Here is a 72,089-nt window from a genome sequence, read left to right as displayed (position 1 = left end):
GACACTGATGAATTCATGTTGAAACATTTGAATCTCAAATAAAAGCAAATCAATCTTTCGCAATTTCAAAGGAGTCTGTCGTGTTATATGACGAACCCCACGGTGTGCCCAATCACAAGGATGCGTTTACATCCAAAGTAACGCACTCAACCAGCCACCATTGTCCGGCGTATTGGGACGGTTACGCCACTTGTTGGAGCACCCTCAACTTCCAACATTACCATCCATCAAACACTTGAACAAATTTAAAATCTTGACCTACCCCACGCTGTGCGCCTTACCTGAACATACAGATTAAAAAGTAAGACTGCAAGTAACTCAACACGTATTGCAGTTTTTTTGAAAATTCACTGTTAGCATATACATTTCAGCAGTTACATGTATCAATCAAACATCATGGAGAGAACTATAAAGAAAGTACTGACATGTCTATACATTAATGAACCATTATTCTTCAATAAGATGTGTGGCTAATTCCACATCTAAATTGTGTCCAAGAGGGTATAGTGTCTCGAGGTCTAGGATCCATTTGGATTCCTTTTTCCTGAGTCTGAGCTCCCTGTTCCCTTCTCTAGGGCTCCCTAGTACCTGTTCAATAACAAAGTAGCTGAGAAGCGAGCTATTGGAGAGATGATACTCAGCGAAATGTCTCGCAACTGGGTAGCGAGTGTCCTTGTTGTTTATGGCCCTAAGATGTTCAAGGATCCTTTTCTTGGCCATAAGTGTTGTACTCCCAACGCAGCATTTCCGGCATGGGCATGTCATGATGTATATGGCTTATGTAGTGCTACATGTCAGGAATTGGGAGATGGTGTTTTTCTTTTTTGAGTGTGGTATGCTATATTCTTTAACCATATGGCTCGCCTTGCAATGGCCGCAAGGGTAGAAACCTTTAAGGTTGTGCATGGCCGTGTTTTGTCGTTACGTGATATCCCCATGCATTAAAATGTCTCTGAGACTGCGACCTTTGTGATATATAATTCGGGGTCTATCACTGATAGTAGGGCCCATTTTGTGATCGCTTAAGGATGTTCCAGTTCTCGCTGAGAATTTTTTTTACTTTGCGTTTACTGTTGTTGTACGTTAGGATAACACGTGTCTCATGCGAGTCAGTGCTCCTTTCTTTTTCTTTCAATGGGCTCTGTATATCAATATCTTTCAATTTGGGATCAGCTCTATTCAGTACCCATTCCGGGTACCCCTGTTCCCTGAAGCGTTTGATCATGATTTTCTCTAATGCCTGATGCGAAACAGTCTAGTCTCAAGGGCAGTCTAGTCTCAAGGGTGTTGTTGACCGCTTTGACTTTAACGTCCACAAATTCAATTTCCTCTCTGTTGATATTCTGTGTCAGTACTATGTTGTACATGTTGGTGTTCAGTTTTTGGATGAACTCAATGACCTCGTCTTCGCTACCCTCCCATATCAGGAAAAGTTTGTCGATGTAACACAGCAAAGTTTTAACTTTTCCAAAGTACTGAGATAGACAAATGTCGTTCCTGACCTCTTCCTCCCACAGGCCCAGGAAAAGGCCCGCAAAACTGGGGGCAAAATATGTGCCTATAGCGGTCCCCAGTGTTTGTTTGAACAGTTCACCATTAAACATAAAGATGTTGTTTTGTAAGCATAGAAACATCATATCGATCAGCATTCTAGTGTGTTCCATATACATAATATTTCTATTGTTTAAAAAGTGAGTACATGCACGGATGCCTTGGTCATCGTCAATGATGGTATAGAGACTCGAGACATCCATGGTGATAAATATGTAGTTGGTTTTCCATTGCATACCATCAATTTTACACAGAAAGTCTTTTGTATCCTTAACATAGGATGGAAGTGTGGTGACATAGTTCTGCAAGAAATGGTTCACATACTTAGAGATGTTTTCAAAAACACTCCCCAAAGATCAGACAATAGGTCTCCCAGGTGGAACTAAAGGGTTTTTATGCACCTTGGGGAGAAAATAGATGATAGCTAGTTTGGGGTAGTCTTTTTCATAAATAAATACTCTTTCCAAGTAATGATGTACTCTTGCTGACATTTAGACAGTTTGTTACAAGTTGTCGCAATACTGTCATTGTATGTCTTGGAATCGTTTTTTTGGTCAAACCTGTTATTTTCCAGCTGTCTATGTGCTTCTGCAATGTACATGTTTTTATTGAGTAGTACAATGTTCCCTCCTTTATCAGCAGAGCGAATGACAATGTCTCTATCATTGTCGGATGCCAATGGAGCTCCAGGCAGAAGGGAATGTTCCCCAGGAGCGAAGCTAAGTTCTCTTCCTTTCCCAAAGGTACCACCCCTCTGTGTCACCAGAAAACACACCAGAGAAGGATGAATAACCTTAGAAAATGAAGAGACCAAGGAAGGACGTCAGACTATGTAGTCCAACAGCCAAAACGAAGTGGGCCCAAGTCAGTTAAAGGCGCAGTCCCTGTGTAAATAAAGAACAAAATGGTAAGCATGCAACAGAGGTCTACAAGGTAAATAATATTGATAATAATCATTCCCCAGTTATCTCCTTTTATTGTGTGCTATCCCACACTTACTTGTGCCTCTACTGTGGAGAGTCTCAAAAGGAAGTCACAGGGAAATAATTCTTGGTCTCTTGAAACTATAATAACAACTTAGGCGACAGCTTGTGATCGAGGGTCCAGGAATCCCCAATTGGATAGTAATGAAAAGAATTTTCAGTTCCGCAGGCAGAAGGTAATGTAAAAAGGGAAACAAAATGCTGAGTATTGCACCTGAGCAGATGACAACAAAAATGAAGCTCTCACTACTGTTCACCACAGGAACCTGAGACTCGTAGTGGCGTGGTATTCTACTCATAAAAAATGTCCCACTAAGGAAAGGAGAGCTAAATGCAACAGCGCGCCTCGGCGCTGAATAAAGTTTGTTCAATAAAAAAAAGGAACTCCTTCGCCAATAAACATTGCAGCGCGTCCCGCGCTGAAATGAATACAACACATCTGGTAGCCCACAGAAGCGTTGCAGCGCGGCTCGCGCTGAGAGCAAAAGGACACAACTAAATGTTCACAGGAAACGTGGCAGCGCACACCGCGCTGAAAGTAATATGGCACAGCTGAAAAATCTGAGGAAACATTGCAGCGTGTACAGCGCTGAAAGTAATTAGGCGGGCAGCAAGGATTCCCTAAACAGCGCTCCCAGGCAGAACACAAGGCACTGAGAGAAATAAAAAAGGGGGGGGGGCAGCCAGACAGACCAAACATGAGTCAAGCGCATACACGCGCTCAGCGATGAAAGCCAAACGGAGAGGGCAGAATGATTTACCAGGAGAAAAACACAAGGTCTATCAGCAGTCACACGAAGATATCTTCTTCTTCAGTATCACGGACACGAATGCAGGAAACGGGCAAGGAAAGCCAAGCACTAGCCCCTTGTACCTGGAGGCTTAAGAACCTCCCCATCACCAATGCAGTATGGGATAGCACACAACCTGTTTCCCTTACAGTGCCTTCTGGGTTCTGTAGTGTACACATGGCACAAGTAGCTCTAGTTCTAACAATCATTGGCTAATGAGGAGATAATGGATCTTTGTTTTGTTGTCCAATTGCCATTCACAAAAGTTTGTTTCAATCTGGCGTATTTACATTCTATTAAAGCTTTAGTGATGACCTCATGGAATGTATCTACATTGTAATGCGGGAGATTGGGGTAAAAGATGGAACGGGGTTTGAAAGGAGTTTTGGTAGCTCTGTCGGTTACTGTGTCTTATATTTCCTTAGTGTTACTGGAGCAAATTGTTGCAAAGTCATTGCTACTTTCTAATTATTGCATAGGTAAAAGCATATTTGTATCTCCGACAGTGATGTTCCTGGGATCAGTGTTTTCCCTTGCTGGTGGGCAGTGTGTGGTGTTACCTCTAGGTGTATGCCATTTGGTGAGTTTCAGTTTTCTGACAAACTTGAAAATGTCTATTCTCGTGTTGGAATAATCGAAAGTTTCCGTAGGGCAGAATGATATGCCTAAGCATAATGTTTTCTTTTCAAAGAAAGAAAGAGTACGGCTGGTAAGATTGATTATTGTTTTGTTTACCATGGTATTGTCCATCATAGTTGCTTCTTCTTTCTCATGCCCCCACATCCAGTTCCCACTGGTTTTGTTTTGTTTCCTTTTCTGTGTCCTGTGTTTTCGTCGGCTGCTTTGTTGCCTACTCTGCCCCTGCCCCTTTCTCTTCCCTGTCGTCCTCTCCCTCTCGGTGTTCGTTGGGGGGTTGTGTTCATCGGTTGCCGCACCCTCTTCAGCATCCAGTACTCGTCCCAAAAAGTGGCAGGTCTAGTGATGATTTCCACTACAGAGGTCGTGCTCGAGGTGTGCACCGAGACGTCTGTGTCTGAGTCACTGGTCATGGTGGTTGGTATCGGTGTACTGTGCTCGCCTTCCTTCTGATTGGTGCTGGATTCTTTTGGCTGAAAGTTGTACAGGTGATCGTATTTCCTGCTGAATGTCAGGATTCGCACAGTCGCGGTTGAGTTTGCGTTGCGTTCAAATTTTTATGTCTTCCTCGTATTGTGTCATTCTTTTTTTCAAATCTTCCTTGAATTTAGTTACTGTTGTCTGGTCTGTGTTTTTTTAAAATTCTTCATCAAGTTCTGCGATTTCTTTCATAATGGCTTTGTGACCTTAGTATGCCAGGACGTTTTGTTGCACAGGGAATGTAATGCGTCTGTAGCTAAACTGTCTTGCTGATTGAAAGCGTCTCTGGCGAACATGATACGTCTGACTTTCAGATTACTCTCAAATGGGAGTTACCTGGTGTTGAACAGTCAAGGTAGTTGTGGGATGTGGCCGGGGGTCGCCTATGTGTTGACTATATCTTCTATTGTAACATGTTGCACACAAGTCCTGTTTCCCCCTGCCCATGTGGTTAGGGATGATAAGCTGTGGACTTAAATTAATCGTACTAATGTGCGCTGTGACGCCCTGGGAGCCTTATTATTTCAAAAAGATGTGGCCTTAACTTCGGCCAAGGAGATGTTTGAGCTTCAGGTGCAGCGTTCCTCTTCAAAGATACAGGTGCTTCTCCGTACCAACTTCCCACGACATTCTGGGGAGCTGGTCCATCGTATTTTTAACATGTCTAGTACAAGCGGAATTGCAGGGTTTTTCAGAAACATTGGCTCTAGGTTGGTCAGCACCTCCCAGATGGTGCTTAGAGGTAATTCATCATTTATCCACTCCGTCCTCTAAAGCATCTTTGGGGGTCTTCCGCTGGTCCTGTTCTAGTTGCAAGGATATTGCTTTTATTATTTTTGCTCTGCAATGGATGTCACAGTTAAAGATCAGATGGAGCTGGCACAGCCTCACCTCCTGTTCTGCTGTGAATCCATGGTGCGTTTCAATGACACACCCATGCTTCAAGAACTGGATGAGTATTGGTTCCTGTCTTTCTGGCCTGTATGGCTTCATTGAATATAGCCTGTGTCCCGCTGGCATTTGTGCACTTACGAGTGTGCCCTGAACTTGTACTCTGGTTTGCAATGGGCTGACTCTGGAGACATACACATACTGGGGGATCTGCTGAAGGCCCATCCATGCAGCTGTCCTCTGCGGATACCTCTGCTCCTGGCCGTGTCTATGAGCTTCCGTGGGTTGCCTCTGTACCTAGTGGTTTGGATCTAAGCTCTGTTTCACTGGAACATCAGTTGGCGGTATTTGCTACATCATCGGCTGCAGGGGGGGGGTGGACGGAAACATATTTGCTTCATCAATTTGCTCTAAGGTGTGTCTCTGGGAAAATCGTCTGCGGATGCTGGAACAGCAATGTTTTGTCTACCACTTGGAACATATAAACATCTGCCTCTCTGTGTGGTGGGAACTTTTATTTGGCCTGTTTTTAACTGCAAAATTTCTTTTAAATTGACTTCTATTTTTATTGCTTTTATATTTTTAAACAGCTACTGGCTTTCTTTATGCTTTGGGCATTCATGAGTGACCTGATTTTATCATCCTTGTACCATATAGCTCTTTAGATGCTGATGTATTTTTGAGGTGGGATTAGTTGATTTAGATAGCCTTTTAACCGCCTTATGTACGAGGAGTGATTGTCATGGGCCCGGGTTAGGGCTGGTAGAAAATAGTGCAATTTTTACAGATACACAGTCTTTTTCCTACAGTTGTCTTTACTTTGTTACATCAACTTTTAACACACATTTGCGACACTTGGGTTGGTTTCTACGAAACACCTACCATGCTGACACAAAAGACTTTGTGAGAACACTATCATACTGCCTTGGCATTATGTGCAAGGACCTCACATGTGTGATACAAATGTGTTTGTTATTACATCCATATGGCAACACATCTATCTGTTAATAATACAAACAATGGCAGCCTGATCACAATCTCAGCCCAAGGCAAATATACATATCCAGCTCACACTTCAACCAAGTGAAGAGACCGCACTCATGGAAGGTGAAAATACTTGGTATTCATTTTACCGGGACCAGAAAAACAGGACACACTTTGGCTCGCGCCTTTTTCGACTGTAAATTTCTCTGCAGCATTGCCATGTTTTATGTACAAATGCGCATGTGCAATTTCATTCATTGACATGGAAAATATACAGATTCATCAAAAGAAATCCCGACTGTCACCGCCATCTTAGAGTGACTAGTTTCCGTATTCAACTTAAAATGCATTGTCTTCATCAAACAACATTAATATATTATTTGACGTGGTGACAATTCATTGTTCAAACCATTATTATCATCATGTTAAGTACAAACATTCCATGCTTGAAAGTAAAAATGAACATGTCATGATTTCAAAAACGTTATTTGAGGCTTATTGCCACACTGCGCATGAACCATCCAGCTCTGTTAGAGCAGAGTATCCATATAAACATTCCAAATATATAATTCAACTATAAATCAAAAATGTAAATCTAGTAAGCAAATTGGCTGAGTACTGGTACCCCAATAACCAGGTTATCACCGCTATCTTAAGATGGCTAGTTTACCATGATCAAGTAGTAATACATTGGCTCCATTGTACGGCAACCATTAATTAGCCCACATTGTATAAATTAAACATTGAAAACTTCCAGCAATTCAATAATGGGAACACAGGTTTAGGAACAAATCAATACATTCTATATAAGCAAAATATCTGCGTCCCTCAGTTAAGGATAATCACAGTGTTGTACATGTTCCTCAAACATAGTGATTAATCAAAGAGTAAATAATTCAGTTTTAAATCTTAAGAATTGATAAGCATAATGGCTACCTCTAGGTACCCAAGAATCCTATCACTCATGGCTGTTTAGCCTTAGTGAATTGCTAATTCCTCTTCTACATTAAGTCCCATAGGGACATGTGTCTGGAGGTCAATGATGAATCTAGACTCAAGTCTATGAAGTTTGAGTTCCCTATTGCCCTCTCTTTCATGATATGGAACATGATCAAGGCAGAAGAATCATAATAGGTTTCTGTTGCTCTGATGGTATCTTGCAAGATGTCTTTCCACAGGGTATGTTGGATAATTTTTCTCAATTGCCCTGGCCTGTTCCAAAATTCTGCGCTTGGTGGGATGAATAGTACTGCCAATATACATCAGGTTACATGGGAATAATAAGCAGTAAACACAATAGGGGGTGTTGCATGTCAAAAATGTGGTTATTGATCTAGCCTACCTCTTACCTCCAGTAAGCCCAACACAGTGGGATTGCTGAGAGGTGGACACAGGCCATGCCCCCTTTCTCCACCACTCTGTAGGAGCACCTCCTGGCGCGTTGTAAATTGGGGGATTAAGTCCCCTTCAATCCTGAGGGTGCATGGGGGCACACTAGTCCACCAGGTACCTCCAGTAAGTGCCACAGAGCTGTGTTGCAGAGAGGTGGTCTGAGGCCACGTCCCTTTTTACACCACTCTGCAGACACTGCTCCTGGCGCACTTGGAGGATGAAGTCCACTTGTGTCCTGAGGTCCTCCAGCTGTACCTAAGTTACCCACTAATAAAGGTATTATCCTGGGTTTACCTTCAGGTATTTTTAGTTTATCTGGTTCCGCCTTCACCAGTTAACTTTTATCAAGAACTCCCTCTTAATGAGGTTGAGTCCGCCCTGGTAAACCATCTTACCAGGGTGGGGTGAGGTTGCCATGATGAAGCATACCACAATCATTGGGAGCGGCTGTCTCATCCAATCTAATTGGCACCTTAGGATCAGGATATTTATCCCCTTACAACCCTAAGTGGGTTGCTTTCAGGATCTTTTTCATAATCAATATAAGATGGGCAAAAATTGGCATTATACTGCCGGTCATTGTACTTTGATGTGGTTAGGGTTTGTGGTGGGGGCAAGCAAGAGAAGGGTGTGCTTCACGAACATGGAGAAAGCTGCATCCCTCACAAACACCAGATTCTTTAATCAGAGAGCTGGCCCGAGAATGTAGGGGCAGAAGTGCAATCCACCCTGAACCCCCTGGCTCTCAGTCATGTATGCCCTTGCTTGCTCTCTCCTCTCATGTCAAATTTGGGAGCCATAAAATGCTTTTCCTTTAGAGTGGGAAAAACTGACTCCTAATCCATAGGTCCTCCATACCAAAGTTGTATTATAGGTTTTTTGGATCATCACATTCAGCACTGCTGATCCCTAAACCATCTATTCTTTTCTGAGGGAAATGCAGGGGGGAAAGGAGCATTGTCAGCTTTCCATTCTGGTTCATAAGAAGCTCAAGAGATAGGGTCCTGTCATAGATGTGAATGATCTAAACAAGTGAGTCATATATCAATGCTTAAAAAATGGAAGGTCACAATCTTGTGACAGACTCCCTTTTTGTCAGAGACTGGATAATGTGACAGGGCCTCAAAGATGGTGCCTTTCTGATTACTATCTACGAGCCTCATCACGTGTTTCCCAAGTACCATTGGGATAGCAAGTAAAGGCAGTTTTGTCACCTTCCCTTTGGCCTCTCTTAAACGCTGCAGTATTTCACCTAGCTTCTGTGTGCTGCAGTGACGAGTATCTCCACCCACACATTTTAAGAACAAGATTCTTCTTATGGTTCAGTGCTCCATCTTCAGTACACTGTGTTTCTCCTCCATCGCTTCAGTTTCTTGGAGAATTTCACAGGTTGTTTGCACACTTCTCTGGTGATGGAGTCTCTCTGCTTTGTTACAGTTACCAAACTTGGGCAGGATCAAACGTCTGAGTAAAAAGCTATGTCAACTGAAGAACTCCAAAAGACAATCAGTTGGAAACTCCTCTCTTTCTGGTACTTGTCCAGAGTGATAAGTCTCTTCGTGTTTTCCATCCAAGTGATCTTCCCTTACTTTACATTTGAGGCAGGGATTCGGTCAGAGTCCCTCAGATTGATCCTATTGGGCGATGTTTCATTTAAGCAGCTCAGTTTGTGGTTGAGTAAGGTAGAAGAATGGAACGGCAAGGCTATATTCAGCTCTCATCCTGAAGTGATTCCTGAATCGGAAGCAATTAGCTGAAGCACAAACTTTCATAGTTGCATGACTGGAGGTGTTTGGACTCCCAAGGAGGCGGTTCCTCACATCAACTGCTTATAGTTTCTGGCTGGGACATTCACGTAAGCTTAAGAAAAGAGCATTGCCATTGAGTCATTCTCCTCTGAGTTGGCACCATCTGAGCAGTTGATTATAGCAATATGCAGTGAGGACTAGTTCAAAGAACTTAGCAGCCCGGGCTAAGGATCTTTGATCTTACGGCCTGGTGAGACACCTTACTGTCCAGGAGGAGTTTTCTCTGGCACTGTCCAACAATGTAGCAGGCAGTACTGGATTCCCAGAACTTTTAAGTGATCTTGTTTATTTATTCCTCTTGAAAGTAGACTATTTTGCCTCCTGCTTGAACAACCAACGTCACTGCTTCTTGAGCTGTTACCTAAACATGGAAGCATACCCTACCTACATATGCCTTTCAACTAAGACTGGAGCCTGTATCATCTCTGTGCCTTCCCTTCATTTTCCATGATTCTGAATGTCATGTTGCACTGTCGCTCTAGTCTGTCTTGCCTCGTGCTAGTGACCCTTCTGTCATCCAAACCTCTTTGAATGTGCAGGGGACACACTCTGTCTGCTGCTCAAGCATCCCTGTATTTCACACAATCATTAGGGGATTCCTTAAGCTCTAATCCTACTAGCCATTTAAATATTTTGGCCGGTTTTGTCTCGGGAGTCGGCCTGATTGCTGAGCCTTTCATCAGAGGCTTTGACACTCATTTTCATGACTTGGGCATCAGATACTGAAAAAGCACATCATCCTGGTCAAGCTTGGTGAGTTGGTGCATTGAATTGAGTGTGCATACCTATGGATCCCTCTTAAGTAGCCAATTGTTTAGCTTTCCTTCACACCAAGTGTCTTAATGTGTACTGTTCTACAGTTTCCTCTGGTTAGCTCTTATTGTGCTCCATCCCATTTATAAAGGACCCTTTGATTTGTGGGTTGAATAGGGAATTTTTTCTCTCTTTTTTCTTGTCACATTGACTCTGTGACATTAGATGTCAATATACTTCCTTCCACTTTTGACATGTTGGCCTTTTGACCCTAGTCTCTCGTTGAAGAAATTCTCCTCCAAAATGGCCATCTCTCACTCGCCTCCTTGAAAACAGTTTCTGATACTTGAGCCCTTTACACCAAAAAAGATGCTTCGACCGCAGAAGTGCATTTTTTTCAATATCTGAGGGGCCTACACCTGGTTTCCCATCTGTATTGTATTAAAGGGTCCCTGGCTGTCCAAAGCTGTGCCTGTATTGTTGCACCAATAATTATGAGAAATGTACTGCTTCCCTCTACACTCCTGCACCCTCCCAGCTTCTGATCATTTTCTGAAAGCCATCCTCTCATGTTATTTCTCCTCCTTCCCTTGCTTGTTGGCTTCACATTATTATGGCAGATGCTGGAGTTGACATTTCTAAGAATTCCACTCTTTCCTCCTTGGGTGTAATAACCTGTAAGGTATATGTTGTCAATCAAATGTGGCCCAACTGATAATTCTAAGACTTCACTGCCCAGATTTTAGTACGTGAATGTGTCAGAAGGTAAGTAGATGCATGGGATGTCTTTGAGATGTCTTCCTGGTTCTCCTTCTCTCTTGTGTCCCAGTTACTGATCTTGCTGCTCCTGCTTAAACTATTGTACTTTTTTTATGAATGACTTCCTTATTGGGTTGGATCTTGTTGGGTTGTTCCTGTTTATCGTTTGTTTGAGCGACAGTCGAAAGAGGTTTGGTCTTTTTGCCCAGATCCTCTGTGTTCACGATTTACATTACCATACCATCTGCTGCCGAATAAATATTAAAAGAGAAGTGCCACATAATGTCGGCCTCAAAATCTTTATTTTGAGAAATACAGGCTTTTCAATTTTAAGAAAGCCCAATTTTGTCTAATGCTCATACAATACACTCTTTGTCCCAGCTACTGTCTCTTAATGTTCAGCAAACACATGTTTGCGTCACCCAAAATCAACATATAACTTTCTGGAAAAAAACTAGGTTTATCCCCGAACACTAACTTTTCAATTATAACCATTAGTAAATGTATTACTTATGTCTCTAAATATCATATTTTCATTTACATCAGGTGTTCTGATTTACTAATGCCTCTCACAAATAGATATTACATTCTTAGGCACAGCCTCATATGCCATTTATCATCAGCATGGCATAAAACACCTGTGTATGACTATATACACCCTCATGGCAGGAATGGCCACCTGTAATGGAACCCAACTCCAACCAGACACCAGTTCGTTTACTCCAGTACAACAAAGGGATTTGCTTCACTGTTTCGCATAAGGAAGACAACAGGTGTGCCCTCTGGTTGCCTATGACTTCTTACGTCTTGCTTTAGGTGGTGTCCAAACACAGAGAATATGTATGGTACTGTTTTAACATTCCTGTGCTCTGTGTCAGTTCGAAATTTGATCATGAGATAGTGGAGAGACTAGCACAAGATTACAGTACCATGGTTTATGTTCACTCTGTACATTTTAATAGTATCACAGGTTTCATTGCCAAAGTCAATTCACATTGACTTCTTGCTCTCTAGAGAGATAAATCTCTTTGTGTTTTCCATCCAAGTGATATTCCCTTACTTTACATTTGAGGCAAGGATCGGTCAGGGTCCATCCAAATGATCCCATTGGGCGATGTTTCATTTAAAAAGCAGCTGTTTGTGGTTGAGTAAGATAGAAGAATGGAACGGCAAGGCTATATTAAGCTCTCATCCTGAAGTGATTCCTGAATCGGATGCAATTAGCTGAAGCACAAACTTTCATGGTTGCATGACTGGAGGTGTTTGGACTCCCAAGGAGTCAGCTCCTCACATCAACTGATTATAGGTTCTGGCTGGGACATTCACGTAAGCTTAAGAAAAGAGCATTGCCATTGAGTCATTCTCCTCTGAGTGGGCACCATCTGAGCAGTTGATTATAGAAATATGCAGTGAGGACCAGTTCAAAGAACTTAGCAGCCTGGGCCAAGGATCTTTGATCTTACGGCCTGGTGAGACACCTTACTGTCCAGGATCAGTTTCCTCTGGCACTGTCCAACAATGTAGCAGGCAGTACTGGATTCCCAGATCTTTCAAGTGGTCCTGTTTATTTATTCCTCTTGAAAGTAGACTATTTTGCCTCCTGCTTGAATAACCAACGTCACCGCTTCTTGAGCTGTTACCTAAACATGGAAGCATACCCTACCTACATATGCCTTTCAACTAAGACTGGAGCCTGTATTATCTCTGTGCCTTTCCTTCATTTTCTATGAATCTGAATTTCATGTTGCACTTTCGCTCTAGTCTGTCTTACCTCGTGCTAGTGACCCTTCTGTCATCCAAACCTCTTTGAGTGTGCAGGGGACACACTCTGTCTGCTGCTCAAGCATCCCTGTATTTCACACAATCTTTAGGGGATTCCTTAAGCTTTAATCCTACAAGCCATTTAAATCTTCTGGCCAGTTTTGTCTCGGGAGTCGGCCAGATTCCTGGGCCTTTCATCAGAGGCATTGATACTCATTTTCATGACTTGGGCATCAAGCACTGAAAAAGCATACACATCATCCTGGTCAAGCTGGGTGGGTTGGTGCATTAAATGGAGTGTGGATACCTATAGATCCCTCTTAAGTAGCCAATTGATTAGCTTCCCTTCACACCAAGTGTCTTAATGTGTAATGTTCTACGGTTTCCTCAGGTCACCTCTTATTGTGCTCCATCCCATTTTTAAAGGACCCTTTGATTTGTGGGTTCAATAGGCGAATGTTTTCTCTCTTTTTTCTTGTCAAATTGATTCTGCGACATTAGATGTCAATATACTTCCTTCCATTTTTGACATGTTGGCCTTTTGTTCCTATCCCCTCGTTGAAGAAATTCTCCTTCAAAATGGCCATCTCTAACTCGCCTCCTTGAAAACAGTTTCTGATATTTGAGCCCTTTACATCAAAGAAAGATGCTTCGACCGCAGAAGTGGATTTTTTTCAATATCTGAGGGGCCTACAACTGGTTGCCCATCTGTATTGTATTAATGGGTCCCTGACTGTCCAAAGCTGTGCATGTATTGTTATGTTAATGTTAATAAAAATGTATACTGCGCACGTACGCCGGGTGGCTTTATAGCGCTAATAGGCTCCAAATGCTGTCAAATAGGGACACAGAATCTAGCTTTGTACAAATAGCCAGGTTTTCAGGCAGGGACTGGTAGTCCTAGGGCCTCATATGGTGGGTTGGGCGGGGAGGGTGGGTAGGGTGGGAAGGGCGATGGGTAAGGGGTTTTGGGGTGGGGATAAGGTGGTGGGTGCTGGGTGTAGGTGCTGGGGGGGTGAAAAATCAGCAACAGCCAATATGTTTGTTAAAGTGGTTCTTTGTTTTCAGAAAGTATCAAATTGTGACTGGGTATACAAAATATTAAGAGATTATGGCTCGTATGCAGTATTGATTTCTCGGCAGGTACTTTTTGTTTTCTGGAAATGGATAAGAAATTAAAGATTTGTACCTGGAATGTATGTGGGCTTAACGACCCAAAGAAAAGGGACGTACTAGCCAGAATTGTACAGTTGTTACATATTGATTTATTATGCCTGCAAGAAACCCATATTGCATGGGCTAATAGGGGGTGTTTGAAAAATTAGGGTTAGAGTTGGTGGCTTGCTCTAAACAAACTGGGGTCAAGAGAGGGGTGACCATTCTCATGAAACGGGGCCTGGATGTATGTACAAAACTCGCAGAAGATAAATGGGGCCGCTGGGCAATAAGTGAATTTAAGATTGGCCAATTTAGATTTACGCTCTGTAACGTATATGGTCCGAATCTGGACGATCCTGAGCTTATGAATTTTCTGAATATAGAATTAGCTCAATGGCCTCAACCAGTGGTGATGTGTGGACATTTTAATATTCATATGGATGCCAAGATGGATTTAAGAAAGAATACGGCATATACAGGTAGAAAGAAACAGGTATTCACATCACTACGGGGATTGATCTTGGATCATGGGCTCTATGACATTTGGAATTTATTACATGCACCCAGGCTTTACATTTTTTTCGGCCCCGCACACTAAATTTGTCCGTTTAGATTATTTTTTTGTCTCATCATTACTTTTAGAAATGGTCAATGTCGAGATCCAGCCCAAACTTGTGTCCGATCACAATCCCTTAATAATTGAGCTTATGCTGGGCCCCCAGCTAAAAGAGGGAAACCGAGCTTAGTCTTTTGAAAGGAATTTATTATTGGATGATGAGTATCATCAATTTATGGTTAAGATAATTCAGGAGTTTTTTTAAATTTAACAAAGGAACTGCTCCGAACAAAGTCGTTTAGATACTTTTAAATCTATAGTCGGGGGAGAAACTCTTTGATTTGGTTATATTAGCAGAGCGGAAATTAGCTGAGATGATCAGACTTGGTACAGACTCAGTCGAAGCTCAGAGAGACCTTACTATTAAGAGGGCTGCAGCTTATGCTAATATTGCCGACCAAATAGCGTTAAAATATGTTCAGCATAAGGAAGATTCATATGAATTTAGCGAAAAAACTGGTAGAATTCTGGCCAAAAGATTAAGGCAGAAAACAGTCTTTAATGATATTTCTAAGATTATTGATCTAAATGGGGTGCTGCAAGAAACTAAAGAGGGTGTTCTAGAAGCCTTTCAAAGATTCTATCAATCTTTGTATACCGTGTCTATGGTAGAGCCGTCTGGACTGGACGAAGGAGAATATCTGAAAGATTTAGACACCAAGGTGCTATCGGATGTACAAAAAACTTTACTATCCGCTCCCATAGTTTGGGAAGAAGTAGAGGCTGCCTTACCAGGTCTTGCTTTTGGCAAGGCTATGGCCCCTGATAGTATTCCACTTGAATTCTGCCGTACTTTCAGGAAAGTACTTAAAAGTGAATTAACAGAAGTATGCCAACAATCTTTCTTGGGTAATCCTCCAGAGTCATGGTGAGAAGTAATCATCGTAATTTTTAAGAAAAAAGGGAAAAAGGATACTGAAATGGGGTCTTTTAGACCAATTTCGCTGCTCAATCCAGACAGCAAGATTTATTCAAAGATAATTGCTAATAGGTTGAATGATCTCATGCAGAGTTTAGTTTCTAAAAGGCAGCACAGTTTCATTAAGAATAGAGATACGACAGATCATGTTAAAAGGATTGTTTCCATGCTGGACTGGTCACGGGCTACTGATTTCCCTGTTGCAGTGGCCCTGTTAGATGCAGAAAAAGCATTTGACAGGGTTTCTTGGAGGTTCTTGTGGTCAGTCCTAGCATGGAAGGGATTCCCTATGGAATTCATCAAGGCTATACAGACATTATATGGTCAGCCAAGAGCCGCAATACATATTTCGGGTAGACTCTCAGGGAATATTGCAATAACAAGGGGGACGAGACAAGGTTGTCCTTGTTCCCCCCTGCTATTTGCTCTCTATATTGAGTATTTTTTAAATACTTTAGAAAACAACGTTGAAATAAAACCAGTAGAGATACATAATTGTGCGTACAAGGTATTTGCGTACGCTGACGACATTGCAATTGTAACGTCAGATATTAGCACCGCCCTGCCCAAGATTGTAGAAGCAGCCGACAAATTTGGGAGGTATTCGGGCTATAAATTAAATGTTACTAAGACACAATTAATCCACTCAGAAGCAGGTCATCCAAGTGATATAAATTTTGAATCAGAAGCTATGTATCTAGGTATTAAAATTTCAGCCAAAGTAGAGGATATTGTCTGTCTAAATTTGGATCCAATTATAGTTTCTGCAAACAAGACGTTAGAAAGGATCAACAATCTTCATTTATCTCTATATGGGCGCAGTAATGTTTTAAAAATGCTTCTTTTTCCCACATTTTTATACATATTTCGGACGATCCCCTTACTTATCTCAACCTCTTTCTTTGCCCGAATTGATAGAATGTGTTCCAGGTTTCTGTGGAGCTATCGTCGGTCTAGGAGAGCTCTTAAATTGTGTATGTTACCTAGATCAAGAGGAGGTTGGGGGATACCTAATTTCCGCCTATATCATTGGATAGCTCAATTACAACATATGGGTGTGTTGCTTTTATAGGATGATCCCACTGAAGAATTTGCTAGCCCATCTATATATGATATGTTATTGGGCGTAGAGGCTCGGCAATGTCTAGTACGTATAATTGAACCCAGTTATTACAAGAAGACAACATTTAAAGTTATCTCGACTGCTCATGAAATTTGGAGGAAAACAAAAAGGAGAATGGGCCTATATTCTAAGTTAAATTTTTACACTCCGCTCAAAAATTGCCCTCTACTGCCAGAAGTATTTAGAGATCAGGTCATGGCTAGATGGTACAGAGCTGGAATTTGTCAAGTGGGAGATCTATTTCAGGGGAATCAACTAGCTTCGTTTGACTTCTTGCAACAGGAATTTAAGTTAGCTTGCACAGAATTTTTTTAATATCTCCAGTTACGTAGTTTTCTGGAACAGAAAATAACTCAAAATCGGATAGTACCGAATAAGATTAATGTTATAGAAGCAATCAGAGGAAGATCCAAAATGGGTCCCTTATATCAGTTATTTATTGAAAAGTCTGGGGATGATCTCTCGGCTTGGGAGATAAAGTGGCAAAATAAACTAGGGATAGAGCAAATTAATATAGAGAGAATAATTGCATTATCTACAAATGTTTTATTTAATGGTCCTTTAAAGAGCCAACATTTCATGTCTATGTTTTATTTATACTACACCCCTGAAAAATTGGCAAAGTGGAATTCCATAAGAGGGAATAAATGTAATCGTTGCGGGGTACTCGCAGCAGATACACCTCATATGTTCTTTTACTGTCCTAAACTTTGTCACTTTATTAAGGACGTGGAATATTTTCTGAATCATAGTTTAGATACCCGACTGCAACTATCTGCGGAACTGGTGATTCTCGGCTTACAAGAAAATCTGGCCAGACCTAGGTCTAAAACCGAAGAAGGGTTTATCTTTATTTGTATTTCTATTTTCTGATTATGTATAACTACCCAATGGCTCGATGTAGAACCACCAACTTTTCATAACTGGCAATCTAGATTACTGTCCATATATTATTTAGAGGCCGCGGTCTATAAATCCAAGGGTAAGAGAAGGAAAATGATGGGTCTGAAACTGTGATCACCTTTATCTAAATTGATATGAACAATATGAATTTTTTCTGTACTGTGCTTTAACGATATCAAGTTGTAATTATATAAGATGTTTTCATACTGATACTGAAAAGATGGACTGTGTATCATGATTGTTTATTTATCTTTGTCTGCTTGCTGATATACAACTTTAATAAAAATAAAAAATAAAAAAAAATGAACAGGTTTTCAGGGATTTCCTGAATTGCAAAAGGTCTGTACAAAACCGTATTTCCAACGGGAAGGAGTTCCACAGTTTGGGGGCATGAGTAGCAAATCTACGGCCTCCTTGACGTACCAGTTTAACCCCTCCCCTGCTGGTGACGGAACTACTCCGCCATCAGCTGCGGTCGCGCTGTGCTGATGACGGAGCGGTTCCGTCACGGCCCACTCGGCACGCCTGCGCGGCGCGGATTGCGCGCCTGCGCGGAGCGTTCCATTGAGCGGGCGGGGCCATGACGGAACCGCTCCGTCATGAGCACAGCGCAATCGCGGCTGGTGACGGAGCGGTTCCGTCACCAGCATGCGCCTGCCGCGTGGCCGCCCCGCCCCCTTAGCACTGCGGCGGAATAGCCGCCGCATTGAAGGGGTTAAACACTGGGGTGAAGAGGAGAGAGAGATGGGCAGACCATAAATTGCACATGGGAGTGTGCCTGAGTATTAGGCTATTAATGAACGTAGGGCTGGTGCCAAGCAGAGCTTTAAAAATGAGGCAGCCAGTTTAATTTCCTCAACAGTGGGGTTGCTGGTTGCCATCTAGGTCAGCGTTTCCCAAACTGTGGTCCGCAGACCCCAGGGGGTCCGCAGGACTCGAGTGCCTGTCGTAGTGAAAAATGAAACGCCCATGCGTCCTCACAGCACACAAGAGCTGTGAATATTGGCGCAGGGGCGGCGAGACCACAACAATACAATTGGGAGGTGGGGGCAGCGAATGGGCAGTGGGCAGTCAGGGGGGCGGGCCGCAGGGGGAACAGCAGCTGGGGAAACGAGCGGAACAAAAGGCTAAAGGGGCACAAAAACAAGGAAAAAACGAGTGGCGCAGAAGGGCACAAAAAAAGAGGGGGAAACGAAGTGGAACAGAGGGCAGAAAGGCACAAAAAACTAGTGTAACAGAGGGCATAAGGGCACAAAAAACGAGGGAAAAACGAGTGGAACAGAGGGCAGAAATGCACAAAATACGAGTGGAACAGAGGACAGAAGGACACAAAAAAACGAGTGGAACAGAGGGCAGCAGGGCACAAAAAACGAGGGGAAAACGAGTGGAACAGAGGGCAGAAAGGCACAAAAAACGGGGGGAACAGAGGGCAGAAAGGCAAAAAAACGAGTGAAACAGAGGGCAGAAAGGCACAAAAAACAAGTGGAACAGAGGGCAGAAGGGCACAAAAAACGAGGGGAAAAGAGTGGAACAGAGGGCAGAAAGGCACAAAAAACGAGTGGAACAGAGGACAGAAGGGCACAAAAAACAAGGGAAAAACGAGTGGAACAGAGGGCAGAAAGGCACAAAAAACGAGTGGAACAGAGGGCAGAAAGGCACAAAAAAACGAGTGGAATAGAAGGCAAAAGGGGCACAAAAACGAGGGAAAAACGAGTGCCACAGAGGGCAGACACAAAACAAAAGGGGATGATGGACGGAGCGTTTGAGCAAATCAAACACTCACCCCCAGTCAACTGATCTGGGTTTAATCCATCACTATTCTTTAGCCCACTCAGCTACCCCATTTCAGACATGGCTATATGTGTCAGGAAGCAGGTCACCGCGCCTGCATAAGACTACATTTCCCAGCATTCCCGGGCTTTGAACTACATTACCCAGCATCCCCGGTAGAACAGGATATCACGGGGCAGAGACAGGCAATCGGTGCTCGTAATTCTGGATGCGGAGGTAGCGGCTGCTCCTTCGCTGGGTCCTGTCCTGTTCCTCGGAGTTTTGGTCTTTGATCCCTTTTCATGTGGAGAAGAGAAAGTTCATTGCCGGTATTTTGTTCTACTCGCGCTGGCTAGCGCGTTTACCTTTAGACACACTGTTTATGTGTTCTGCTTTGCCCCGCGGAGGCGAGGTACTGTTCCTGTGTTTTCGGGTCCCAAGGCGTGTGGGGCTTGTGCTGTGATTTAAACAGCGGTACTTTCACGTACTTTTCGTTTCCTGGGTGTTCATCTGTGGCGGAGTGCAGGGGGGGATGGGTGGACCTCCGCACTACCGTCACGAACAGTGACTAAGTGGTGCTTCTGATTGTTGGATGTACAAGTGCCAAAGCGGATGACAGTAGTGAGGTAACTACGTCATACCGTGTTTGGTTTTTGGCTTTCTAGCGGCTGACTCATTTAAGGAGACTTACTCGCCTAACTATTACAGGGGAGGTTCATTGGAACTTTCATTGGGAAGCCAGTTCTTCTCTTACAGCCTTGTTGCTTACTGTTCTTTTGGTGCTTGCTCTTACTGGATATGGAAGTCACTTTAGAGCCTGCTGTTATAAGGCAAAGGGGTATGTTGCTACTTCTATCTACCAGTGTTTAGACGGATGGTGGCTCGGCTTCCTGTTCATACCTGTTATTTGTGTTTACGCAGGATAGCAGGAAAGATTGAAAGGATCAGCAGTTGGTGCATGTACACATACCTTACAGGTGAATTTACAGGTTGTGCTTTAGTGAGACATTAATGAGTGTAGGGATTCATACCTGTATTAACACATGTATATTTTGTCTTCCAGTTTCTTTTTCCCTGCTGCCCCTTCCTTTCTCCTCTTTATTATTTTGGGTTTTTCCCCTTTTGGGGTTTTTCCCTCACCGTATCGTCTGAACACCCTGTGTAATTACTTCAGGGTGTTTGGAGGGTCCGGAGGTGGAGCATTGTTGCTGCATGCGGATCCTGCGGAGTGCAAACCTGACAGAATTACGAGCCCTAGAATTTCACTCTGCCTGATCCGTATGTAGCAGCAATGGCGTCTATGGAGGATGTGTTACATGCCTTGGTCTTGGTACAGCAGGAGCTGGCCTCCTCTAAAGCAGAAACCGCTGCTTTACGGGACAAGGTGGAAAGGTTGAGCGGTAATCCTTTTAACGCTTCCGCTTCTGCTTCTAATGTTCAAGTCACTGTGCCTCCGCCCATTCCACTGGCTACTCCTGAAAGATTCTCAGGGGACCCTCGTAAGGTACATGTGTTTATGACACAGATTCTTATGCATTTCTCTTGTAAGCCCTCTTCGTTTCCCACAAATCATTCCAGAGTGGCATTTTTGATATCGTATTTGGTAGGGGATGCCGCTGATTGGACGGTGCCATTGGTGAAACGTGACGATGCCATATTATCAGATTGGTCTGCATTTAAGACAGAATTCGAGAGGGTTTTCGATCGCAGGGCTACGACTTTTAGCGCAGATCGGGAACTGTTAACCTTAAGGCAGGGAAGAGGCGAATTGGTCACGTACTTAACGGCTTTCAATAGACTGGTGGCTGAAGCAGGATGGCCAGAGGAAAAGAGGATGTCCCTCTTCTATCAGAGGTTACATGATGACCTGAAAGATGTGGTGGCCCAGGTGGATCCCCAGCCTACTACCTTTGTAGATATGGTGAATTTAGTGTTGCGATTGGATAGTCGTCTGTCTGACAGAGGGAGTAACAGGCGAAGATGGGACAGAGGGTTTTATGGTGGTGACAAAAATCAGCGTAAAACACCGAGCGGAAATGAAAACCCCCCTTCGGAACCAATGGAGATAGGTGCGCTCAGAGCGCCTTTGTCAAGGGATGAGAGGGAAGCCAGAAGAGTGCAGGGTTTATGTATGTACTGTGGGAAGAAAGGACATTATGTCAGGGAATGCCCATCTAAACCTAAATCTACAGGGAACGTCAGTAGGTTCAAGAGGGTTGCCGTATCCAAAACTGGGCAGGAGGGCATGCATAAGGAAGAGAACCAGGCCGGAGTAGAAGGGGGGCATGAGTGGAAGCTCACGTCTTTGGCCTCTCTAGGTGGTGAGGACACGGAGCCGCACTTGGTAATCGTCATGACGCTGGAACACGAACTAGAACGAAATCAGGTTTTGGTGATGGTGGATTCCGGGGCTACCGGTAATTTCGTAGATGAAGGATTGGTAAAACGATTAGCCTTGCCTCGAGTCTCCAGGGAGAAGCCTGAGGTTATTTTGGCAGTCGATGGGAAACCGTTAACCTCAGGACAGATCACCGAAAGGACCGGGGAGTTGGGATTGTCTTTGGTAGTACAAGGCTGTGTACATTCTGAGGTTTTGTCTTTGAACATCATAGCTGCTCCACAGTACGAAGTCATTTTGGGTATGCCCTGGCTACGTAAACACAACCCTGTGGTGGATTGGCAGTCAAAAACATTTCGGTTTTCACCGCAGCTCTGTGAGGACCATTTGACACCATGTGTCTCAGCAAACGTCACAACGTTAGCCACCCCTTTTTTGGCAGCTACTGCTGTGGAGAAAAATGTCACATTGCCTGTCGAGTACTTGGCCTATAGTGATGTGTTTAGTGAGGCAAAAGCAGAAACATTACCCCCTCACAGGGATTACGATTGCCGCATTGATTTGGTAGAAGGGGCTACTATACCATCTTGTAGAGTATACGCTTTGTCAGTACCTGAAACTAAGCATTTAAAGGAGTACATAGAGCATTACTCTAGGTTGGGATTTATTCGTCCCTCCCGCTGCTTCTCCTCTCTTTTTCATAGCTAAGGCTAATGGTGACCTAAGAGCTTGTGTGGACTATCGCGTCTTGAACAAGAACACCATCCGTAACCGTTACCCTCTTCCCCTCATCTCAGTATTGCTTGATCAGGTGAGGGAGGCTAACATCTATACTCGTCTGGACCTCCGTGGGGCGTACCACCTGGTCAGAGTGAGAGAGGGGGATGAGTGGAAGACGGCATTCAAGACGCGATTTGGTCTGTACGAGTACCTGGTGATGCCTTTCGGGCTTTGTAATGCTCCTGCAGCGTTTCAGTTTTTTATTAACGATGTCATGAAGGAATACGTGGATCGGTTCGTGGTGATGTACATCGATGACATCTTGATATACTCCCAAGACGTCTCTTGCCATAGACGTCATGTATGCATGGTGTTAGAGAAACTAAGGGAAAACTGTTTGTATGTTAAACTGAGTAAATGCGAGTTTGGGGTACATGAGGTGGAATTTCTGGGAGTAAATCTTAGTCCAAATGGCTTACAGATGTCCGAGAGGAAGGTCAAGGCGGTGAGGGATTGGCCAGCCCCAAAGAATGTGAAGGAGGTGCAGAGCTTCTTGGGGTTCGCCAATTACTACCGTCGATTCATCTCGCATTTTTCCCTGACGGCTGTCCCCATCACCAGGTTGTTAAGAAACGGGAAGGTCTTTGTGTGGACTGAGGAGGCAGAGGAAGCCTTCCAAGCTCTAAAAGAGGCGTTCACAACTGCACCAGTGTTAGCCCATCCAGTGATGGCACATCCATTCATAGACACGGCTGATGCTTCGGAAGAGGCCATAGGGGCTGTTCTGTCCCAGAGGGACTCACACACGGGTCAGCTCCATCCCGTGGCTTATCTGTCACAGAAATTGAGCGCGGCGGAGGTCAACTACTCTATTGCAGATAAGGAACTCCTGGCAATTAAGAAGGCTTTTCAAGAGTGGAGGCCTTACTTGTGGGGGGCTTGTCATGCGGTGACTGTATATACCGATCATAGGAACCTTCAATATATGGCCTCCGCCAGGCATTTGACACAAAGGCAAATGAGGTGGATGTTGTTCTTTTCGGAGTACAACTTTGTGGTTACCTTTCGTCCTGGTTCAGAAAATAGGAAAGCGGATGCCCTTTCCAGACAGGAGAGTCCCACGAGAAAGCGGGAAGAGGAGCAATCCATTATCCCTTCGACTTAGGTGGTGTGTGTGGTTAGGGCAGAGCAATTCCTGGAGGACGTAAGGGCTCCAGAACTTTGGGCTCTTGGTTTCAGTGGGCGGCGGCCAAACCAGATCGGAAGTTGAGACAGGGCTTGCCTTTCCAGGGAGAGTGCTTATTCTTGCCGACTGAAGAGATACGAAGAAAAGCTTTCAGGTGGTGTCATGAAGCTCCGGCAGCCGGACATCCTGGGGTGACCAAAACAGTGTGCTTACTTAAAAGACATTTCTGGTGGGAGTCCTTGGCTAAGGACGTAAACCAGTGGGTAGTGAAGTGCGATACCTGCGCAAGAGCAAAAGGGGAAAACACCAAAAAGAAGGGTCTTTTGATGCCTATGCCCACACCTGATCGGCCATGGCAGAATATCAGTTTGGATTTCATTACGGGTCTGTCTTCTGACAAGGGAAAAACCGCAGTGCTGGTGGTGGTGGATAACTTGACAAAGATGGGACACTTCATACCATGTGTGAACCTTCCCACTGCTAGCCAGACAGCACAGTTGTTGGCCTCTCACGTTATACGCATGGCATTCCAAAAGTCATAGTGTCTGATAGGGGGCCTCAATTCATCGCCCGCTTTTGGCGTATGTGGTGCAAGGCGTTGGGTATTGAGTCAGCACTCTCTACCAGCTTCCATCCTCAGACTGATGGACAGACTGAACGGCTGAACCAGACCATAAAAAAGTATTTGCGCTGCTACTCCAAGGAAGCACACGAATCATGGGTGAATCTTTTGTGGATGGCAGAGTTGGCGTATAACAATGCATGGCACAGTTCCATCGGCATGTCTCCATTCAAAGCCAACTTTGGTTACGATGCAAGCACTTTGCCGATCAATATCCCGGCAGACCTGAGCAACCAGCCCTCTGTTCAAGAACATGTACAGGTTCTGAGGAAGGTGCATAAAGACGTGCAAAAACATTTGCTTAAGGCAAAAGAGGCGTACAAACGATGGGAGGACAGACGTCGAACACCTGGTGCTCAGTTCAAAGTGGGGGATAAGGTGTGGCTGTCGACCAGGTATATTCGTTTCAAGATGAGGAGCATATTTCATCCGCGTTTCATCGGGCCTTACCCAGTTGTGCGACGCATCAATCCGGTCGCATACAAATTGAAGCTGCCTGCTGCTTTGAGAATCCATCCTGTATTCCATGTGCAGTTGTTAAAGAAAGCTTTCACTTCACGCCGCTCGGCTCCTCCTGCCATCGCTGGTGATGGGAATCTGGAGTATGAGGTGCGGTCCATACGTGACTCCAAGGTTCGCAGGGGTGAGTTGTGGTATCTGGTTTCCTGGAAAGGATACGGTCCTGAGGAGGACTCTTGGGAACCCGTGAGCAATATCAATGCACCTAGGGCAATCCGGTCTTTCCATGCGAGGTTTCCGGCGAAGCCTGGGCCTAGGAGGCGCTTGGGAGGAGGGCATACTGTCAGGAAGCAGGTCACCGGGCCTGCATAAGACTACATTTCCCAGCATTCCCGGGCTTTGAACTACATTACCCAGCATCCCCGGTAGAACAGGATATCACGGGGCAGAGACAGGCAATCGGTGCTCGTAATTCTGGATGCGGAGGTAGCGGCTGCTCCTTCGCTGGGTCCTGTCCTGTTCCTCGGAGTTTTGGTCTTTGATCCCTTTTCATGTGGAGAAGAGAAAGTTCATTGCCGGTATTTTGTTCTACTCGCGCTGGCTAGCGCGTTTACCTTTAGACACACTGTTTATGTGTTCTGCTTTGCCCCGCGGAGGCGAGGTACTGTTCCTGTGTTTTCGGGTCCCAAGGCGTGTGGGGCTTGTGCTGTGATTTAAACAGCGGTACTTTCACGTACTTTTCGTTTCCTGGGTGTTCATCTGTGGCGGAGTGCAGGGGGGGATTGGTGGACCTCCGCACTACCGTCACGAACAGTGACTAAGTGGTGCTTCTGATTGTTGGATGTACAAGTGCCAAAGCGGATGACAGTAGTGAGGTAACTACGTCATACCGTGTTTGGTTTTTGGCTTTCTAGCGGCTGACTCATTTAAGGAGACTTACTCGCCTAACTATTACAGGGGAGGTTCATTGGAACTTTCATTGGGGAGCCAGTTCTTCTCATACAGCCTTGTTGCTTACTGTTCTTTTGGTGCTTGCTCTTACTGGATATGGAAGTCACTTTAGAGCCTGCTGTTATAAGGCAAAGGGGTATGTTGCTACTTCTATCTACCAGTGTTTAGACGGATGGTGGCTCGGCTTCCTGTTCATACCTGTTATTTGTGTTTACGCAGGATAGCAGGAAAGATTGAAAGGATCAGCAGTTGGTGCATGTACACATACCTTACAGGTGAATTTACAGGTTGTGCTTTAGTGAGACATTAATGAGTGTAGGGATTCATACCTGTATTAACACATGTATATTTTGTCTTCCAGTTTCTTTTTCCCTGCTGCCCCTTCCTTTCTCCTCTTTATTCTTTTGGGTTTTTTCCCCTTTTGGGGTTTTTCCCTCACCGTATCGTCTGAACACCCTGTGTAATTACTTCAGGGTGTTTGGAGGGTCCGGAGGTGGAGCATTGTTGCTGCACGCGGATCCTGCGGAGTGCAAACCTGACAATATGCAAATCAGTCTGACCCTGTGCCTCATGGGAACAGTCCAGCCCGAACTGCCAAGCCATGTCTTCCATGGACCGGAAACAAGCATCCTGGGACCGGTTTCGGATTCATAATCCTCATCAGCCAGGCTATCTTGAATCCAGTGGCCAAGTGAGCAAGGGACTCACGTCTGAGCATACCCTGCCACACTTAGGGCGAACAAAGCGATACAAAAGGGGATGATGGACGGAGCGTTTGAGCAAATCAAACACTCACCCCCAGTCAACTGATCTGGGTTTAATCCATCACCATTCTTTAGCCCACTCAGCCACCCCATTTCAGACATGGCTATATGCAAATCAGTCTGACCCTGTGCCTCATGGGAACAGTCCAGCCCGAACTGCCAAGCCATGTCTTCCATGGACCGGAAACAAGCATCCTGGGACCGGTTTCGGATTCATAATCCTCATCAGCCAGGCTATCTTGAATCCAGTGGCCAAGTGAGCAAGGGACTCACGTCTGAGCATACCCTGCCACACTTAGGGCGAACAAAGCGATACAAAAGGGTATGATGGACGGAGCGTTTGAGCAAATCAAACACTCACCCCCAGTCAACTGATCTGGGTTTAATCCATCACCATTCTTTAGCCCACTCAGCCACCCCATTTCAGACATGGCTATATGCAAATCAGTCTGACCCTGTGCCTCATGGGAACAGTCCAGCCCGAACTGCCAAGCCATGTCTTCCATGGACCGGAAACAAGCATCCTGGGACCGGTTTCGGATTCATAATCCTCATCAGCCAGGCTATCTTGAATCCAGTGGCCAAGTGAGCAAGGGACTCACGTCTGAGCATACCCTGCCACACTTAGGGCGAACAAAGCGATACAAAAGGGGATGATGGACGGAGCGTTTGAGCAAATCAAACACTCACCCCCAGTCAACTGATCTGGGTTTAATCCATCACCATTCTTTAGCCCACTCAGCCACCCCATTTCAGACATGGCTATATGCAAATCAGTCTGACCCTGTGCCTCATGGGAACAGTCCAGCCCGAACTGCCAAGCCATGTCTTCCATGGACCGGAAACAAGCATCCTGGGACCGGTTTCGGATTCATAATCCTCATCAGCCAGGCTATCTTGAATCCAGTGGCCAAGTGAGCAAGGGACTCACGTCTGAGCATACCCTGCCACACTTAGGGCGAACAAAGCGATACAAAAGGGGATGATGGACGGAGCGTTTGAGCAAATCAAACACTCACCCCCAGTCAACTGATCTGGGTTTAATCCATCACCATTCTTTAGCCCACTCAGCCACCCCATTTCAGACATGGCTATATGCAAATCAGTCTGACCCTGTGCCTCATGGGAACAGTCCAGCCCGAACTGCCAAGCCATGTCTTCCATGGACCGGAAACAAGCATCCTGGGACCGGTTTCGGATTCATAATCCTCATCAGCCAGGCTATCTTGAATCCAGTGGCCAAGTGAGCAAGGGACTCACGTCTGAGCATACCCTGCCACACTTAGGGCGAACAAAGCGATACAAAAGGGGATGATGGACGGAGCGTTTGAGCAAATCAAACACTCACCCCCAGTCAACTGATCTGGGTTTAATCCATCACCATTCTTTAGCCCACTCAGCCACCCCATTTCAGACATGGCTATATGCAAATCCGTCTGACCCTGTGCCTCATGGGAACAGTCCAGCCCGAACTGCCAAGCCATGTCTTCCATGGACCGGAAACAAGCATCCTGGGACCGGTTTCGGATTCATAATCCTCATCAGCCAGGCTATCTTGAATCCAGTGGCCAAGTGAGCAAGGGACTCACGTCTGAGCATACCCTGCCACACTTAGGGCGAACAAAGCGATACAAAAGGGGATGATGGACGGAGCGTTTGAGCAAATCAAACACTCACCCCCAGTCAACTGATCTGGGTTTAATCCATCACCATTCTTTAGCCCACTCAGCCACCCCATTTCAGACATGGCTATATGCAAATCAGTCTGACCCTGTGCCTCATGGGAACAGTCCAGCCCGAACTGCCAAGCCATGTCTTCCATGGACCGGAAACAAGCATCCTGGGACCGGTTTCGGATTCATAATCCTCATCAGCCAGGCTATCTTGAATCCAGTGGCCAAGTGAGCAAGGGACTCACGTCTGAGCATACCCTGCCACACTTAGGGCGAACAAAGCGATACAAAAAGGGATGATGGACGGAGCGTTTGAGCAAATCAAACACTCACCCCCAGTCAACTGATCTGGGTTTAATCCATCACCATTCTTTAGCCCACTCAGCCACCCCATTTCAGACATGGCTATATGCAAATCAGTCTGACCCTGTGCCTCATGGGAACAGTCCAGCCCGAACTGCCAAGCCATGTCTTCCATGGACCGGAAACAAGCATCCTGGGACCGGTTTCGGATTCATAATCCTCATCAGCCAGGCTATCTTGAATCCAGTGGCCAAGTGAGCAAGGGACTCACGTCTGAGCATACCCTGCCACACTTAGGGCGAACAAAGCGATACAAAAGGGGATGATGGACGGAGCGTTTGAGCAAATCAAACACTCACCCCCAGTCAACTGATCTGGGTTTAATCCATCACCATTCTTTAGCCCACTCAGCCACCCCATTTCAGACATGGCTATATGCAAATCAGTCTGACCCTGTGCCTCATGGGAACAGTCCAGCCCGAACTGCCAAGCCATGTCTTCCATGGACCGGAAACAAGCATCCTGGGACCGGTTTCGGATTCATAATCCTCATCAGCCAGGCTATCTTGAATCCAGTGGCCAAGTGAGCAAGGGACTCACGTCTGAGCATACCCTGCCACACTTAGGGCGAACAAAGCGATACAAAAGGGGATGATGGACGGAGCGTTTGAGCAAATCAAACACTCACCCCCAGTCAACTGATCTGGGTTTAATCCATCACCATTCTTTAGCCCACTCAGCCACCCCATTTCAGACATGGCTATATGCAAATCAGTCTGACCCTGTGCCTCATGGGAACAGTCCAGCCCGAACTGCCAAGCCATGTCTTCCATGGACCGGAAACAAGCATCCTGGGACCGGTTTCGGATTCATAATCCTCATCAGCCAGGCTATCTTGAATCCAGTGGCCAAGTGAGCAAGGGACTCACGTCTGAGCATACCCTGCCACACTTAGGGCGAACAAAGCGATACAAAAGGGGATGATGGACGGAGCGTTTGAGCAAATCAAACACTCACCCCCAGTCAACTGATCTGGGTTTAATCCATCACCATTCTTTAGCCCACTCAGCCACCCCATTTCAGACATGGCTATATGCAAATCAGTCTGACCCTGTGCCTCATGGGAACAGTCCAGCCCGAACTGCCAAGCCATGTCTTCCATGGACCGGAAACAAGCATCCTGGGACCGGTTTCGGATTCATAATCCTCATCAGCCAGGCTATCTTGAATCCAGTGGCCAAGTGAGCAAGGGACTCACGTCTGAGCATACCCTGCCACACTTAGGGCGAACAAAGCGATACAAAAGGGGATGATGGACGGAGCGTTTGAGCAAATCAAACACTCACCCCCAGTCAACTGATCTGGGTTTAATCCATCACCATTCTTTAGCCCACTCAGCCACCCCATTTCAGACATGGCTATATGCAAATCAGTCTGACCCTGTGCCTCATGGGAACAGTCCAGCCCGAACTGCCAAGCCATGTCTTCCATGGACCGGAAACAAGCATCCTGGGACCGGTTTCGGATTCATAATCCTCATCAGCCAGGCTATCTTGAATCCAGTGGCCAAGTGAGCAAGGGACTCACGTCTGAGCATACCCTGCCACACTTAGGGCGAACAAAGCGATACAAAAGGGGATGATGGACGGAGCGTTTGAGCAAATCAAACACTCACCCCCAGTCAACTGATCTGGGTTTAATCCATCACCATTCTTTAGCCCACTCAGCCACCCCATTTCAGACATGGCTATATGCAAATCAGTCTGACCCTGTGCCTCATGGGAACAGTCCAGCCCGAACTGCCAAGCCATGTCTTCCATGGACCGGAAACAAGCATCCTGGGACCGGTTTCGGATTCATAATCCTCATCAGCCGGGCTATCTTGAATCCAGTGGCCAAGTGAGCAAGGGACTCACGTCTGAGCATACCCTGCCACACTTAGGGCGAACAAAGCGATACAAAAGGGGATGATGGATGGAGCGTTTGAGCAAATCAAACACTCACCCCCAGTCAACTGATCTGGGTTTAATCCATCACCATTCTTTAGCCCACTCAGCCACCCCATTTCAGACATGGCTATATGCAAATCAGTCTGACCCTGTGCCTCATGGGAACAGTCCAGCCCGAACTGCCAAGCCATGTCTTCCATGGACCGGAAACAAGCATCCTGGGACCGGTTTCGGATTCATAATCCTCATCAGCCAGGCTATCTTGAATCCAGTGGCCAAGTGAGCAAGGGACTCACGTCTGAGCATACCCTGCCACACTTAGGGCGAACAAAGCGATACAAAAGAGGATGATGGACGGAGCGTTTGAGCAAATCAAACACTCACCCCCAGTCAACTGATCTGGGTTTAATCCATCACCATTCTTTAGCCCACTCAGCCACCCCATTTCAGACATGGCTATATGCAAATCAGTCTGACTCTGTGCCTCATGGGAACAGTCCAGCCCGAACTGCCAAGCCATGTCTTCCATGGACCGGAAACAAGCATCCTGGGACCGGTTTCGGATTCATAATCCTCATCAGCCAGGCTATCTTGAATCCAGTGGCCAAGTGAGCAAGGGACTCACGTCTGAGCATACCCTGCCACACTTAGGGCGAACAAAGCGATACAAAAGGGGATGATGGACAGAGCGTTTGAGCAAATCAAACACTCACCCCCAGTCAACTGATCTGGGTTTAATCCATCACCATTCTTTAGCCCACTCAGCCACCCCATTTCAGACATGGCTATATGCAAATCAGTCTGACCCTGTGCCTCATGGGAACAGTCCAGCCCGAACTGCCAAGCCATGTCTTCCATGGACCGGAAACAAGCATCCTGGGACCGGTTTCGGATTCATAATCCTCATCAGCCAGGCTATCTTGAATCCAGTGGCCAAGTGAGCAAGGGACTCACGTCTGAGCATACCCTGCCACACTTAGGGCGAACAAAGCGATACAAAAGGGGATGATGGACGGAGCGTTTGAGCAAATCAAACACTCACCCCCAGTCAACTGATCTGGGTTTAATCCATCACCATTCTTTAGCCCACTCAGCCACCCCATTTCAGACATGGCTATATGCAAATCAGTCTGACCCTGTGCCTCATGGGAACAGTCCAGCCCGAACTGCCAAGCCATGTCTTCCATGGACCGGAAACAAGCATCCTGGGACCGGTTTCGGATTCATAATCCTCATCAGCCAGGCTATCTTGAATCCAGTGGCCAAGTGAGCAAGGGACTCACGTCTGAGCGTACCCTGCCACACTTAGGGCGAACAAAGCGATACAAAAGGGGATGATGGACGGAGCGTTTGAGCAAATCAAACACTCACCCCCAGTCAACTGATCTGGGTTTAATCCATCACCATTCTTTAGCCCACTCAGCCACCCCATTTCAGACATGGCTATATGCAAATCAGTCTGACCCTGTGCCTCATGGGAACAGTCCAGCCCGAACTGCCAAGCCATGTCTTCCATGGACCGGAAACAAGCATCCTGGGACCGGTTTCGGATTCATAATCCTCATCAGCCAGGCTATCTTGAATCCAGTGGCCAAGTGAGCAAGGGACTCACGTCTGAGCGTACCCTGCCACACTTAGGGCGAACAAAGCGATACAAAAGGGGATGATGGACGGAGCGTTTGAGCAAATCAAACACTCACCCCCAGTCAACTGATCTGGGTTTAATCCATCACCATTCTTTAGCCCACTCAGCCACCCCATTTCAGACATGGCTATATGCAAATCAGTCTGACCCTGTGCCTCATGGGAACAGTCCAGCCCGAACTGCCAAGCCATGTCTTCCATGGACCGGAAACAAGCATCCTGGGACCGGTTTCGGATTCATAATCCTCATCAGCCAGGCTATCTTGAATCCAGTGGCCAAGTGAGCAAGGGACTCACGTCTGAGCATACCCTGCCACACTTAGGGCGAACAAAGCAATACAAAAGGGGATGATGGACGGAGCGTTTGAGCAAATCAAACACTCACCCCCAGTCAACTGATCTGGGTTTAATCCATCACCATTCTTTAGCCCACTCAGCCACCCCATTTCAGACATGGCTATATGCAAATCAGTCTGACCCTGTGCCTCATGGGAACAGTCCAGCCCGAACTGCCAAGCCATGTCTTCCATGGACCGGAAACAAGCATCCTGGGACCGGTTTCGGATTCATAATCCTCATCAGCCAGGCTATCTTGAATCCAGTGGCCAAGTGAGCAAGGGACTCACGTCTGAGCATACCCTGCCACACTTAGGGCGAACAAAGCGATACAAAAGGGGATGATGGACGGAGCGTTTGAGCAAATCAAACACTCACCCCCAGTCAACTGATCTGGGTTTAATCCATCACCATTCTTTAGCCCACTCAGCCACCCCATTTCAGACATGGCTATATGCAAATCAGTCTGACCCTGTGCCTCATGGGAACAGTCCAGCCCGAACTGCCAAGCCATGTCTTCCATGGACCGGAAACAAGCATCCTGGGACCGGTTTCGGATTCATAATCCTCATCAGCCAGGCTATCTTGAATCCAGTGGCCAACTGAGCAAGGGACTCACGTCTGAGCATACCCTGCCACACTTAGGGCGAACAAAGCGATACAAAAGGGGATGATAGACGGAGCGTTTGAGCAAATCAAACACTCACCCCCAGTCAACTGATCTGGGTTTAATCCATCACCATTCTTTAGCCCACTCAGCCACCCCATTTCAGACATGGCTATATGCAAATCAGTCTGACCCTGTGCCTCATGGGAACAGTCCAGCCCGAACTGCCAAGCCATGTCTTCCATGGACCGGAAACAAGCATCCTGGGACCGGTTTCGGATTCATAATCCTCATCAGCCGGGCTATCTTGAATCCAGTGGCCAAGTGAGCAAGGGACTCACGTCTGAGCATACCCTGCCACACTTAGGGCGAACAAAGCGATACAAAAGGGGATGATGGACGGAGCGTTTGAGCAAATCAAACACTCACCCCCAGTCAACTGATCTGGGTTTAATCCATCACCATTCTTTAGCCCACTCAGCCACCCCATTTCAGACATGGCTATATGCAAATCAGTCTGACCCTGTGCCTCATGGGAACAGTCCAGCCCGAACTGCCAAGCCATGTCTTCCATGGACCGGAAACAAGCATCCTGGGACCGGTTTCGGATTCATAATCCTCATCAGCCAGGCTATCTTGAATCCAGTGGCCAAGTGAGCAAGGGACTCACGTCTGAGCATACCCTGCCACACTTAGGGCGAACAAAGCGATACAAAAGGGCCTGATTTGACTTTGACTAGACGATCTTGGAAAGTCTCATTGCTGACAGTAGGAAAACAGCTAAGAATATGACTGTTTCTATGCAAGATAGGCGGGTCAAGGGTGGCCGGGTGGTTGGGAATACTAGCCTTAATGGTATTGATTTTATCGATAAAATAATCATTTAATGAATTACACAGTTCTTGGGAGGGCGTGGCTTTCAGGAGGCTTCGCTCAGGATTAGGTAGTTCATTGATTATAGTAAAAATGTCTTTCGTTTTTATTGCAGTTAATAATGCGTGTGGAAAAGTGAGCAGCTTTGGCAGTGAGAATGCTCTTCTTGTAGTCTTTCCGAGCAGTGATATACAGTAGTTTATTTTGGGGGGAGAGTACTTCAGACGCCACTGCCTCTCCAGATGGCGCAAGGCTAGCTTCTGAGTCTTGAGTTCATTGGTTAACCATCTCTGTGCATCCGCACGACAGGCTAGTTTAACTTTTTTTAGAGGTGCATGCTTATTATATAACCATTCAGAAAACTTCCTTTCTGTGGTATTGACATTGCTGCCAGGGCATGGGGCTATATTGGATAGTGTGCCAAAGAAGTATTCTTTGTTAATAAAGTTCCATTCCCTAGCAAGGCCTCCTTCGATCGTATTAATTTTCTAAGTGGACGGGAGTTCCAAAGTGAATTTTAGCAAGTGGTGGTCGGACCAAATGCAGGGCGTAATTGTGAGAGTAGAGATAGACAGGCCATTAGACCAAACTTGGTCAAGGACCCGCCCTTTCGTGGGCGATAGGACCTGTTGGGAAAAGTTTGTTACTGAGGAAATCAGACATCTCAGCTGATAGTGGCCCTTCATGGGGATCATTGTACCAATAATTAAAATCACCCACAAGGAGGACCTTGGCATGCTCAATCACGAGTTTAGCCATCTGTTCACTGAGTGATAAAGGAAAATGTGACATCTGATATGGTGGTCTGTATATTAAAACACAGACAAAAGAGTTGTTCGCTGATTCAAGTTTTATCAGTATGTTCTCAGTTTCCTTGAGAGTAAGGCAAGTCAGGGAGCAGAACCTATAGTCGGTATGAATGATGGCTGCAACCCCCCCCCTGCTTTACCAGGTAGATGATTGGCATGAATAATATAATAGTTGGGGGGTAGTGCCGCCAACATATCTGGAGCAGAATCATCAGTGAGCCAGGTTTCGGTCGGTAACAGGATATTAGGTTTATCCGAGAGCAAGAGAAGAAAAATATCCAGTTGATGTTTTACAAGGGAGCAGGTGTTAAGGCAATATACAGAAATGGGCACATCCCCAAGTGTAGCCTGCCTCTGAGTGCTATGCTTGGGGGTAGTGAGGGTCTAAATTTTAGGGAAGGAGCTACGTTTAATAAAGATTTCCTGAGCCAATATCGGGGGCTGAGCTTCTAGCGTGAGGCACAGGTGGGTAGAATGCATTGTTTTCAGTGTATCCGATGAATAAGTGATGAATCGGGCATGGGGACTGGCCCCTGGGCCCGGAGGGGCGCGTACGGGCGAAGGCGGGCGTGCCTTTGGCGCGCCCGCTGCAAGCGTCCGCTGCGTACTGCATTTACTTCCGTTCCCGGCCCTCAGCTCCGCCCTCTCGCAGCGTGATTGGCTGTTACTGGGGGAGTCACTAGGAGCACTAGGGACGCCGGAGACCAGGCGCCTTACGTGTGAGAATAGTAAGCAAAGCAACAAGTTTGTTAAAGTGCAAATTCAATTTTAAGATTCTAAAAACAGTGTTAAATTAGTCACAATGCAGTTCTATCTGGCCTAAATTACGTTCCGATTCGAGCAGCAGGAAAAGCCTAATGGGGAGCTCCCGCGCTGCGTACTGCATTTACTTCCATTCCCGGCCCTCAGCTCCGCCCTCTCGCAGCATGATTGGCTGCCACCAGGGGAGTCACTAGGGTAGCCGGAGACCCGGCGCCTTACGCGTGAGAACAGTAAGCAAAGCAACAAGTTTGTTATTTTTTAAAGTGCAAATTCAATTTTAAGATTCTAACAACAGTGTTAAAATAGTCACAATGCAGTTCTATCTGGCCTAAATTACGTTCCGATTCGGGCGGCTGGAAAAGCCTAATCATTATTACCAATAATTATGAGAAATGAACCCAGCTCCTGATCATTTTCTGAAAGCCATCCTCTCATGTTATTTCTCCTCCTTCCCTTGCTTGTTGGCTTCACATGATTATGGCAGATGCTGGCTGGGGTTAACATTTCTAAGTATTCCACTCTTTCCTCCTTGGGTGTAATAACCTGTAAGGTATATGTTGTCAATCAAATGTGGCCCAACTATAATTCTAAGACTTCACTGCCCAGATTTTAGCACATGAATGTGTCACAAGGGAAGTCGGTGCATGGGATGTCTTTGAGATGTCGTACTGTTTCTCCTCTTCTCTTGTGTCCCAGTTACTGATCTTGCTGCTCCTGCTTGAACTATTGTACACATTTTATGAATGACTTCCTTCTTGGATTGGATCGTATTGGGTTGTTCCTGTTTATCGTTTGTTTGAGCGTCAGTCGAAAGAGGTTTGGTCGTTTTGCCCAGATCTTCTGTGTTTACGATTTACATTACCATACCATCTGCTGCCGAATAGATGTTAAAAGAGAAGTGCCACATAATGTCGGCCTCAAACTCTTTACTTTGAGAAATACAGGCTTTTCAATTTTAAGAAAGCCCAATTTTGTCCAATGCTCATAAAATACACTCTTTGTCCCAGCTACTGTCTCTTTATGTTCAGCAAACACATGTTTTCGTCACCCAAAATCAACGTATAACTTTCTGAAAAGAAACTAGGTTACCCCCGAACACTAACTTTTCAATTATAACCATTAGTAAATGTATTACTTATGTCTCTAAATATCATATTTTCATTTGCATCAGGTGTTCTGATTTACTAATGCCTCTCACAAATAGATATTGCTTTCTTAGGCACAGTCTCAAATGCCATTTATCATTAGCATGTCATGAAACACCTGTGTATGACTATATACACCCTCATGGCAGGAATGGCCACATACAATGGAACCCAACTCTAACCAGACACCAGTTCACCATTTAATTCAGTGCAGCAAAGGGATTTGCTTCACTGTTGTGCATAAGGAAGACAACAGGTGTGACCACTGGTTGCCTATGACTGCTTACGTCTTGCTTTAGGTGGTGTCCAAACACAGAGAATATGTATGGTACTGTTAAAACGTTCCTGGGCTCTGTGTCAGTTCAAGATTTGATCATGAGATAGTGGAGAGACTAGGACAAGATTACAGTACCATGGTTTATGTTCACTCTGTACATTTTAATAGTATCACAGGTTTTATTACCAAAGTCAATTCACATTGACTTCTTGCTCTCTAGCTTTCCAGGTCCATCATCAGTGAGTGTGGGATTCAACCACTACATACGATCTGTTGGTCAAAAAAGGGTGAAGTTGGATTTGAAGAATTCTTACGCAGACTCTTGTTCATCTCTCAGAGCCAACGCATAGTGTATATAATGCTGAAATATTTAAAAGCACTGTCTATGGCAATGGTTGCACACCCTCAGCTGTACAGCAATGGCAGCTGGATGGCAACGTATGCATGTTGAGTTAATCAAGGGGGGAGAAAAGAGGTACGCAGTGGACTCAGCCTCCTGTTTCACATAAACAACCAAAGAAAGTTGTCCACTCGAAATACAATGAACTATTCTTCCAGTAATATTGGTAATACCTGAGGAAAACAATGAGATTTCCTAAAATAACCCTCACCCACCAAAAGGTCCCTTGGTGGCATGCTTTATCATCGGGTTCTTCCCGCCCCGCTGCGGGACGGGCCATGCTGCTACTGACGGCAACGTGGGAGCACTTTGGAAGGTGTGCGTTATAAAATAATGTGAGAGTGGAAGGGTCAGCGGAACTTGTGGGATTAAAAAATACCTGGCCGCTTGGAACCTAAACTTTATTGACTCCTGTGGCTGATATTGTTAAAAAAGGGGGTTCAGGGAGAAGCAGAGTGATGAATGTGTAACTCCCGGTTAACATGTTTCAAGCCTTACCCTAATGGCTTTTCATCAGGATCAGATTATGTGATCCTTGTACCACTCCTAAACAAAACCGGATAGTCTTCTTAATTAATATTATGGTGAAATGAGAAAAATATTGTGCAAAATACAATACATATTAGGTATGATTCTTCAATATGATCTGGAAAGATAAGATATTACAAGAGGATTAATTTGTCACTGAAGTTATATAGTGTAAAACACATCACCCATCTGTGGAACCAAAGTGATACAATTTTATTGTGCATGGCTAGTCTATTTATTTACATTGTTGTGGTTCCCTTCTGGAAAAAACAAACAAGACAATACAAAACATGAAACATGAATCACACACTATTTGGAGTAATTGATTAAATTTTCTGTGGTGAGATTAGGGTAATTGCTCCTTATATATGTCCATCGGTATACCTAGCTGGTAGTCATTTGATTATCTATTTAATCCATTTACCATCATAGTAGTGAAGAAAAGAATTGTCAGGTTCACACAGATAATGAGTTCGTAAAAAATATGTTACCTGTCAGTTAAAATGTACTTATTTAATTCCTAAATTTCGAATGACTACCAGCTAGGTATGCCGATGGACAATAATAAAGTTTAGATTCCAAGCGGCTAGGTATTTTTTAATCTCACAAGTTCTGCTGACCCTTCCACTCTCACATTATTTTATAGCTCACAACTTCCAAAGCGCTCCCATGTCTCAGAGGCATTCTGAACTCGCAGAAATGGGGATTCAGCGAGAGAATAAGTCGACTTAGAGATCTTTTGCCTACGAGTATCCACTGCGGACTTTCAAGTATGAATTTAGCCCAGATTGACGGCCCGGCGAACCCACCTTTTTTACCTAGGTGTGGATTAAGTACCCTACTGTGATTTAGCTCAGCCGTGGCTGGAGATCTCCATGCAGACGCCGAGCCAGGCATTCTGGCAAGGTTTCCTTTGGCCCATAGTCCTGATGAAGCCCAAATTAAACACCTGTCAATAGTATAATAGAGTGGAAGGTCATATACCCTGAGAAGTGTTGACACAAGGGTTATCTTGATTAATGTGAACTGCGAACTGTATATTTTTCTGTTCTTCTAAGTCGGTTTCGCAGCACTACCAGTATTAAGGTCCCAAGGATTCTGTTTTGTCTTCAGATATATAAATGTATTGTTTGTATGTATATTTTTTTATGTCTTTGTAAATAAATGTGTATTGTTTATGTTATGAAAAAACATATAGATATATTAAAAAACTGGATGTGTAACGAGACATCGGATCTACAACCTAGTGTGAGTGTGTTCTTGAATTAAGATAATCGGTTGGTTTGAGAATTATTTCTCATTGATGGACTAACTCAGGTTTCCATCATTTATAGAAATAAATATTGCTATAGCCATTCCACTGCATTGTTTTTGTTTTTGTTTTGCAGAGTTTTATATAGCACGAACTAGACCCAAACCGAATCGGGTATCAGAGCGCTTTACAGAGCACCAGTTACCTTACATGAGGACACACATTCATTTTAGGCACGGGGAGATTAAGTGATTTGCCCAGAATCACAGGAGGTTTTGGCGTCATTACCGAGACTCGAACCCAGATCCCCAGGTCCGAGGTCGAACGCCCTAGCTGTTAGGCTTTTGCTTGGCTCTTGTCTCCGAGGGTCGCAGCACGCCCCGTCCCACAGCGGGAGGAACCCGATGATGAAACATGCCACCAAGGTAGGGGAGGGTTGTTCTAGGAAAACTCCTTGTTTTCCTCAAGTATTACCAATATTACCGGAAGGATAGTTCATTGGATTTCGAGTAGACATATACATGTCACCATGGAACCACAGATAACCCAGTTATTTGGAAATAAACTGGAGGACAAAATGCTTCAGGGCTCAAGGAGAATCAGTATGCTTGGTTTCTGAGTGAAAACCAAAAACTGCATCTTCTTCCTGAAAGACCCAGTTATTAAGGCAACAAGCTTGCAGACTTTACTATTCTTCAAAGAGAATTCAAGTTAAATACTGAAGCATGGCTTGACAGGTGGAAAGAAGCACAACCACTAAGAAATCAAAAGGTGATTCAGAGGGGGTCCCCAATTGACTTTGTGTGCTTATCTCCAACTACACAACAGTGCACCACACAAGATGCAGCAAAGAACGATGGATAGAAAATTGACAGCACCACCGTCTTCAAATGAGTTCCTGTGATGCCTTTTCAAATACTGTTATTAGCCCCAAGCTCTCAGGTTGGTTCAGATCGGAGCTTGGTCTACAAAGATGTGCCCAATATGTTCAGTCCGTCAAGTTCAAGATTGAAACATTGAGAAGACAACCTTTTCATATTGGATATGCACGTTGGTGCTTTTTTCAACTTAATGGACAATTACTATCATATAATCATATACTGATGTGGGACTCTCACAAGATATTTCTACGGTTTGCAGCTTAGTGACGGGGTAACCTGTCTGTCAAAACCTAAATGAGTCCCTTAATATTAACTTGCAAATCCCAGTTAGGAAACGTAGATTTAGCAGTAATGTATAAAAAGAAATAAAAGAAGACACAAGTAGAGGGACATAGAACAGGAACAGTGTTAACAGGAGAAATCATTGTACGGAATGGTGACCTCCACAAAAAGGTAGTGGAAGAAAGGAGGATCAAGGGGAAGGTGGTATATAAGCTAGTTTCACTATTTCCCATATGGCGATGACAAATAGTTAATTAAAGCACATGGCATTGGTGGTGTTGAAGGTCAGGCTGCCTGATGCAAAAACTTTGCGCGCACATTGAGCTATGATGTTTGAACTCTATGTCAGGAGGTTGAGCAGTAAGGTGTTAGACCTATGACTGGAATCGTGGTGATACCTGCCTGCACCAGAGAGCTACTGCAGTCCTGCCAAGCATCACGCATCGTGTGTGACACTAACACATTTCAGTGTGGTGTTCCGCATCACCGCACTGAAATGCATTGTCACGCATTTTAATGTGCCACTGTCTCACTCTGCTGTACCCGCGCTAAAACTGGCTGCGCCAAGCTGCTAGCACGCATGCCGGCACCTGTGACTCCCGTATGCCAGCTCTGCTGCTCCCGCAGAATTGCCGGTCCAGCCCTTGCCACCAGCAAAGGCTCAGGCAGTAAACAGTTAATGAACGCGCCTTGTACACTGCTGCCGCAGACTGCTACAATGTGTCTTGATAGCTGACCTGCTGGCTGCACTGAAATTCCCGCCCGCATCACGCACTACAGCCAGGCGCCTGACTTCACCCAGCCGAGGCTGTCCTGTGCTCAATACCGACACCCGGGCGGGGCCTGCTGCTCTCATCAGTGGTTGCCTTGCGTATTGGCTGTGGCCGCACCGTGGGGGGAATGAGACTTCACGTCCTGGCTGATGATCTTAGAACTAAAACAGGTCGGTGGATTCAGGAAGCGGGCACTTGACTGGAGGCGTGTGATGTCCGCGTGGAGCGCGGTATTCTCTGCTTTTAATAAGATTTGCTATTTTCATAGCGTTCACTCGGAGTTGCATATTCTCATGACAACTCTCACAAAAATAGAAAGAAAAGCACCCACACGTAATCACGCTGTTAATATGCATCCAGTTACGCTAAATGCTGGATAAATGACTCGTTGGTATTTGTTCCTAGTCCTTTTACGTGTACTTCCTGTCTCAACGGCCTGGCTGGCTCTGTCACCTGGCCCACTCAGAGACTCTACTGATGAGCCTGTCAGTGCCCTGTGCTGTCTGCGACAGATGTAAGTCAGCTGACTATTAATTCACTGTATTAGGCAGCTGAGAAGAGATCTGTGTTCAGGGGCCTCTCACATCCTGTTTGCTGTTGTACACTCGGCCCGGGTCCCACGTGGGACAGAGCAGCATGGAAACCAGTATGATCCTTAGCTCTGTGTTTGAGTGACTGCCAGAGAGGAGCCAGGGGTTCAGTCGGCATAGGCTGGCTAAAGCACTGGCAGTATCTGTTTTATTTGTTTTTCTGCCAGCCCGTCCGGCAGCATGAACAGGTGTGCGACCAAGGCAGCTCATAGGTCCCATGATCATGTTCAATTTCCTACCTGTGCCCCGGCCAGGCAACACTAGAACTTCAACACGTGTCTAACTTTAACACTTGCTTGAGTCCGGGAGAGCTGAGCAGAGGTGGTGCTTATCTTTAAAAGCCTGGGCCGGCACTAGCAGGCCTCTCATAACAGCCGTGGTGCCATCAGAGTTCTACAACTGGGTCCTCTCTCCAGGGTCCAGCCTGCGCCTCGCATGACTGTACTATCAGGTTACGAGGGCACTAGGTTAGTACCCTTCCATTTCTGGTGCTGTGCAGCACTTTTAAGATCCTCTTACAGTTTCTTGTTGCTCAAATGGGTGTAATTTCTGATATTTTATATGTTTCTCTCGTCTTCACTGCTTGATTTTGATCACGAGAAGGTTCACTCATATTCCTTGAAATGTCACTCATAATTACACTGAAATAATGAAAATGTCACAAGCAGAAGTTTGAAACCTTGGCAGCTATGCTACTGCTAGGAGAAAAGGTTACTATATACAATCTGGCACCAGGGGATATTCATAAGTTAGGAAACCTGCAGGAGGAAGTAACCATCATAAATGGCCTTGCTGCATTACCCTTGTTAGGCAGCCAATTTAACTGAAACAGAAGATTCCAAAGTTACTGCCACTATTAAAACAGGTGGATTGATAAGAATGAAAAAGAAAATTTCCACTAACAGTACCAAACCTTCTCTATGAAGCACTGAACTGTTATTAGTATAGCACGTGTTGCTAAGAAAGCCAGGCACTGTCCACGACGGTGTTTTGTCACTTTTGACGTGGCTGTACTATCTCACACCTGGCCAGTCAGAACAATCCAGTAGACTTTAAATATGCTTACTCTCTCATACACTTAGCTAAACAGACCAATCATAAAGAGTTAAGGAGGTCTCAGACCGACCAAACACGAACGTAATCCTGTCGCTTGCAAACATTGTTCTATCACTAAACAATCTTATGGTGTGTTACGAACATAAAACAAAAAAACAGCACACTTCGGTTAGTAACCTACACTGCAATTTTATCTAAAATGGAAAGTGCTGCAACTACCTTTCCGCTGACCTGCTATTTATTCCACTGCTCTCACAATACTTCTACTATCAAATTGCTTTCCCTCCCGTTTCGGCACTGGCAACACGCAACCACACTTCCGGTCTCAACATCCACCATTCCTCGACTCTGTTTACTTTTCACACACACGCGCCTTGAGCGCAACGTTTGACGTCAGTAGGCGTGACTTCTTGTAGACGTCGTAACCGAAACTGGCGAAGAAGTGGATACTTGGCGGTTCTTTTGCAGCATTATAAAGGTCGACCCTTATCTAAAGAAAACAAAAGAACACCATACATTTAGGAGACTACCATGTTGTGCTCTGGCAATATTTGCTTAGCGTATTAGCTGTAGACTAGAAGCCCCCTACCTATAAATATTAATAAAGACGTATATGTACATAATTGTAACAAAAGGAGGCTTTTTTTTTTTTTTTACGAAAGTTAATACAGTGAATGTTCAACAAACGTCAGAGCACTGGGTCGCCTGCAACATTGAATGCAGCGTCTGAGTCATAAACACACACCTACACTGTTTGTATTTAATTTTTAGCAATTTTATTCAGTGCTGACATGGCCCTAAGTCATCGGAGCGTTTTACAACAGCAGCATGATACAAGGGTACAGCAAGTTACCGTTACAATATTTGCGTTCAGACATATTACATCGGTAGGTACTATCTGGACAGCGTCGGATTGGTAATGCCTGAGGGGCCAGTGTCTAATTCCAGCTGTGGGCTGCTTTTTTTTAGCAGTCTGGGGGGCCGACTTGGGCGGTGTCGCTGATCGGATACAGCCAGCAGCCCAGTGGGTGTCTGAGTGGCCTTTCTGGAGGCAGATGGGCGCTCATTACCTCCCGTTTAGCAACAGGCAGAGGTGTCACTCCCTTTCTCTTGCTAGTCCCGCTCATTAATGTATGCATACTGAGCTGGGCAGGGGGCCTGAGCAGAGGTGGCCACACTTGTTTCAGGTGTGTTTCACCAGTGTAAACTAATATGTGCATTTTTATTTTACCGCTCCTCTTTTTAAATAAAATTTCGCCAAGCAGTGTTTTTAGGAACGGCAATATGCAAATGTGGGGCACTTTTGATTTTAGCTTCCCCGGGCTGATTTTTAATCCCAATCCAACCATGGATCTGGGACAAAAGCAGCCGTTGGACAGGGAAGTACATGGTTCAAGCACTGAATAAGTGTTGGGAACACACAATGAAGGTAGTTTGTCTCCTGGATAGAGTACTTAGTTAGGTATGGTTGAGGGTGATTAACCCAGGTGTCTGTCCAATAAGAGGAGATTGAGGTCCAATTTGAAAGTGATTATGCAGGCTGTTCGGCGAAGGGAGGGAGGTAAGGTGTTCCAGATTCTTGTGGCACTACCAGAGAATGACTGGCTCATGTACTGTTCTTGACTGAAGGTGAGGGGCTCCAGGAGTGGAGATTGAGCATTTCTGGAACCACTATTTACTCCAGAGATTTTTAGTTTAACACTTAAATAGGAGGGTGAAGAGGAGTGCAGCGCTCTGTGGGTAATGCAGGGAGTTTTTAATTGGACCCGAACTTCAATGGGAAGCCATTGGAGGGTTATCAGGGCCAGGAAAATGTGGTCACATTCTTGAAATCTAACACGAAGCACGCTGCTGCATGTAGATGCTCTCAGTGGGCCTGATTCAGTGATCCTCAATGTACGGCCCACGGGCCGCATACATGCAGGCCCCTGGTCAATACCAGCACTGGGCTGCTGTTTACTCAACTACGAACGGGCAATATTTATAGGTTAAACAAAATAAAAGAAAAGTAGGTGTCCTGCACCACTTAACTTTAGGAACACCTTCGTTTTTGAAGACATCTTTCTGCAAAAGTTAAAAAATATAACAACGTCTCTCCAGTTTTCAAAAAGTGTATTTCATTCACATGTCAACCTTTTCACTTTAGTACATCAGATTATATCAGTGTGTTGGGAAGTATTTTTTTTAAGTGTTTTCAAACATGATTTTAGAAGCATTCATGCTTCCCCAAACCCTGACTACAATGTCAATAGTGAACTAAGAGGCAAGTCAGTTGTTTTGTACACCCTTTGGGTGGCCTGGGTTGCGTTTATACAAAACATTATAGTCTATTAAATCAAAGATAGGAGCAGGTTTTGTACAGCGCACATCCCGAAGTCCTGCATTTTGATGTTCTCTTATATGTTATAATGATGAAAAGCAGTGAAAGTGAAATAAAACAACTGCCTAGGATCACACAATTTGGGCAAGTGGAGTTGCAGGGATTGATGCAGGTTTTCTGGTTTCACATTATGCAATGCACTAGATGTACACACTTTGCACCACTTACATCCAACTTACCGCCTCCGGCCTCTCGACTGTCACCCTGCTGACATCAATGCGACACTCGGTCACATCACGACTAAACTTTGGTGTCATGCTCTTTTGGCCATGGCTGTGATGTTACTGTGGAGATTTAGATGATTGTCAAGGGTGATACCAAGAGATCCAGCACTCTGGACAATGGCAAGGCAGACATCCAGGATGGGAAAATAGGCCATCCATTCCTGAACTGGGTTCTTTGCTTTCAGAGGTGAGATCAAAAGAAATTCTGTTTTAGTTGGGTTGAGTTATGGATGATGGTTATGCATCCAGTTTTGAATCTTTAGGAGCGTGAGTGAAAGGAGAGCAAGGTCTCAGGGGAAGAGATTTTCATGTATATATGAGTGTCGTCAGAGTAGAGGTGGAAGAAAATCCCAGCGTTTCTGCGAATAACACATACTGGTTCCAGGTACAGGTTAAAGAGGTTTGGGGAGAGGATTGAGCCTTGAAGGACCCCTTGGTGTACATTGACTGGTCTCGGGAACGTGTTACCCATTTTCACAATTTCTGAGCGGTTGGTTAGGTATGAGTAGAACCAATTGAGGACTGTGCCTCCACAGTTCATGCATTGTTCAAGAGTGCGAAGGAGGTCCAGATGGTTGACAGTTTCAAATGCAGCGAACAAGTCTAGGCGTACCAAGAGGCAGGAGTTCCAGGGAGTCGAGGATTGTAAGGGAGTCGTTGACCATTTGTAGGATCGCAGTTTCTGTATTGTGGCCCTGGCGGAAACCTGATTGGAGAGAGTCTAGGAGGTTGTTTGTTCGAATGTGTGAAATGAGCTGGGAAGCAACACAACTTTCAATGACTTGGCCTAAAAATGAAACCTTGGAGATTGGGAGATAATTGTTTATGTTCTCTGGGTCGAGAGATGTCTTTTTTATAACTGTTGTTTTCCCTGTTAACTAGGGTCTGGGTTGGTCCTAGAATTTTTGGTGCGCAGAAATTGCTAGGCCTCTCTAACGTGCAGCTTTATGTCACTGGAAGGATGTAATTTGATCTTTCAACTTAGGTAACTTTAAAGCGACTTCACAAGAAATTACTTCCCAGGGCACTAGTGAAAGGAATAATATAAATACAAATCCTAATGAAATACTACATCCTGCAGATCTATTACGTGGATTTGCATTGTCTCAGTAGATTGTTAGGTCAAAAGGGCTAGGTCAAAGTCGAATGCAACACAAGTTCATTAAAGGAGTTTGGGAAGGATAATAACCTCTTGATTTTTACATAGTGAAACATACACAGTTCTTCCTGATATATTCCCAACTTATAATGATCAGTTTACTGAGCTTGGAAAGATGGATTGCTGAGTACTCCTTGAAGTACTCAAACTCATAACTTCCAGAACACCACATTTTACCAGCAAGAACCCTTTAGCTCACTGGGCCATCCTGCCAGCAATATACATTTTTCCGGTATGCGCCTTCCCCAGACCATATAGATGTTGTTAGGGATATGAACCTTAAAAGGAACCAGTTGCCAATTTTGCCTCAGCTTCTCCCATTGCCTCTTCATATGAATTTTCTTTCTTAGTTCTCTCATTCTCATCATATAATCAAATATATCTTTTATTTATCACTTCTACATATGTCTTGCATCCTTGCCATTCATTTCTTCATCAGGTTTTTAGGTCTCGACCTACAGCATTGCTTTAGCAATGGTTGTTTGTCGAGATTCTAGTAAGCAGTCCGAAAAGTCTACCTAGCTGCCTGCGGATCACGTACAGTTCATGTGATTCAGGCGCGTGCACATCAAACACCATTGGCCTTGGCATCAGACTTCAAAGGAAGCCGCTACCCCGCCTCACCCCAATCAGACTTCAAAGGAAGCCGCTCTCCCGCCCCCCCATCAGACTTCAAAGGAAGCCGCTCCCGCGCCACGCAATGCCAGAGCTTGTTTCGAAATATATTTTCATTCCTGCTGCACTCTTTTCTCTTTTTGTTTTCCCTCCGCTTGTATATTAGCACGACGTCTGCTTCACGGACACCGTGCTTCATGTTTTAGACACCTTTATATTACGTCCGCCTTATCTTTTCTTTCCGCCGATGCCTGGATTTCTGGCTTTCTCTCGCCTTCCTCGCAATAGGAGCCCTCGCCCCCACCCTCTGAACAGCTGAGGGTTTCTTATACATGTGCGAGAGTTAACGCCTAGAGTTTGAATAGGACATATGCTATCAGAACAAAATAAACATTGGAAACAAAACTACAAATGCCAAGCATACTAGGAAAAAATTCCCAGTATGATCAGCATTTGTAATTTTATTTCCATTGTTTAATTTGATTAAAAAATTTGTAGGCACGGGGTAGAGCCGATACTTGAACCGATTCCTTGCTCATGGAGTCAGCAGCTCTGTAGCTTACATTACACCTTCTGAAAAGTATAGCGGACACTGAACCACCACCAGTATGGCTGCACCAAAATGCTGATATATGTAGGTGACTGAAGAAAAACAGCAACGCAACGGAATATGAAAGAGTAGTCTGGGGCATTGGTACACTACTGCTTGCCCATTCCAGTAAGCACATGTTTGTGGAGGGAGAAAGCAGTGCGAACAGGGGCTGAACATGTACAGCAGCCTAGGAGAGGTGAGTGCAGGCTGCTACTGCTTCCCATTCACTGCTTCCAGGTCTTAATATTTGGCCCTATTCTTCGTGCACATTTCTCCTCCTGCATAGTGTTACTCTCTGTACCCCATGTGCTGGTCCCTGCCCGTTACTTTCCTCTTCAATGCTTGTTGTTTTTCCACTTGCGTCCTCTGTGTGGATTACCCCTTCCCCCTGTTGCTTCCACCCCTTCCACCCCCTATGTTGCTTCCAAGTACCCCCACCCTGTGTGTTTCTTCAGTGTCCCCCTGCCACCTCCCATGGAGCTTGCGACCTATGATGCATGCACCCCCCGTTCCTTCTGCCCTAAGTTGCTTCCGCTGCCCCATCCTCCTGATTTAATAAAGCACTTGGCTCACCCTCACACCCCCTCACCCTCACACACCCACTCACCCTCACACCCCCTCACCCTCACACCCCCTCACCCTCACACCCCATCACCCTCACACTCCATCACCCTCACACCCCATCACCCTCACACCACCTCACCCTCACCCCCCACCCTCACACCCTCACCCTCTCAACCTCACACCCCCTCACCCTCACACCCCCTCACACCGTCTCACTCACCCTCACACCCTCACCCTCACAACCCTCTCACCCTCACACACCCTCACTCACCCTAACACCCCCTCACCCTCATACCCCCTCACCCTCACACACCCTCACACCCCCTCACCCACCCTCATCCTCACACCCCCTCACCCTCACACACCCTCACACACCTTCACACCCTCACTCTCACACACCCTCACCCTCACACCGCTCACCCTCACACCCCCTCACCCTCTCCCACCCCCTCACACCCCCTCACCCTCTCACACCACCTCACACCCCCACACCCCCACACACCCTCACTCTCACTCACCCTCACACACCCTCACCAGCATAGCATAACAAAACATAGCATAGCATAACAAAGCATAGCAGAGCATAACTAAACACAGCAAAGCATAGCATAACAAAAAAGCATAGGATAGCAAAACAAAACATAGCATAACAAAACAAAACCTAGCATAGCAAAACAAAACATAGCATAACAAAACAAAACCTAGCATAGCAAAACACAACAAAGCATAGCACAACAAAACATAGCATAACAAAACATAGCATAACAAAACAAAGCATAGCATAGTATAACAAAACATAGCATAGCATAACAAAACATAGCAGAACAAAGCATAGCATAACAAAGCATAGCAAAACAAAACATAGCATAGTATAACAAAACAGCATAGCATAACAAAACACAACATAGTATAGCATAACAAAACAAAGCTTAGCATAGCATAACAGAAAACAAAGCATAGCATAACAAAACAGCATAGCAAAACAAAGCATAGCATAATAAAACACAACAAAACAGCATAACAAAAACACAACAAAACATAGCATAGCATAACAAAACAAAGCATAGGATAGCAAAACTAAACATAGCATAACAAAACAAAGCATAGGATAGCAAAACAAAACATAGCATAACAAAACATAGCATAACATAACAAAACATAGCATAACAAAACACAACACATAGCATAACAAAACATAGCAAAACACAACAAAGCATAGCTTAACAAAACACAACAAAACATAGCATAGCTAAACAAAACATATAATAGCATAGCAAAACATAGCATAGCATACCAAACACAACAAAACATAGCATAGCATAAAAAAACATAGCAAAGCAAAGCATAGCATAATAAAACACAACAAAACATAGCATATCATAACAAAACATAGCATGGCATAACAAAGCATAGCATAGCAAAACATAGCATAGCATAACAAAACATAGCATAGTATAACAAAACACAGCATAGCATAACAAATCAAAGCATAGGATAGCAAAACATAGCATAGCATAACATAAACAAAACAAAACATAGGATAGCAAAACAAAATATAGCATAGCATACAGCATTACTAAGCACCACCACAGCATCACTCAGGGGCACCACAACATCACTATGCGCTACCACCGCATCTCTGAACGCCACAGCATCACTCATTCGCCATCACAACATCACTCAGCGCCACCACAGCATCAATCTGTGCAACCATTCCACAACAACTGGTTCAAATATGTTCTCTCAATGTGTCAATGTTTGTAATGCAATATGTGTTGTATTTACGTGACTTAAATGTACTGATGTTACAAATAACAATGGCTTTGAATTTTTGGAAATAATTAATACTGAAATAAAAGTTATTGTAATTTATAATGGCAATAGCTTAAACTTTTGTAAATAACTTTTGTAAAGATTATGTTCAGTGTATTTTACTGTGACGAAAATCCAAGAACAGAAGTGAAATATTAACGTCTTTTTGTAACATTTGTAATAAAGCTTGAAACACTGAGAGAACATATTTGAACTAGTTGTTGTTGAATGGTTGCACAGATTGATGCTGTGGTGGCGCTGAGTGATGTTGTGGTGGCGACGAGTGATGCTGTGGCGTTCAGTGATGCTGTGGTAGCGCATAGTGATGTTGTTGTGCCCCTGAGTGATGCTGTGGTGGTGCTGAGTGATGCTGTGGTGATGCGATAGATAGAGTGAATGTGATAGATAGATAGAGGGAGGGAGGGCGATAGATAGATAGAGGGAGGGCGATAGATAGAGGGAGGGCGATAGATAGAGGGAGGGCGATAGAGGGAGGGAGGGAGGGCAATAGAGTGAGGGCGATAGATAGATAGAGGGAGGGCAATAGATAGAGTGAGGGAAGGCGATAGATAGATAGAGTGAGGGAGGGCGATAGATAGATAGAGTGAGGGCGATAGAGTGAGTGAGGGCGATAGAGTGAGTGAGGGCGATAGAGTGTGTGAGGGCGATAGAGAGTGAGGGTGATAGAGTGAGTGAGGGCAGTAGAGTGAGAGTGGTAGAGTGAGGGCTGTAGAGTGGTAGAGTGAGGACGATAGAGTGGTAGAGTGAGGGCGGTAGAGTGAGGGCGGTAGGGTGGTAGAGTGAGGGCGGTAGAGTGAGGGCAGTATAGTGAGGGCGGTAGAGTGGTAGAGTGAGGGGGTAGAGTGAGGGCGTGAGGGTGGTAGAGTGAGGGCGGTAGGGTGGTAGAGTGAGGGCGGTAGAGTGAGGGCAGTAGAGTGAGGGCGGTAGAGTGAGGGCGGTAGAGTGGTAGAGTGAGGGGGGTAGAGTGAGGGCGTGAGGGTGGTAGAGTGAGGGCGGTAGAGTGGTAGAGTGAGGGCGGTAGAGTGGTAGAGTGAGGGCGGTGGAGTGAGGGTGGTACAGTGAGGGCGGCAGAGTGAGGGTAGTAGAGTGGTAGAGTGAGGGCGGTAGAGTGGTAGAGTGAGGGCGGTTGTGGTAGAGTGAGGGTGGTAGAGTGAGGGCGGTAGAGAGGTAGAGTGAGGGCGGTAGAGTGATGGCGGTAGAGTGAGGGCGGTAGAGTGGTAGAGTGAGGGCGGTAGAGTGGTAGAGTGAGGGTGGTAGAGTGAGGGCGGTAGAGAGGTAGAGTGAGGGCGGTAGAGTGATGGCGGTAGAGTGGTAGAGTGAGGGCGGTAGAGTGAGGGCGGTAGAGTGGTAGAGTGAGGGTGGTAGAGTGAGGGCGGTAGAGGGGTAGAGTGAGGGTGGTAGAGTGGTAGAGTGAGGGCGGTAGAGTGGTAGAGTGAGGGCAGTAGAGTGAGGGCGGTAGAGTGGTGGAGTGAGGGCGGTAGAGTGAGGGTGGTAGAGTGAGAGCGGTAGAGTGATAGACTGAGGGCGGTAGAGTGGTAGAGTGAGGGCGGTAGAGTGAGGGCGAGACACCTTCCCCATACTCCAACAGAGCATATTGTCTTCATGGCGGAAGGCCTATAGTAGAAGACACCAACAATCATGCAACGAAAGACAGCAACACAAACGCGGTGGCAGCAATCACTGTACAGTTACTTCCACCTCATTTACCAAACCAATTGTGCATTCAGCGTTGTCAAGGCAGAGCCTGTAACGCATTAGTGCAGCACGTGCGATATCGTGACGAAAATAGCTCTCAGGCAGGGCAAATCGCTTGTATGAAGAGGGACTTTTACTAATTAATCATTCTGCAGTTATTCCTTTAAACACATGTCTAAACCACTCTAGGAGTGCAAGACTCTTAAACTCTCACATTGCAGGCACGTTAAACTATGAGTTTGCAGCGGGTCTTACTTTTTTATTAAGAATTGCTATGTTTTAAATTTGAATGTTCTGATTTTCAAGAAGTTCAGTGACCCACCGCACAGCCTGATTTAACGTCTCCCAATTATTTTCTGTGTTATGGCCATCAATGCATTCGTCTGGTAAATGCCGAATCTAATCAGCCTCTTAAAATACCTAAATTCAAATATGTGGGAGGAATGGTTTCACATATTTCTGACACGTAGCTTGCCAAGTACTGAATACAAAAGTGTGCAGCAAATAAAGAAGGAATGGGCAAGTACGAACAGTTTCCTGCCCGGTCACCTTCTAACACTGTAAAGAAGACTCTGTTTTCCAGCAAGTGAACATAGCCAGTTAGTAGCAAGCCACAAGACCATGCTCTTCATTCAGTTAAGAATGCGTAACCTATGAAAATACACTGCGGCGGGTTCTCACCCATGGTGAAGTGCAAAGTTTTTCTCAAGGCCGTGGAAGAGTGGTTTTAGCCTTAAACCATGCAATAAATGGCCCCAGTAACACGACGTGCAGAGGGCACTGATAAAAAAAACAAGAGGATGAGGGGCGTGTGGGAATTAGGTTCACAAGCTCTCTGCATTGCTGTGGCGGGGGAGCGCATTCCTTTGAAGTCTGATGGGGGGGCGGACACCAAAAGGGTTTCAATTCACATGGCATGCTTTCAGTTCAGAAGTGACAGTGTTGATCTGGGAGGTCAAAACAGAGATTTGCACGCTTTTAAGGCATACATTTGACTATGTATAGGACCATAGCAAAATAGCAGAGCACAGAGAGTGAGGTTGCTCATACCCAGTGGATTTAGGAATCCGTCCAATTAAAAAAAAGCGTGAGAGAGCAGAAAGGAGTGGGGCTAGGCTGCAGCCTCAACAAGCTCTCTGCATTGCTGTGGCGGGGGCGAGGAGTGCATTCCTTTGAAGTCTGATGGGGGCGGGAGAGCGGCTTGAGTGCGGCTTCCTTTGAAGTCTGATGCCGAGGCTCAGACAAATGGTGTATGGTGTGCGATGTGCGATGTGGCTGGTGATGTGCACGCGCCTGGTTCACATGAACTGCACCTAATCCGCAGTTTGGGTAGACTTTTGAAAGCCTCTTACTATAATCTTGCCGAACAATGCTTACTCATTGGTTCAGCGAGACCTAAAAAGGGAGAGTGGGCGGTCCTGCTTGAGGGTAGGGGGGGGAGTGGATTGCCCACAGTCAATATGCACAACAGTGGGCAAGCCACTCCCCCCCTCCAGCATGACCGCCCAACCAGCCACTTCTGCTTTCTAGCTGCGCGAGAAGGCAGAAAGATAAAATGGTAATTATTACCATTTATGTTTCTGCCTTCTCGCACTGCGAGAAAGCAGTTGGGCAACGCCCGGGAACCGCCACTGACAGGCTGTCAGAGTCCCCTCCCAAGAATCGAGATTGGCCTTAGCGGGTTGGCTTGATGCTCACTAAGGGACAGAGAGCCTGTGCCTTTTCTCTGCAACACAGCTTCATTGGAGAAATATAACTGCGCATGTCTATTTGGCCGGCCAAACTGACATGCGCACTTACAAGTGTCCAACACTCCTCAACCCTGCCGCTGTCCAAGAGGATGGATCGGCCTGCCCTACCCTAGACTCACGTTGGCTGCCAGAGAAAAATATAATGATAATAAAATTGTTTTATTATCATTTTATTTGTCTTCTGTTGGCTTTGAGCAGGGGGTTTACGCTCCTCCGCCATTACGGAGGAGCCGCTGCTGCATGAAAGAAGGATTGAAATTATAGGGTTCAAGGCCAACATAACCATCCTTCTGAACCCCACTTTGCATTAAAATCCCAAGCAAGTAATGTTAAGGCCATAGTTTACAAATAAGATCAAAAAGAACAACAAAATTGGGATTAATCTTTATGGAGGAAGTTATCTTTATAAAAATGTATAAGCTGAAAGTTTTAGACCACTTGAACTGGACCGCTTGAATTAACCTTCTATTGATGGGAATTGGCAAGATAGTGCAGTTAAGGGAGGTTTCAAACAAGACTGCAAGCCCACCACGGGCCCTTCCAATGCCAGAGGAGAAAGCAGGAACAGAATAGCAAATAAAGCTATCACAAAATAAATCACTAGTGGCCTAAGTCTCCTGTAGGATGACAATATTGTACGGTGAAACAAAGTCCACCCAATTCTTCACCTAGATTTTGGCAGCGAGCCCGGCTATATTCCAGCCCAGCAACTTAACCTTATAAGCAGAACCTTGCAACAGCAACGTAGGCTTAGATTCAAAATCCATCCATGTCTAAGTTCGGGACAGACACAATCTTGTTTTCCCTGACAGGGACCTTAGGTTAAATGCTACAGTCAGCCCTATCATCCACTTCAGGCCGTGGGAATGAGGAATGGTGGAGTCAGGCAGCACTATTAATTTCAGCCAGAGTGGAAAAGCGATTGGTTGTGGGCACTGAATAATGATCACTTCAGATCTGCTCAGGGGCCACCTCCGAGGCCGTTTTCTCCCTCAATGTACCACAACTTGATCCCAAGACTATTAGAATACCCCAATGGCGGTTCCTTCACATTACTTTGCTGCGCTAAGCCCAAATCAGTGGTAAAAATCAATTCCCCGGCTACAGACTGTTTAGCAAAGTTTACAATTATACAGTCCCTCTCAAATTGGGGCCCACCCAGGAAACTCTACCAGCAAACATCAGAAAACAAATTAGATTTGCACCGAACATGTGAATGTAGCCAATGGGTGGCCATGATCATTAGATGCTCAGTACTTTCATTTGTCTGTGTCTTAAGTCTAGAGTCATTGGTAAGAATCACCACTAAAGGGCAGGCAGCCAGTTGGTGCCCGTTTGGGGGGGGGGTTAGGTTCGCGCGGGGACAGGGGGTTAATACATTTAAAAAACGTACCTGTCCACCCGCCAGCCGGCTCTCACGTTTTCCTGCTCTCAGGAAAAGGAAGCAGACAGCCTCCCTCCCCTCCCCTCTGCTAAGCCAATCACAACACTGCAATAGCAGTGTTGTGATTGGTTGGGGCGGCGACCAGCCAAGAGCCTATGAAGAGGCCATTTTCTCCGGTAAACAGTCATAATATTGATTCCAAAATATAGAATGGACATAATATCGAAGTAAAAATATAGAATGGACAAAATATCGAATGGACACAATATAGTGGTTAAAAATATCGAATTGAAGGTAAGTAATATCGATTTTCAAAATATAGAAGTCAAAATATCGAAGTCTACAATATAGGCATTAAATATATCGAATTTTTAATAATATAACATTTTTTAAAGTGTTTTGTATGTTAGTATATGTATGAAAAGTGTATATTCATTTTTGTAATGTATGTTTAATTTATTTTAAGTAATGAATTTTATGGTATTTAATTTTTGCGTAATTTAATTCTGTAGCGGGTTGTGGGTTTATAGGGGAATAGGGTGGGAAGTAATTTAATTTTATTAAATTAAATATTAATTTTTAGCAATTATTATACATTTTTAATTAAATGTAGCTTTTTAGTTCTGTAGCGAGTTGTGGGTTTATAAGGGAATAGGGTGGGAAGTAATTTAATTGTAATTATTTGAATATTTTTATTTATTTATTAGTATTCATTTTGATTTTATTGTTAATTTGTAATTGGTAATTATTTTTATTAATTGGCAATTAATTTTTATTAATTGATTAATTGTTAATTATGTTAATTTTCTAAATTTATTTTCTGTAGCGGGTTGTGGGTTTATAGGGGAATAGGGTGGGAAGTAATTTAATTGTAATTAAGTAAATATTTGTATTTATTTATTGGGATCTATGACATAATATCGACAGACAGAATATCTACATACAAAAATATCGACACAAAAATATCGAAATCACAAATATCGGAGTCATATCTTCATAAAGGTAAGTACAAAAATATCGAAAAATTAATATCGTAGTACAAAAATATCGAAATTAAAAATATCGTTTTTTAAAATGTATAAATAATAATGTAAAATTAATTTTAAAATACATATAATTTTACAAATATTAAATAAAAACATTAAAACATAATTAAAAAATTAAAACTAATACATATACATTTAAAATAAATTTAAAATGTAAGAATTTAATGTAATTTTAATTTTTTGTATTTCATTTAATTGATTTAATTTAAATATAAATTTATTTTATTTTTACCCTGTACGCCTGTACCCCAAAAACCCAAAACTGACCCTGAACCCTAAAAATACCCCTTTACCCAAAAACTGAAAACTGACCCTGATCCCAAAAAATACCCCTTTATCCAAGAACTAAAAACTGACCCTGAACCCTAAAAATACCCCTTTACCCAAAAACTGAAAACTGACCCTGAACCCAAAAAATACCCCTTTATCCAAAAACCCAAAACTGACCCTGAACCCTAAAAATACCCCTTTACCCAAAAACTGAAAACTGACCCTGAACCCAAAAAATACCCCTTTATCCAAGAACTAAAAACTGACCCTGAACCCTAAAAATACCCCTTTACCCAAAAACTGAAAACTGACCCTGAACCCCAAAAATACCCCTTTATCCAAGAACTAAAAACTGACCCTGAACCCTAAAAATACCCCTTTACCCAAAAACTGAAAACTGACCCTGAACACTAAAAATACCCCTTTACCCAAAAACTGAAAACTGACCCTGAACCCTAAAAATACCCCTTTACCCAAAAACTGAAAACTGACCCTGAACACTAAAAATACCCTTTTACCCAAAAACTGAAAACTGACCCTGATCCCTAAAAATACCCCTTAAAAAAACTAAAACATATAAAATTTAAAATATTATTATATACTTACCTATACTTACGTTGTAATGGTATGCGTTGTAAAAGTTGCGTTGTAAAGGTTGTTTCCCCGGTGGATAGCGTAGGGGTAAAAATTTACTATTCACACTCCAGAGGGTGCAACAGTAGGGAAAGCGTTGGATAGCATGGGGGTAAAAATTAATTCCCACACTACTCCCACTTTAACACACAACACACTACACATATAAAAAAGACAATTAATATAAATTTCAATTAATCAATTAATAACAATTAATATTACTAAATTGATGTAATTATAAATGAACTAAATAACACATATTAATTACTAATTAATTAACAATAAATACCAAAGAAAATTACAATCTCTTTAATTAATTACATTTAAATATATCACACCCTATCCCCCTATAAACACACAACCCACTACACAGAAATAAATCATATCATTTATTCACTTAATAAATATTAATTACCAATTAATTATTATTTAACAATAACAAAAAAATAAATATATTAGCACATTAACTCTAAATAATTTAATTACATAATTAATATTATTTAATTACCAATTAATTATTAATTAACAATAACAACACATTAAATATATTAGCACATGAACTCTAAATAATTTAATTACATAAATAATATTATTTAATTATCAGTTAATTATTAATTAACAATAACAATAAAGTAAATATATAAGCACGTTAGCTGTAAATAATTTTATTTACTAATTAATATTATTGTTTCCCAATTAAATTAACAATAACAAAAAATTATATATATAAAAAAATTACTCTAATTAATGTAATTAACTAATTAATATTAATTAATTACCAATTAATTATTAATTAAAAATATGTACAAAATTATATTAATTAATTAACTAATTAATATTAATTAATTACCAATTAAGTATTAATTAAAAATATTTACAAACATATATTAATTAATTAATTATTATTAAATTACTTCCCACCCTATTCCCCTATAAACCCACAACCCGCTCTGATACTAAAACGCAAAATGTAAACAAATTTACAAATTTTCAAACATACATTACAAAACATGTTTAACAAACATATAAACAACACATTAAAATACATAACACTAAACAAAATTTCGATATTAGTAACATACATACCTTAAAAAAACGATATTCTGTCTGTCGATATTTTGGACATCGATATTCTTTACTATCGAAATTAAAACATCGATATTATTGTATATTGATATTTTAATTTCGATATTTTGTCTCACTACCATTTATTGGTATTGATTTTAAATTTATTGGTAATTAATTTTTAATTGGTAATTAATTTCTATTAATTGGCAATTAAGTTTTATTAATTGGTAATTATTTTGTATTAATTAAATATTTGATAATTATGATAATTACATTAATGTATTTTCTGTAGTGGGATGTGGGTTTATAGGGGAATAGGGTGGGAAGTAATGTAATTGTAATTAATTACATAATAAAAATACTTTTTGCGTATTGATAATTAATTTACTGTTAATTATTAATTGGTATTAATTTTTATTATTAATTAGTTTTTGTTATTGAAAAATAATTAGTTGTTAAATATTTATGAATAGGTTATTAATTTTTTATAACTAATATGCATTTGTATTCCTAATTAATTATTACATAATATTAAATTGCTTATTAATTTCAATTAATGTTTTATTGGTATTGATATTTAATTTATTTTTAATAATATATTAAATCATTACTTTCCCTACTGTTAAACTCACTGGAGTGGGAATAGTAATTTTCACCCTCCCGCTATCCAACGCGTTCCCTACTGTTGCACTCTCTGGAGTGGGAATAGTATTTTTTACCCCTACGCTATCCAACGCTTTCCCTACTGTTGCACTCTCTGGAGTGGGAATAGAAATTTTTACCCTTACGCTATCCAACGCTTTCCCTACTGTTGCACTCTCTGGAGTGGGAATAGTAATTCTTACCCTCCCGCTATCCAACGCTTTCCCTACTGTTGCACTCTCTGGAGTGGGAATAGTAATTTTTACCCTTATGCTATCCAACGCTTTCCCTACTGTTGCACTCACTGGAGTGGGAATAGTATTTTTTACCCCTACGCTATCCAACGCTTTCCTTACTGTTGCACTCTCTGGAGTGGGAATAGTAATTTTTACCCCTACGCTATCCAACGCTTTCCCTACTGTTGCACTCACTGGAGTGGGAATAGTAATTTTTACCCTTCCAATATCCAACGCTTTCCCTACTGTTGCACTCTCTGGAGTGGGAATAGTAATTTTTAGCCCTATGCTATCCAACGCTTTCCCTACTGTTGCACTCTCTGGAGTGGGAATAGTAATTTTTACCCTTATGCTATCCAACGCTTTCCTTACTGTTGCACTCCCTGGAGTGGGAATAGTAATTTTTACCCCTACGCTATCCAACACTTTCCCTACTGTTGCACTCTCTCAAGTGGGAATAGTATTTTTTACCCCTGCGCTATCCAACGCTTTCCCTACTGTTGCACTCACTGGAGTGGGAATAGTATTTTTTACCCCTACGCTATCGAACGCTTTCCCTACTGTTGCACTCACTGGAGTGGTAATATTAAATTTCACCCTCCTGCTATCCTACGGTAAAATATTGTACATTTTTTATTAATAACTTAAATTAATTATATCTTAATTTTAAGGTTATTTGAGTATTTTAAAGTATATTTTAGTTAATTATATTTATTATTTCATTAATTTTAAATTACTTTTAAGACATTTAAAAAAATCGATATTTTGACTGACTATATTTTTTACAGACTATATTTTGGATTCGATATTTTTGTACTTACCTGTTTGTAGATAGGAATTCGATATTTTTGCATTCTATATTTTGGCAACTATATTTTGGTAAGTCTATATTTTGTCATTCTATATTATGTCAGTGATCCATTTTCTCCATGTAGGCTGCATGCAGCCTACATGCAGAAAAGGCAGAGTAAGCATTACTGGTTTGGTCAGCCCCACAGGGCGGACCAAACAGTCAGCGCCCTCAACAGTGAGCAAGCCACTCCTCCACTGCCCTAAGTAGACCCACCCACCCCCAACTAAATCCTTCTGCTTTCTTGCAGTGCAATCGGGGTGGATATAAGAGTGCGGTCAGGGGAGCGTTGGTATTGATGAAATCTTTGATGCTGCTACTTAGTGGCTTTTCAGTGGGTGCAGATGAATCCCTGTGGATGATAAACAGGGGCAGATCAGGGCTGTCAGAAACAAACGATAACGTGCCCTCTGCGAGCTGGATCTCTTTGTCAGTGACGCCCACCGCCCGTTCAATAAAGAGGTCCAGAGGTGAGTTTCCGGTTGGGTTTGTAATTGTGGCAGGGTTAGCACCCGTCTGCTTACTCGCCCATAGGGCACACATGTGCCTGCTTTTGTCCTGGTCTTTGCCCAGACTCGTCCCCTGTGGGAGAATCTGCTTCGTGCCTTCTCACCTTCTCCCAGAGGTAGGGCATTATGGATCATGAAGTCCTGGTGTTCCTGGGCAGGAGAAAGTCCTCATATACAGGGCCGGCGCTAGGCATGGGCAGCGTGGGCGGCTGCACAGGGCCTCGCACTCAGCCCACCAGCATGGGGCCACACACTGGTGATGTGTCCTGTTGTTTCCCTGGCGATCTATTTAAAAAAGGTGTTGCCTTGCAATTAAGGTCCTTCAGGGGGGCCCCCCTCCCCAGGCCTCTCAGGGATGGTGTGTGTCTGGAGGCATAGGGGAGGGAGACGCTCCCTCAATTGCAAGGAGACCCATTCACAGACACTGTGGGGGTCCCATTGTCCAGCATTTTGGCGCCCCCACCGTTTTAACTTTTAGACCACAATCAATTCTCACACCTATCGGACTGAAGGTGTGAGAAATGCTTGTGGTGTAAAAGTTAAAACTGTGGGGGTGCAAAAATCTTGGACAATGGGCCCCCCACAGTGTCTCTGAATGGTCTCTTTGCAAGGGGCCACTTATCTAAATTAGAGGGGGCCTCGCACGTTGCCTTTTAGCCCAGGGCCTCGCAAATCCTAGGACCGGCCCTGCTCACATATTCCTATTTCTGATCTTTTGCCATTTTTTCTTTTGCTTTCCACGATTCTAATGTGAATATTCTTGTGTTGCAGAGTAGTGGAAGCTCGTGGCTGGGTTTGAGGTCTCTTTTGCATTGTCTTATCAATTCACAACCTGTGACATCTGATAGGTGTGAGACGATTTATGTCACAGCTGCTAATGCATTAACATGAGTATTAAACATGGAGAACACTGTGCTCCGTGCAGCAAGCAAGTCCACCAAGGTCCTGTAAGAGACTCTGGGGACCAGAAACAACCAGTGGCGTGTATCAGTGGCTCTGGGGCGAAGGCTCCATGACTAACACCCTGAGCAAAGTCTTTTCAAAATGGCATGATTTACTCACCAACATCGCTGCTGCTGAGGCAGACAGAGACTGCTTTGGGCATAAGACTGCACTGTGTACAAGCTAATGAGCCTTTACTTACACATACAAACGACTGATTCTGAAAGCGCTGGTGTAGCGCAGTACCACGTCACCTGTGCTCCCATTATCTGTTTCTCGCTCAGACATTTCAGGAAATTTAAAGTCACCCTGAGAGTGACTCTCTGCTTCTGTGTTTCATACATGATTTCTTCTTAGTGTGGAATTATCGAGATCTGGGGTATGGCTCACTGTTGGTGGTCTTCGAAAGAGTAACAAAGCTCCAAGAGAGAGCTGGGAGGGTGCATCTTTTATTGTAATCCATGACAACACCCCTTGATTTGTAAATGTGGCGCACTGCAAAGAATATCCTCCTGGCTGCAAAGGAGAGCCATTTGAGTGCATCACTGTGTGCCATTATAATTCTGTGTTCAAATATTTCCAGCCACAATTTTTACAAATAAAAAGCTCAGTAAATTTTTCCTGATAAGTGCTCTGGAAAAATTGGAGTGGGTGCAATCTGAGACTCATGATAGCACAAGCGAAAAAATGGGTGCAGTAAATGTTTTTGTCCTTTTTATTATTATTTGTAGAGCACGCGTCATCCAGGAGGCTAGCCTAGCATCTTTGAAGGTGAATGGGAGACCTGTCTGGGGCCTATACGAAGAGTCACGTTTCCAGTTTCTTCTGGAATTCCAGGACAAATCTGGCACCTCCAAAGAGGTAGGAGAGTTTGTTCCAGGCTTTGGGGGTGATTTGCGAAGGATTGACTGTTGCCTTTGGCCCAGGCAGATGCAGGGTACGTATGTGGAGAGAAGGTTGACTGAGTGGAGATGTCTGGCTAAAGTGTGAAACAGAATGCAGTTGTTGAGATATGCAGAGCCTTGGTTGTGTAGGATTGTGGACATATGTGTGAGTAGTTTGAAAAGGGTGTACTTGTGAACAGGTAGCCTGTGGAGGTCTTTCAGGTACTTGGATATTTAAGTGTGGTAAGGTAAGTTTATTGTGAGTTTTGCAACTGTGTTCTGTATGACTTGGAGTCTTTTGGTCAGCTGGGTGGGGATGCTGACATAGAGGGTGTAGCTGTAATCGAGCCTGCTGCTGACAAGAACTTGCTTGATGGCTCTGTGTGCTGTGTGTCCAAGGGGAGCCACATGAAGACTACCGATAACGTTTTAAGGATATGGAAGCAGATGGAGACGAAAGTGTGGATTTGATTGGTCATGGAGATTCGATTGTCGATTATGATGCCTACAGTCCTGGCAGTGGTGGATGAGCGTAGAATTGAGCACAGCTCAGTGATCCACCAGCCAGCAGACAAGAGGGAGGTATCTTTGCCAAAGAGGATCACTTTTGTTTTGTCAGTGTTGAGCTTTTGGCAGTTTTCATCTAGTCTGCTACTTAGGACATGTAACCGACGAAGTCTGCTTGAGTGGTCAGGTGTCTTCTGATAGAGAGAAGATAAGCTAAGCATATTACGCACAGGAGATTATGTTGAATCCACGATGATGTAGACCATTGGGGTGTGTCCAGCGAAGAAGGAACTGACCCATTGTAGTGCTGGGCCGCGAATGGCAGTCATGTGAAGGTGTTGGATGAGAAGATGGCAAAAACAGCCAAGAGGTGAACAAGGATGAACGCCACTGTGTGCCCCTTGTCCATGATGAGGCAGGTATCAACAATGAGGCCTGTCTCCATGCTGTGATGAGGTCCGAAACCCGATTGGGAAGGGTCAAGGAAGTGGTTGTCCTACAGGTAGTTGGCCAGGTAAGTGTTGATGAGCTCCTCAAGGACTTTTCCTCTATAGGGGAGGAGGGAGATGGGCCTGTAGTTAGCCAAGGTCAGGGGGTTCCAATGTTTTTTTAAGGAGTGGCAGGATGGTGGATTGTTTCTAGGAGTCTGGGAAGGTATCAGTTGGGAGTGATAAGCTGATAATGGTTGTGAGGCTGAGCAGAAGGGGTAGAGCACTTTGGCTAAGATTTGATGTGGACAAGGATCCTATGTGCCTCCTGAGTGGATGGAGCTCATGGTGTTGGCAGTTTCTGTTATGGTGATGGCTGACCATAGCTGGCGTGTTCCAGGGTATGGCTGTCGTCTGTGTGGAGGACTTCAACGTTGAGGGGCAAATTTATTGTAAATGGTGTTGATTTTGTTTGTGAAGTAGTGTGAGAGTTGATTAAAAAGTTCCTGGGATGGTGGTATAGTCATTGAGTAGGCAGATGGGGACGTGAATTCCTTCACAAAGGTGAAGATTTCCTGCTGATGTTGGATCCGTTCAATGAGGGCGAGGCACTTGGTGGTTTTGCGACTGTGGTGGTAGATCCAGAGGGCCAATTTTGTAGGAGTCTTTGTCCTTGCTTTCATGGGAACAGCACCAGCGTCATTCTAGCTGCTTGCAATGTTGCTTCATGAGCAGGAGGTTCCTTGGTGTTCATGTGGTTCTAATAGACGCTGCTAATCTCCTATTCTGTCTCTTCTTCGCACTAAGATTTGCTCTGTACCTTTCAGAGATCGATTACTGAATTCATCTCTTGTCCTTGCAGTCATGGGTATTGACAAGTAGTTGCGCCCTGTCTTTAAGGAAGACCTCCCTTCTCCTGCACCTGAGCTTCCCTCTTTCTCTTCTCCAAGAGTCTTATCTTATGAATGTTCCTCTACAAGTGCAGGTTCCCATACTCTAAATATATTTGCATCCCTTGAGTTTTCAACTGTTTCTCTAACCCCCTTCCTCAATTTTTCTGAGTTTCTACCAGTGATGTATGTAAATATCTCCATCACATCTCCCTTTCGGAGGTATTTCAGTATCCCATAAGTCCTCTGTACAAGTCTACTTCCAATCATGTTGCGTGAAAATGTATCTTAATTTCAGTATTCCTCCTATATGTCTTACTCTACTGACAGGCCTGGGGTATATAAATGTCTCTCTCATCTCGAGGGGTATTTCCAGATCTCTCTTCTATATCACCTCAACTAATCTGTTTAGAATATTGGGGTATGTAAATGTCTCTTGTTTCTCGCAGTCTGGGGTATTTTAGGATCTACCTCAGGAACCACTGCCTAAACCTGGGTTGACAATTGCAGCAACAGCAAAAGCTGCATTGAGGATGCGTCGCACAGCAGCAGTTCTAAGGAGCTGCGAGATCCTACATCAAGAATGCAACTTGTAGTGGGGGTTCCAATGTGGAACTGAGAGGTGATGTGTCACACTGTCAGTTCTGCTAGAAGCACATCTGGGCTGGCAGATCATCTTAAGGCTCTCTTCCAATGGTCCATAACTGGGGGGGGGGGGGCACCATTTGGGGTGTAGGGCTCACAGCAGGCAAAGTCCAGATACAGGGTTCAAGGTGGTTGGAGCCTTTTCTGTCTGATCATGAGGCCAGCCAACCTGCCTTTGGAGTCACACTGTTAGTTCTCGGTTCAAGATGCAGGTCCAGTCCTTCTTACTCAGGCGGCATGGCAGCAGAGTAGCAGTTCTTCTTGCAGCAAAGCAGCACAGCTATCCTTCTTCAGAGTCTTCCAAAGGTTCAGATGTGTATTGAAGAATTGAGTCTGAAGGTCCAACATTTATACTTGGTGCCAGCTTTGAAGTAAGATAAGTTTCTAGAGTGTTCCACCCCCAGAGGCGTTTGAAATTTCTTTTCTTCCTCCCCTGGCCCCAGCATGCTCAGGGGCACAAAAGACAAGAGTGAAACCCTTTGCGAGTGTTCTGAGGCAGAGTCTTTGTGAGGTGACCGCCCGCCCTCCCCCAAGTTAGAGATGGCCAATTTTGCCAACACCTATTGTCTCACTGTCTGGGAGAAATACTCTAAGACCAACTGCCAGCCACATCTAGTCATGATACAGGCTGCAGGCACCAAATTGTTGGAATAAGAAAATGCCAACTTTCTAAAAGTGGCATTTTCAGAATTCCGACTTGGGTTTTAAATTATAATTCTTTAAAGACCAAACTCAATATTCATACCTGCTCCCAATTATAAGCTATCACTTATTAAATCCAATAAGGTAACTCAGTGTTATCCTATGGGAGAGGCAGGCTCTGCAGTAGTGAAAACAAATCTGAGTTTTTCACTACCAGGACATGTGAAAGGTAAAGGTACATGTCCAACGTTTTAAGTACACCGCACCCTGCCCTGTTTAGGATGGATATATATATAAATATGTCATGTGATCAAGGCCGTGTGATGGCCGGAACGCTTCATTGCGGACTAGCTTGGTGACAATAAAGAATACTATGCACCTACTTGGGTCTACGCTTGTTTATTTCTTGGAAGGAAACAACAAGCGAGAAATATATATATATATATATATATATATATATATATATATATATATATATATATATATATATCCAGTATTGTATTCGACTTTCTTAAGAAAACAATACGCCACAACCACAATGCTGTTCTTCAGCATGATTTTTATTTCGTATACCAAGTCACTCTACACGTTTCAGAGTAAAAGTGAATGTAACACACTGGGCATATTCTCAAGGATCTATCACCGAGTTAGCGGCACTTTATCGCAGCCAAACTGGCAATACATTTATCGCCCCATTCACAAGCTGGTGCAAACAGCCGTAATCACCAGTTTTCCGTGGATAGCATCCTCAAAAAACATCGCCACAGATGACCCCGGAAACTATGGCTAATGAGATGCAGAGTAGGCGTTCCCAAGGGAAAAGTCTCTACAACACCACACCTCAACATTCTCAACGACCAGCCAGATCGGTGATAAGATCACAAAACATGCGATAAGGCGCGTTAGCAGCAGGAAATTAACACCTGCTCTGACCCGGTGCAAAGTCGGACGACAACCGGCACCATAAAAGGGAGAGCAGACCATATATATATTAACAAAACCTTGTACGACCAGGAAAGACGACGCCGTGTTCTGGCAAAATATACGCTTTATTGTCGGCTGATCGGACACGTTTCGCCTGCCCAGCAGGCCTGCTCACCAACAAATGTGAATAAAAGTTTCAACCATTTTAAATGCAGTGCTCATGTGATATCACGTGTTGAACTACTAGAAAAGTGTATTAGAAGACAGACTTGTAGTTTTTATAGAAAAAGTATAGCAGTTTCTTTCCACAAACTTTGTTAATCCAATCAACATGACATTTTGAATTCATTTATACCAGTTCATGGATTTTTCATGCGCTTTTCAACAAATTTCATATTAAAAGAAAATATTAAGCTGGCATTTCATTATCATGTTCTTTTTGGTAATACCAATTAATTTTCATGGCGCCTCATTACGACGCTTGGAAATGTAGCCCCTGTGGGCAAACGTAATATCTTTATCTATGAACATGGTACGTTTTTTTATAAACAATATCAATATCATAGATGTTGAGTATACATTATATTGCATCTGGCCCTAGTGGGCAATTTCATCGCTAACAGTGTCTTAACATTGTCGAAATCAATGCATATTAGTTTTAAATATCATGTGCCAGTGGGCCAATATGCAATAAACCAGTATATCAGTCTTCTAAAGTGCAAAGTGCTTAGACAAACAAATACACAAATTATAAAAAATAAAGAGAAAATGGTTAAAAACAGAGATTCAGGGAGGCTCATATTAGAATTTCTAAACTCTAGTAATCTTACGGATGTGTGTGCAAGTCTTCTTCCAAAATTAAACCTGCCGGTACTCTTGTATCAAGTTCTAATATATAACATGATTCCAGTGTTCTCAATTTCTTCTCCCGGTCACCACCCTTGACATTCGGTGGAATAGAGTCAATCACAACAAACGTTAGCCCTTGCACCTTCTTACTGAGGGCTTTTTCAAAATGGCGAGCCACTGGATATGATTTATCGCCATTTTTATGGCTCTAAGATGCTGCAATATTCTTTTATGCACAGGAAGAATTGTGCTGCCAACGTACCTCAAGCCACAAGGGCATTGAAGTACGTAGACTGCAAAATCCGTTTTGCATGTGAAATGGCCTTTGATTTTCTTTTCTCTTTTAGATAGGCCTGGTTTATACATTGTAGTATTCTTCCAACTAAACACGCTGTGCATTTTGTACATTTTATAAAGCCTTCTTTTCTTTTTAGCCAGGAGGAATTTGTAGCTGCTGACTTGGATGGTGGGACCATATTACTCACTAACATCTGTTTCAAGGATTTTGCACATCTAAACATAATTAATGGTTTCCTCTGTACTAGTTTACCTATTACCGGATCATTGCGTATTAAATGCCAGTGTCTAGACAGAATGTTCCTTACTTTGGTGTGTTGTTTATTATATTCGGTAATCATTCTGCATTGATTGTTCGCGGTACTGTCCAATTTTTCTTTTGTTTTACTTTTATTAAACAGAATTTCCTCCCTTGTTTTCTTCTTGGCTTTATAGATGGCTGATTGTATGCAGTCCTCTGAGTAACCTCTAGCTTTAAAACAATTTTTTAGGCAGCTCAATTCATTGTCAAGCACCTCTTGCTCACTAGAGTTTCTCATTGTCCGCAGACAGACACTCCCCATAGGGGATGCTTCTGATGAGATTGTTTGGATGGAAACTTGTTGCGTGGAACAACGTGCTTCCTGCTGTTGATTTCCGATCCAGCATAGTATGTAGTTTTGTACTTTTAACATAGATGGTTAGATTGAGGAAGTTTGCAGTAGTAGCACTAATCGTACTCGTGAATTTCAGATTTAAGTTGTTAACTATCAAACTAGTGGGAATCAAAATCACTCCAACGCTATCTGGAGGTAAAACGTATCCCAAGAGGGCGTCAGAATTATGGTGTGTTAGACCTGTCTGTTTTTTTTTCGTAGTCCCTCCAATTTATTATTTATTTTGTCCCCTTTTTGCCCTCATACCCTTAATAATTTTTGTGTCCACTAGTTTTTTTAGGTGTTGGCCAAGGGGATAGGTGTTCTTCTGTCCCTCCTAGTCTTTCACCTCAGGCCCAGAGGCCTGTTCTGATAGGAAAAGTTGGAACCACACAAAATGGTGGTTACCAACTGCCTTAACTGCCAAACCCAGAACTTGCCCATAGACCAGTATAGGGCGTTCCAGAACCTTCTGGTCCTTTCTGGACCACTGAGGGGCAGCCTATATAAGGCGGAATGCGGGGCAGCCATTTGGTCTACCTAAGAGAGTCAGCTGGAGGACAGGCTATCCTGGCAGGTGGGGGGAGACTAGTGTAAGGGTTGAACTCCTGGACTGGGAAGCAGCCTAATTATTCCACTTCTCTACCTCTCCTGTGGGTTTCTTGTCTTGTCCCCGCTGTGGAAGATTAAGGGAGACCCTGGGCGCCTGACTAACCCCTAGCTTAGGAATAGCGGGGTGTCAAAGGAGAAGGAGACTGCAGTGCTGCGGTGCGCAGTCCTCTGCCCAGCAGAGAGAGGCTCTTCTTGAGCAGTGTTCAGTAGAGGTAGGGGTAAATCTTGTGACCCCCCCCCCCCCAGTGGCAGTAGCCATCTGTATCCTGCCACCGGCTGCCGTGACTTTCCTTGGTGGCAGAACCTTTCTCCCCCCCCTCCTCCCAAGTTCATCACTTACTGGCTGGGGCAGAGACCTGCTGTGGAGAGGAGCCATCCTTCGGAGGGGCGGAAGCAGAGAGAGGCTGTGTAAATTGACCCCCAAGCCAGCGCTTGTAGAGCAGTGCCGGAATAGCGCTGACTTCGCTGGTAACGTGAGGAGAGGAAGCGAGGCTATCGCTGGACGTAGGCGCAGCCCTGCGGTGATTTTCCTGGTCCCAACGGGTGAGGAGAGCGAGGGGAGGCGCTGACGCGAGTGCGCGACCTCTAGTGAGGAGACACTGCTCCTTCGCGCAGGCCCTGTGGAACCGCCGGTCTCTGGGAGGCGGCGCCGGCTGAGATCGGCGTGTGAAGCGTCCTTTCTTCGAGTAGACGCAGTGGGCGGCGGCATCAGCGAGCGCTTCCGCGCATGCCCGCAAAAGGAGTGTCTTCGCCGACCAGCGGCTGAGGAGAGGCGCCGGGGGCTTCTTCCGATTGCTGAGTGATCTGCCTTCTCCTCCTGCTCGAGCGCCACACTGAGGAGCTGGCCCGAGCAGGGAGGGGGAGTTAAGAGGCCCGGTAGGGGCCTGGGGGGCATCGTGGTGTCTGCCTCTGTTAACTACCGAGCAAGAGCCTCACTGAAGAGTCGGCCTGAGCTGGGAAGCACGGAGGAGTCTTCTGAGGCGAGAGAGCCTCTTCAGCCTCGGCTCCTTGCCCCCCCCCTTTCGTTATTCCCCCTCCTTCTGGCGCAGGATGATTACAGCATCACCTTGAATGCAAGTAAGGAGGTAAACACGTGGGGGAAGTGACTTCCACAAGAGTAACTGGTGGCATAGATTGAGACCTCATAAGTGAGTGAACATAGACTCTGTCTTCAAGAGTGCAGCGTCCTTGAGGAATCCCTAACTGGGCTTATTTGAAAGCTGATTTAAGTGATTTTAACCAATCCCTCTTTATCAAACCAAGAAGGGGAATTATAGGGTTATCAATGTGATGAATATTGCCTACCTGTTTAAACATAAGTGCTAATTTTGCTTCTTTTAAAGTAATACTGTGATGGGAAGTTGCTGAAGAGTAAAGTAGAGTGTAGTAAATGTATTCCTGAGCAATTAGAATACAAGTGTTACTTAACAGTTTTGATTAAGAGGTCTGACTAAAGGTATTGTCCTGAAATGCTGGTTGTTAATATGTTTTAGAACGTAAAAGTGGAGTTAATGCTTCCATGACAAACTAAAGTGCTTAAACTGTATATTTTGAAACCGAAGAGCAGAGTATATTATTTTTATAAACCAGTACATATTTTCCTAACAATTTGGTGTAGTGTCCTTTTTAAGTGCTATTGCGTGGATTTACTGCTGGGTGGTCTGCAACCTTCACACTTGTGCCTCTAGAATTGCATGTCTTACCCCTAGGCCAGGCTACCCTAGGTGACCTGGCATCTCAGGTTCTAACATTTGGTGCCTAGCGGTGGGATTCTGACTTGGTTGCAGCTACTCATTAGTAATTCAACGCAATACACTGACCTACACCAGGAGTTTTCTCCTTGCGGCCCTCCTAATTTGAATTTTGTTTTTCCAAATTTATTTCTGGTGGTGGGTGGAGGTTAACCTCAGGTCACTTCTTGGTTTTCTCCTGTGTGTTAATTTTATTCCATAGTGAAAGATGGAATTGAATTTTAAAGAGCTAGAATCCAATACTGTGACCCAACTCAGAGAATGGTGTCAGCAACAAGGGGTATTCTTTAACAAAGGTGCCAAGAAAGGCGAGTTGCTGACAAGTATAAGGGCATGGGTGGAAGCTCATTTAGTGGAAGAACCAGATACCGAAGGGAGTGACAGGGACACTGTCCTTGAGATTGCAATGTTGAACCAAGCTGGAAGGGGGAATCTGCTGACAGGTCCCAGGACACCTTCGAGGGCGAGCAGCAGCGTCTCAGAGAGGGGTTTAACTGACGCCGAGCTAGAAGATAGGAGGGAGGAGAGGAGAATGAAGTTGGAATTAGCTAGGATGGATATGGAAAGGGAGGACAGGAGGTTAGCCCATGAGCGAACCATCAAAGAGATGGACCTACAAGCCTTAATACAAAGGTCTCCCAATCCAGATAATGGTGGCAGCGAAAATAAAGTGAACACCAGGGAACCCAGACCCTATTTACCCAAAGATGTCATCGCTAGTTACACCCCAGGCGATGACATTGCCAAATGGCTGGCCGCCTACGAAGTTTCTCTAAGGGCTCACGGGATCTTAGAAACTCACTGGGGGGGTGGGCTGTATAAATACATGCCACCTGCTGGCAGAGACACCTTGTTGGCTCTGGAGCAGGATGAGCAAACCCACTACCCTACAATGAAGGTGGCACTGGTGAAGAAGTTTGGACTTACCCCTGAAAGGTACAGACAGAAATTCAGGGGAAGTCACAAACTGAGTACCCAGAATTGGGTAGACTTCTTAGACTATGCCAAGAAAGCTTTGGAGGGTTGGGTCAATGGCAGCGAGGTGAAGGATTATGAGGGGCTGTACAATCTATTTTTGAAAGAACACCTCCTCGAGAAATGTTTTCCCGAGTTGCGCCAACACCTGGTGGACAGCAAGCTGACCAATCCCCGGAAGCTTGCAGAGGAGGCGGACACTTGGGCGAGTACCCGGGTGTCCTCAAAGGGGACTGGAGGGGATTCTCAAAAAGCCGGACAGGGCGCCCCCCAGAAGAAGGAGGGGGGAGATAAAAAGAAGGAGTTCTCCAAAGGTCCCCAAAATAATTTCCAAGGTAAGGGAGCAGGTTTCACCCCTAGGGCAAACCCGCCCAGAAACCCTAATCCTGGCCAAAGCCAGCAGCCAAGGGTTCTCCACTGTTTTGAATGTGGTGGTGTTGGACATTATAAGGGAGATGTCAGATGCCCAAAGAGACCACCCCCTCCCACCGGAGGAAAGTCACCGGCAGTAGCTAGTGTAGCGCTCGGGGAGGAGTTGCCCTTAGATAAGGGGGGTGAGTGGGCGGGTGTCACCTTAGTGTCCCTGGGAGAACGGGAGATGGTTCCAAAGATCCAGGTGCCCCCAAATACTACAAAGTATGGGCAGTGGGTCACCATCAATGGCCAGAGAGGGGAAGCTCTGAGAGATACAGGAGCCAGTATGACTATGTTGAGGAGTCAACTGGTGTCTCCAGAGCAGGTGGTTCCCCATGTACTCCACCCCGCCGCGATGGCTGACGGCAGAATGGGCCACTATCCAGTGGCTGAGGTTCCCTTTGAGTGGGAGGGGGTTGCAGGTTCACTTCGAGTTGCCGTAAGCCGTGCCGTGCCAGTTGATTGTCTGTTGGGGAATGACATGGAGCACAACACTTGGAGAGAGGTGGAATACCGGACGCATTCTGCGATGCTGGGTACACCTGACTGGGCCTGTGTAAGCACACGGTCTGCGACTGCCCGGAGAGGGAGTTCGCCTGGTTTGGAGCCTGGAACAATGGCCCAACCCGCTGCCAAAAAGGGACAGACCCGGAGACAGGAAGAGCCTGCTTCGGCTTCCACGCCCCATGTGACAGATCGGCCACCTGCGGTGGTGGGCCAGGAGTCCATGGAGGGGGAAGTAGACTCTCTGGAGGATTTACCCATCCCTGCTGAGTGGCATGTGG

Source organism: Lissotriton helveticus, chromosome 10 (genome assembly GCF_964261635.1).
Source record: "Lissotriton helveticus chromosome 10, aLisHel1.1, whole genome shotgun sequence".
Lineage (NCBI taxonomy): Eukaryota > Metazoa > Chordata > Amphibia > Caudata > Salamandridae > Lissotriton > Lissotriton helveticus.
Note: the sequence above shows the minus strand (reverse complement) of the source record.